Source organism: Melitaea cinxia, chromosome 4 (assembly GCF_905220565.1).
Source record: "Melitaea cinxia chromosome 4, ilMelCinx1.1, whole genome shotgun sequence".
In the NCBI taxonomy this organism is placed as follows: domain Eukaryota; kingdom Metazoa; phylum Arthropoda; class Insecta; order Lepidoptera; family Nymphalidae; genus Melitaea; species Melitaea cinxia.
The window spans coordinates 9,778,811-9,850,899 of NC_059397.1; the positions used below are offsets into that span (position 1 = coordinate 9,778,811).

The 72,089-nt window shown below is 32.6% G+C and overlaps 6 protein-coding genes across 11 annotated transcripts; 3 read left to right on the forward strand and 3 right to left on the reverse strand.

Annotated features, from left to right (window-relative positions):
* Positions 1-2,935: 2,935 nt before the first annotated feature.
* Positions 2,936-5,768, reverse strand: LOC123670144 (60S ribosomal protein L31). Of its 4 annotated transcripts, none has more exons than XR_006745876.1 (3): positions 5,684-5,753; positions 5,515-5,548; positions 2,936-3,103 (listed from the first exon to the last, which is right to left on the reverse strand). XR_006745876.1 is itself a non-coding variant. In XM_045603648.1 (3 exons), the coding sequence occupies exons 2-3, from the start codon at positions 5,540-5,542 to the stop codon at positions 2,953-2,955; spliced, it is 375 nt and encodes a 124-aa protein (XP_045459604.1). In that variant the 5' UTR covers positions 5,543-5,548; positions 5,684-5,768; the 3' UTR covers positions 2,936-2,952. The 4 variants fall into 4 exon arrangements, 3 of the variants coding, with proteins under 3 accessions (XP_045459604.1, XP_045459605.1, XP_045459606.1); XM_045603648.1 differs by having other exon boundaries at positions 5,319-5,548; positions 5,684-5,768; XM_045603649.1 differs by having other exon boundaries at positions 5,319-5,548; positions 5,645-5,754.
* Positions 5,769-6,832: 1,064 nt separating this feature from the next.
* Positions 6,833-8,280, forward strand: LOC123669867 (exosome complex component RRP43-like). The gene is made up of 5 exons (XM_045603391.1): positions 6,833-6,981; positions 7,056-7,230; positions 7,305-7,599; positions 7,833-7,962; positions 8,038-8,280. The coding sequence occupies exons 1-5, from the start codon at positions 6,965-6,967 to the stop codon at positions 8,258-8,260; spliced, it is 840 nt and encodes a 279-aa protein (XP_045459347.1). The 5' UTR covers positions 6,833-6,964; the 3' UTR covers positions 8,261-8,280.
* Positions 8,281-9,090: 810 nt separating this feature from the next.
* On the forward strand, positions 9,091-16,006 carry LOC123669868 (ufm1-specific protease 2). The gene is made up of 10 exons (XM_045603392.1): positions 9,091-9,201; positions 9,410-9,631; positions 9,805-10,032; positions 10,466-10,639; positions 10,718-10,817; positions 12,571-12,717; positions 13,202-13,324; positions 13,737-13,998; positions 14,118-14,371; positions 15,622-16,006. Exons 1-10 carry the CDS (start codon positions 9,163-9,165, stop codon positions 15,831-15,833), a joined length of 1,761 nt encoding a protein of 586 aa, XP_045459348.1. The 5' UTR covers positions 9,091-9,162; the 3' UTR covers positions 15,834-16,006.
* Positions 16,007-21,818: 5,812 nt separating this feature from the next.
* Positions 21,819-28,495, reverse strand: LOC123670145 (zinc transporter 9). Its single transcript, XM_045603652.1, has 12 exons — positions 27,853-28,495; positions 27,579-27,778; positions 27,378-27,450; positions 27,172-27,301; positions 25,628-25,766; positions 25,322-25,477; positions 25,096-25,207; positions 24,726-24,936; positions 23,655-23,772; positions 23,494-23,568; positions 23,082-23,195; positions 21,819-22,991 (listed from the first exon to the last, which is right to left on the reverse strand). The coding sequence occupies exons 1-12, from the start codon at positions 28,241-28,243 to the stop codon at positions 22,947-22,949; spliced, it is 1,764 nt and encodes a 587-aa protein (XP_045459608.1). The 5' UTR covers positions 28,244-28,495; the 3' UTR covers positions 21,819-22,946.
* Positions 28,496-36,389: 7,894 nt separating this feature from the next.
* LOC123670146 lies at positions 36,390-40,331 on the forward strand. Of its 3 annotated transcripts, none has more exons than XM_045603654.1 (3): positions 36,390-36,492; positions 36,646-36,900; positions 40,064-40,331. In XM_045603654.1, exons 2-3 carry the CDS (start codon positions 36,648-36,650, stop codon positions 40,189-40,191), a joined length of 381 nt encoding a protein of 126 aa, XP_045459610.1. In that variant the 5' UTR covers positions 36,390-36,492; positions 36,646-36,647; the 3' UTR covers positions 40,192-40,331. The 3 variants fall into 3 exon arrangements, with proteins under 3 accessions (XP_045459610.1, XP_045459611.1, XP_045459609.1); XM_045603655.1 differs by having other exon boundaries at positions 39,902-40,113; XM_045603653.1 differs by having other exon boundaries at positions 36,390-36,900.
* A 26-nt stretch (positions 40,332-40,357) lies between these two features.
* Positions 40,358-59,686, reverse strand: LOC123670368 (inner centromere protein A-like). The gene is made up of 28 exons (XM_045603865.1): positions 59,537-59,686; positions 58,988-59,093; positions 58,706-58,876; positions 58,262-58,359; positions 57,990-58,184; positions 57,260-57,409; positions 56,592-57,167; positions 56,124-56,279; positions 55,898-56,049; positions 55,300-55,453; positions 54,593-54,718; positions 53,194-53,299; positions 52,378-52,467; positions 52,194-52,287; positions 51,513-51,883; positions 51,031-51,141; positions 49,583-49,710; positions 48,240-48,319; positions 48,074-48,152; positions 47,746-47,828; positions 47,392-47,470; positions 46,870-46,960; positions 46,388-46,455; positions 46,186-46,300; positions 45,887-45,993; positions 43,276-43,373; positions 41,322-42,723; positions 40,358-40,748 (listed from the first exon to the last, which is right to left on the reverse strand). The coding sequence occupies exons 1-28, from the start codon at positions 59,669-59,671 to the stop codon at positions 40,662-40,664; spliced, it is 5,208 nt and encodes a 1,735-aa protein (XP_045459821.1). The 5' UTR covers positions 59,672-59,686; the 3' UTR covers positions 40,358-40,661.
* Between the last annotated feature and the right edge of the window lie 12,403 nt (positions 59,687-72,089).

A 72,089-nucleotide genomic window follows, 5' to 3' on the forward strand; every position in this document is an offset into this window, starting at 1 on the left:
CGGTGACACGGATGGTTTTTTGTCTCTTGAATACATCGTAATGTGGAATAAAACTTATCTACCACTGGTTTATCAAAGGTCGGTGCTCGAGCAGTAGAATTGGATTCAGGTGCACGAAGGGCTATATCTGGATGCCGCTGACGGAATCCTTTCAGCCAATTATATCCTGCTTTTTCTCTGTTGAAAAGGTTGGTGATATTATTTTTTACTATAAGTTGATACGCCAAAGATAAAACATCTTGTCGTGTTAATCCGTACATCTTCGTCTCCATATCTTTAATATGCTACACGAGCTCTTTTTCCTGTTCTGCCGTAAAAACTGTTTTTTTTTCCTCCTAAATATTTTATTCCACCGACAGCCACTTTATTTTTTATCTTTAGCCCGCCTTTTAAGCGACATAACAAGAACTCCGAATTGTTTATTTGCTGTTCTAAATGCCATGCCATTTTTTACAGCATCCAGTGCTTTGATCATGGAGTCTTTCGACCACGACCCGCGATTAGTTTTTCTTTTATAATTACGAGGCATAATCTAAAACAAGATTAAATTATATTTTATTATTTAAAATCTTCTACTATCTCGGTAATAATGCAGGCAGTTCCTATAAATTAAGACATATTTATTAGAAAAAAAATACATAATAACGCAAATGGGTAAAAAAATGTTCCTGTAATAGTAAATATGATTATGTTAAAGGGTTGTACAAGATGATCCACACGGATTGTCTTGTACACCGGTAACATAATCATCTTGCCCCAACATAACCTTTTTTTATTCAATGATCGATAACATAACCTATGTGGTTTCAACTGTTTCCATGATGTTAAAAATTAAAATAATGTAATATACAAAACTAACTTATACATCAGCTACGGCAATAAAGTCCGTTTGAACACATTAAACTTAATCTTAAAGTCAACCTTACCTTAGATCAAAGCCACCTAATATTTGTTTTCATTCTCAAAAAATTATACTGTCACTGAAGACGCCATTACGATTGACTGAGGCGGGGGAATATCGGGGTCTACATTTTACCAATAAACACAACTAGGTGGCACGAGTAGATACGTTGCAGTATAAAAGGATCATCTTCCCCCAACGGATCATCTCGTACACTTTTCCCTGGTCTACAATGGTCTATATGAACAGTTTTTATATTAGTGTAGAGAGACACTTCATCTGTAGTAAGCATCCGTAGCGTGCATTTCATATAGGCAGAAAGGCACTGCCTACCTTGTCATGTTACTAAAAATTATATATAAAACATGAACATTACATATTTTTAAAAAAGACATAAACCGTAATTCAATTAAATTTTTATTATACCTAGAAGTACTATTTCTAAGACCTAGACTTAAAAGTACCGTCAGGAACTTTATGTTATTACAATGTTAGGAACTTTGATAGAAACTACAAAAATAATGAGATCCAATATTGACTTAGTAATAATTAAAAAGATACGTTTTGAATTAAAAATTAACCTCGTGATATTCAGCAAAACAATTTTTCTTTTCATTTACACATAAAAACACGTAGCCACATTTACTATGAGGTTTCGACTGAATCTTTTTCAAACTACAAACCTCACACCTTCCCCTATTTTCTACAAACGTAGGCCAATGGATGCCTCTATTACCCAAGCGAACGTCTTTTATAGTGGAGTAGTCAGATTTGCGTCTTTTGGAAGGGCCACCTTTCGAAGTATTATCAGTAGAAGTCTTTCTTTTCTAACATCTTTCATTGTCATCAAGCCTTGAGTAACAGAGCGTCGAAAATCTTTTACGGTAGTCTGTTCCATTTTAAGTCCATGAATGACGTATGAATTGACAAATGCGATATCCAGAAGACCCCAAAACAACCTGTGCCACCATTTCGGAGATTTGCGATCTATACAGTAAAGGGCTCTCAAACGATCAGCTGTATCTACGCCACCCATATAGCTATTGTAATCTTTGACAGCTACAGGGCATGTAATGGCAGACTTAGATCCATTTTTTTCTTTACGTGACACAGTAGCTATTTCATTCCCATGAAAATTAGATACTAAATGAACCACTTTGTTATCCTTCCATTTCCAATTTTCAATGTCTAAATTTGAAAATCGATGATCACTGTCGCCCCTTTTCATTTGAGAATCATCAAGCATATTTCCGGCCAGTCCTTTTCTATTACTTCGGATAGTTCCACATGCGTAGGTGTTTTCAGTTTCTCAAGCAAAGCAACAGACGAGAAAAAATTATCAAAGTAAACTATCTTCCCTTTACCCCAATCTTGTTCCGTCAACTCCAAAACTACTTTCTCTCCCAAGCCATAGCCGGTAAATTTTGAGTTCAGTTCTTCGTCTTTTCCTGAGTAAATTTGAAACTTCTTTGTATAGCCTCTCTGGTCAGCAAGACACCACAGCTTGTATCCCCTTTTTATTGGCTTCATAGGTAGATATTATTTCAAGACAGACCTACCTTTAAATTTAATCATAGACTCATCTATACTCAGTTCGCGAGTACAATGATAAACCTCTTGAAATTTTTTATTGAGTGCATCAATCGTCGGTCTAATTTTATATAACTTATCTTTGCAATCTTTAGGCATTTGGAAATTATCATTGCAATGCAGATGAGATAAAATAATAGCAAATCTGTCTCTTGGCATTGTTTTGCAAATAAGTGCATTGTTGAGATCAGATGCCGAAGAGTAATGGTCTCTCCACGCCGGACGAGTATTGTAACCCATAAAAAAATTCATACCTATAAATGTTAGAAAGGGTTAACATACGATACCAGAGTCAAATTTGACAACTATGAACGAATGATCAATTAAGTAATTTAACCATGCTTTTAGCAACTCATTTGATACTTAACAAAAGATTTGACAGATGATTTGTTATATTTTGCGTTGATCAGCCTTTCGGAAACCGGGCATAAATGAAACAAAATAACAGCTTAACTTATATTTTATTCTTGGCTAGCATCAACATTTTCAGTTTGTAAGCCCTTGATTGACGCTACAGGCACGTATGTTACAAGTGTGAACAACTTGTGTGCAGAATCCTCATCATCATTACGTCTGCGTGAAAGCCTTACACGGACTCGGAAAGGAACATTTCTGTAATAAACAAAAAAAAATTAACAGATACAAAATCATGGTGTAATTAAATCCCTAAAAGAAATTAAAGTACATTTGGGAATCCAAAATGATCAATAACAAATAAAAAAATCCCTCAACACTAAATTGCCCAAGATAGTCATTTTGACTGCTTATTAGTTTCAATAAAAACAAAAATTGTGTATGTGATGATACAATTTCTTAATATTTTGTGACTTTTGTAAAACTGACCTCAATTGACATTGACAAGTATCAGTATTATGTATATCCACCAAAATATTCATTGTTTTGAAATAAATAGTAATAATCACATTGTAAACACGAGAAGGAATAACAAAATTGTAACTCCAAGTTGACTGCGCAAAGTAAACGTTTCCTTTCTGGGTCATGGTATTCACATGTATAATAAAATACCACAAACGATTTTGGAATTGTCTTAACATAAATTTAAAGTTTTTATTAAAAAAAAATAATAGATAAAGCTTATTACTCGGTGGATATATAGTTGATAAAGATGTGTGGACTTAGTGACTCTGTATTTCATGCATGTTTCTAATTTTGTACTAAAACACAGTTTATATATATATTGTTATCTAAAGAGTAACTGCGGAGTTTCTTACCGATTCTTCTCTGTAGAATCTACATTCCGAATCGGTGGTAGCTTCACTTTTACAAAAATAATAATTTATTTTTAAAGTTTTGATTTGTTAAATGACGATTCGAAAGTGCTCTTGGAGCCTATTTGAATAAAGCTATTTTTGATTTTGATTTTGAATGCAATATAGGTAGTCGAAAAATAATCAATAGAATATGCATTATTAAAGATAACTAACAAGATCTCATTCAAATTTAAAGGGGACAGGAAGGATCTTAAAAAAAGTCCACTTAAATTTACTAGTAACTGATTTACAACTTGTAAAAAATATTAAAAAATATATTAAAAATAAACTTTAAATTAATTTTTCTACACTACTTATTCTTTCACAATGAAGTAATTTTGATTGCTTTTGGGCAATATAGATTATTAAGTTTCCAGTTTTTCTAGTGATAATAAACTGTTTTACATATAAATCAAAGATATATTTTTAATGCCTTTTTGAATTACTTCGAAATTACATACATGATATGCTTATTGATAACACTTTAAATAAAGCTGTTATAGATCGACTTTTATAGTTTATGAATATTTGTCTTTGTGGGTCAGGTAATATTGAGTATTAGAAGAATAATTATTAGCTTTCGTTGTTCCGTTGACTGCAAAGGTGTGTAGGTATAATTACAATTGCTCCTGGTAAATATCCCTAACAATTTTATCTAATTCAGACTACAGTAGCAAGCAAACTGATAAGGGCCAGGGGGACAAGGGAGTTAAGTCATCTTTATTAAAAAATGCGTTTTTTTTAAATTGATTACTATTGATTGATTATTATTGAACTAGCGTGTTGCATTGTAGGAAAAGGTTGTATTCACCTAGGTAGGGTTTTTAAAGAGATTTTTAAATTTTTGTTGTATGGTTTTTACTTTAAAATTTAACTTTAAAATGGATTTCCTGAAAAATTTACTTAATATTGTTACAATATAGTTTTTTGTAAAATTTAATATTATTTATTACATATTTTTCCTTAAGAATGGTACTTATAAAATTTCATAAAAGCTAAATGTAAAGCAATAAAGTATGTATGTTGATCTTTTTATCATTGACAAAACAACTACTAGCCAATATTTCAGCCGTAAGCCATAAGCGGCATCACAGTTAAGTTTTTTATTAATTATTCTTTGTTACCATCGAAATCTACCACATTTATGAGATATTCCTATTCGCATATATTTAAAAGTTGTAGTTTATTAACTAAGAAGAAGCATGTCCTGCTGGCCTATTATAGCTCCCGCTGTTAGTCTGTTTGTATCGTCATCTGTCAAATAGCATTATCAACAATTAGTGAAAAAAGCCCTATAAGAGGTTTAATCGCGTTAAATGATAGGTTTAGTTTTATCATTGAAAAATGGTTATAACGTTTAACTTAAAGCTTTACTACTAACTTTATTACTTTGCGTAATGTTTGCGTCAAAGCTAACCTAAATCCTAAATAATTTTTGTAGCCCCCATTTGTTTTTATTCTTGTATCAATACAAAAATAAAAACAAATGGGGTTCGACTAAATATTAAATCATATGATACAAATCATAAGTAAGTAAATAAAACTTATGTGATTACCTGACACCCTTTGACCAAAGGAATTTGTTTAGCCTGGTATCAACACGGACATCAGGGGTACCCATTTGTTTTTCGGCAAACTTTCGGATCTCTTTGATCGCGCGTGGAGCACGTTTTTTAAAACCAACTCCATGAAGCCGTTTATGTAGATTTACCGTGTATTCACGAGTCACAACTTCATTGATAGCAGATTTACCTTTTCTCTCGCCTTTTGGTTTAGCCATTGCGATCTGTAATTATAACAATAAACTAAAATAAATTTGCCATCACGTTGGAACTTAGACCAACTTTACATAATATCATTAAAAATCTTAGGATTCCATTACATGTTACTGATTTTTCAAGATTTAATTGTAAAAACACACCTCAGCTAACAAACGCCGAATCAAAAAAGACCTGTCATTTGTCAGTACTAAAATTAACTGTCATCTGTCAAGTGAACAAATACGGTACTTTTAATCTGTACCATTAACCATACAGTGGACCTACCCCACCCCAGCCTGCAAAGTAATGATACTTGTAACAAAAAAAAATACTAATCGATAGATTTTCAATAGCTCAATTCTACGTTGTCCTTTTCAATTGCTCACCTTAAATTATTTAATTAAAAATAAAAATAAAGTCGTTGAAAAATATTCATTTATCAATAATTTCAGACTCCTATCTTTTGATGTATATAATAATTTAAATTGGTCAAAGTGTTAAAGAACTGCTCAAGTTGCATTTTTAATTGCTCAAGTATAGTTTAGTCAGATCCACTTTCCTTAATTTTTAAATAAATATAAATAGATTGAATAAATAAAATAATGATATTTGTAAAAAAAATACTAATCGATAGATTTTCAATAGCTCAATTCAACTATGTTGTCTTTTTAAATTGCTCACCTTAAATTATTTAATTAAAAATCAATAAAGTCGTTGAAAAAAAAATTCATTTATAAATATTTTAAAACTCCTACCTATATATTTTGAGTTATACAATATTTTAAATTGCTCAAAGTGTTAAAGACGTTCTTATTCGTATGTATGCGTATGCGTAGCGCTCACCTGTCTCATGATATAATCGTTTAATTTCTTCGAACTATATATATTTATTTAGAAATTAAGGAAAGTGGAGCTGTTCCAAACTGTACTTGAGCAATTATAAATGCAACTTAAGCATTTTTTTAACACATTGAGCAATTTATAATATTGCATACATCAAAAGATATATGAGTTTGAAAATATTGATAAATGATTTTTTTTCAACGACTTTTTTTATTTTTAATTAAATAATTTAAGGTGAGCAATTTAAAAGGACAACGTAGTTGAATTGAGCTATTGAAAATCTATCAATTAGTATTTTTTTTATTACAAGTATCATTATTTTGCAGGCTGGGGTTGGATTACACAGTGGTAGGTATACAGTGGGCCGTGGGGTGAACTTTACGAAAGTTTTCTCACGTCAGAGGAGACTGTTAATATCTTTGTCTAACCATTGTTGGGGATAAAAGATATAAAAAAATAATAGACGTCATAAATGACATTTAAAATAACCTCTATCTATGCAGTTTGCTATGCAGTGTACATCATCGTTTTGTTGTTTTGTAAATTGTATGATTGTCTTAAATAATAATTATATTTATCCCATATAATACATTACGAATATGGCTGAAATTTATAAGTTAATACTTTCTTTTATTAAGTAACAAACAATTTGTTTAACAAAAATTTCATGATTAATATTCAAACTTGCAGGCTTATTCATCCAGTGAAATATTTTAATGATTATATCAATCGAAATGTTCGACCAGATGGTAGAAAATTCGAAGATCAACGCAACATCAAACTCAATGTTAACGCTATTAAATCTGCCGATGCCTCAGCTGTTGTGAAATGTGGGAATACTACTGTCGTTTGCGGTATAAAATTGGTAAAAAAAAAATGGATTTACAATATATTTTAACTTTTTAATATGGAACAATTATTTAACTTAATTGTTTTTAGGAATTAGCAAAACCTAAAGCAGAGGAACCAGACCTTGGATTTTTAGTAACAAATGTAGAACTTTTACCACTATGTTCCTCTAAGTTCCGCCCAGGACCACCTTCAGACCATGCTCAAGTTGTTAGCAATATAGTTGCTGATATATTTACAAATTCAAAATCAGTTGATTTAAAAGATTTGTGTATCATGCCTGATAAGTTAGCCTGGGTAGTTTATTGTGATATGGTCTGCTTAGACAATGATGGAAGTGTAGTAGATGCTTGTATAATGACCTTAATAACAAGTTTGAAATCATGTAAGTAACTTGGATTATCTACATAAATAAAAATAATTCGATAAATGTGTTGCAAAACTCAAGAATGGTTGAACTGATAATGATATATATCAGAATCAGTCCAGCCGTTCTTGAGGTTTTTTTAAGTGTACCAATACTTTGATAAAGGTAAAATCGAAAAATTTCATAATTATTGATATATCTGTTAAGTCAACTAGTATATTATAAAACTATAATAATATATCACATTTCAGTGACATTGCCAAAAGTAATTTATGATGTTGAAACTGAAGAAATTTCAGTAGATACTAATAATAGAACTCCTTTAAACATCAATGGACTGCCCGTCGCTACAAGTTTTGCTGTTTATCAACAGTCACCAAGGTTTTACTTTCTTATAATATTTAATTTGATTTTTTCAGAATAATAATGCTTACTAATAATAAAATCTATTTTAAGGAGTATAGTTTTAAGTGATCCATCAGCGTATGAAGAAGAAATGTGTGGTGGTACAGGAGCAAATTTAATAGTTTGTTCAAATAAAGGACAGTTCTGTGGGATCCAAAAATTTGGCGGCAGTAATTTATCAACCGAAGCTGAGAAGAAAACTTTATTAATAGCAAAAGAAAGAAGTAAACTTGTTGAAAAAGTTATTTTAACATGCTTAAAAAATGAAAAATAAATAATATTCATATATATAAATTTTTTTGTGGTTTCAATATTTCATCCAACCCTTTCACCCCAACGAAGAGAGTCCTCTCCGCCGGGTTTTGAATTACCCGTTCCTGCCGCCTCCGGTCGATAGCAGAATCTTGCCACGCGGCCCCCAGGATCAACACCTGCACGGCGAGACAGGAGAGTACCTGAGCCGGACTGCATTAGAGCTTGTGTGAATTAAGTGCTTAACCCTGTCCATATACATTTTTTTTTATCTACCTCACCGGGTTGAGATAATATAATAAATCTTTTTAATGCATGGTACTCTGATTTCATTTACGTCCTTAATAGACCAGGGGAACCGTGACACTCTAATTTCATAATTTAAAACTTTTGTACGCGATAGTATTTTGAATCGACGTCGATCTGTCCAACCAATAGCACACCGGCAAGCTTGCGGCGCGTGATACACACAACCCGCCCCCTACCTCATACCACCAAATAGACCGATAAATCTCCTTTGCGCAGTTTGTAGGCCAGAGTTCTTTTTACATGACGCGAATTATAACGAAAACATTTTAGATTTACCGGTAAATAGAAATGAAACGATGCCCTTATGGGCACGTCGCCACCACGGCGTTATTATTCATTCGACGTTGCCACTCCGTGCAAAAATTGTTTAACTCGACGCGAAGGAATCCCGATTCCCGGCACAGTTACATGGCGGCTCACCATAAATAACGCTATTTCTGCCAAGAAAAATTTACGTTACTAAATTTTTAACGGTATTCAAGAATCCCAAGCTCTAAAGGGCGATTTTATTATTTTTACACTAGCAATATATGCACTTGTTTTAAATTTCAAGTGAACTATCAACTACCAGAATGGATAATTGGACAAACTCTTCGTTGGCAACATTTAATAAAAATGTCACCACGTCTCAAAATATCAAAATATGTTATTGAGGTAAAATCTAATTTATTTAAATTTAGTAAAAGTATATATGGTCTTGCTACAACTGAATTCCCTAATAATGAATATGCACAATATTTGTAAAATTACTTTCAATATTAATCCAATTTTGTTAAAGTTTATACGTCATCAACACTGCAATTTATTTCTACTTGCCTCAAAATTAAATAAATTGAATAACATGGGTGGTTTATACTTTCAGCGATTGTCTAATATCAACACAAATGAGACTACGGGATGTCTTTACGGTCTCATGTACGATGGCACACTACTCGTCGTGGGGATAAGCTTAGAATTTTTCGAAAATGAAAAGAAAACTTACAGACAACTTCTTCTTTCATTGCCGGCAGAAATAGAGTTATGTGGAGTCGTCAAATTTACTAAAACTCTTTGCATAGAGTCAAAAGCTAAGGAAATATTACAGGTTATATCAATAAGTTATTAATATTTCCTTATAAAGTAATTATCGAGTCAAGTTTTTAAGATAAAATTTGTATTAATTATATTTCTGCTATAACATTAAAAATTGCACAGTAATACTGAAAAACTCACTTTTTAACTTGAGATTTTATGTAAAATATTTTTAACTAATTTTAGAATGTAGACATAACAGATAATCCTCTTTTTATCATAATAAATGAAGATAAGGAAATTAAAGCACACTTTTTAGTGCATGACAAATTTGAAGAGACAAAGTATGAAATCCTTCAAACCGAAGATTTGTGGAAACAGTTTATTCATGTTCGTCTAAACACAGTTTTACCATTAACTTGTGAGGCGACAATACCTGGGGTGAAAAATGTCTTGCAAAATAAGAGAAAGAAGGTAATCTTTACTAGTCTGTACTATATATAGTATACTTTCTGTCAATAAAAATACCTAGGTACTTATATATTTAAAACTCATCATATATAAAACTAAATTACAATGTAAATATAGATGTAGTTACATTGTATTCTACATTTGCATTTTTGGATGTGATTGCATAATTGGACATGACAGGTAGTTATGTCTATATAATACAGTTGTGTTTGTGCATGATAAAACCCAACTAAGGTGTTATTCCTCATACAAAAACTATACAGTTTATACTAAAATCTAAAGGATGTACTAAGTCAAATTCATACCACTTTTACTAATTTTGGTTTATTTTTGTTGTTCTTTAGGTTTTTTTCTTCTAATTCCTCCTAAACTGCTTCAGTATTATGGCAAACAAAAAAATCTGTATAAGTTTTTATAATTTGTTATGCAATTTTAGATAGCATCTGGAGAAGTATCGTTTCAAATTGATGGTACTGCAATTTATTTATTTGGAATTGCGTCAGATGTTGGTGTGACTGGAACAAGTACAGAGACTAATGTGGGTGATCTCATCGACTCTCTGAGTTCAGACCAATCTTTTAAGAAAAAAAAATACTCTTTAAATAAAATTGTAAGTGTCATAAAAATGTTTCTGAATAATTTTGTCATTAAGTACCAGATTATGATAAATTATTATTTTTCCTTTAAGGAAATAGTACCTGTTAGTCTAGTAATGAAGGCTACAAAAGATATACTGTCTGATAAACTGGTAAAGACAGCAGTTAAGATGATGACCACACAAAGAAAACGTAAGTTGCATATTATCGACTATAAGCCACCATTATCTAAAAGTTGTATTGTAATAATGCTGTTTTATTAAGCTCAAAACCTTTTTCATATTTTTCATTTATGAAAAAGGTCTCTGTTATTTTTCCATTTCCATTTTAAGATGTATAAAATAACAAGTTAAATTAAGTTAAAGAATAAAAGCGATGAAGTTATTTTCAGAATTGACAGAATTACAAACTATTATAATTATAATCTGTGCCTCCTGTGATGAGTAATAATACTCAAATTATACCCTTTTTGTAATTTTAATGTGACCATTATAAAAAAAAAGAGACAAAGTTTTTGGTCTAATTCACGTTCTTCTATCTGCTATAGTTACAGAAATTATTTATTTGTCAGTTTTAAAACTCTTAAAAATTTCGTGAATATTTGTGAAGTTTTACCCTTTTGTCGGTAATGAATCACTGGAAATATTCAACATTATTTTTCGTGCTTTATAGTTAATTTGCAGTACATTTTTTTTGTTAATAGGTACTGATGTATCTATCCTTTTGAACCTAAAACTGTCGTAAAGTCGTAAAATGCAGCGAAGTTATAGGAATAGGCGAGTGATAACAAAAAATTAAGTCTATGGCGTTGAACCTTTATCTTTTGTTTGAAGAACATTCCGCTAGGATCCTTATTCTAGAGTTTACACAAAGACAAGTTACAGATGTGAAGTGATTTAACTTGTATCATTGACAACAAGTATCATTTATCACATAATTTAAGAACATGATTCAACAAGTATCATTTATCACATAATTTAAGAACTTATATAATAATTGTTGTGAAAAAAGATAAGACTCAAAAGATTTTTGCCCTGCGGTCACCAACCCGCCTGCCCAGCGTGGTGACTATGGGCAACACACATGAGTTCACGCATTTTTGGCGCGAACTTGTGGAGGCCTATGTCCAGCAATGGACTGCAATAGGCTGGAATGATGGTGTTTACCATAAAATTTGCTGAGTGGTGTCGGCCGAGTAGAGTAGCACCACCTCGTTTCTTCCCGTGGGGGTCGTAAAAGGCGACCGAGGGATAAACCTGCCTCAATATCATCAGGGTCCTGGAGAAGGGAAACTTCATTTGAAACACGGAATGGGGTCTCAATCAAGCATTCGTGGCATAGCTCTGAAATGCGAAAGACTCCTGCAGCCGAACTGGCTCCACGCGTATCGACTCGTCGTTCCTGTGGGCCTAGCCAGTGAGGTTGAGAGAGTGGCGCAGAGCTTAGGCAACTCTGCGTTTTCCTGAAGACTGTCCTAGGTGACACAGTGTCTAGATGGCGAATGCTAGCGCGACCCCATCTCGCCCCACCCAGGCGGATGACTGCTAACACGTGGTGGTTTTTAGTCAGTAGGAGTCTGACATAACCCTCTGGCGCCACCGCGCTGGAGGGTATCCATGATGGATTTTCCCTACGTAAAAAAAAAAAAAAAGGTGACACAGTGTCTTTCTGACACTGTCTAAATCGTCTGCAATAGATGGATTAAGGCCAAGGACCATAAAACTAAATGCCTTTTGAAAGAGAATGTTTTACTCTACAAAAGAAGGTACTCCAGTTGAATCCAGCCCACTTAGTTCATGAACAAGATTTTTTTTAAACCTTATTTTTAATTTCCTGAAAATGATGATTTTCGACTTGTATCACTTGTAGTACAGTTATATAATTACCTACACTTTTCAATGTTTTTGGTACTCTCAAAAATAATTTTTCAATTAATTATTTTTAGCTGCATTTTGTATTAGCATGCCATTAAGAGTAGACACACTGGCAATGATACACAGAAATACGAAGTTGTCTGAACTTTACACAGTCTTAGTGGAAGCTGCGTGTCGCTCTCTCAAGCTACTTGAGACTGTACTTCTGGAACAGATAGGTTAGTACAAGTTTAAATATATATTTGATTGTAAAATAAGTTGTACTATCATCATAATATTTGCTCGAAGATTTCATTAAACAATGAAAACTGCTATGCTTATGCATAGCCCCTTACTTGTTTGTATATTGTATATTTATATACGTCATGCTGAATTTTACCATTTTGGACCCTTATCCTGCCCCTTATGACTCATAAGTTCCATATTTAGTAAACCCTTACAAATGTAGCCTCTCAAAAGCTAGCCCTCCCACCATAAATAATTTCGTGCTTGAAAAACGGCAAACAGATTAATAATTAATAGTATTTTTTTTTCAAAGATATATTTAAAAAATCTTACCATTGTCATATCTCGTCATTCTAAATAAAGCCCCAAATTTTCTAACATATTTTATGGAAACCCCCTAAGACCTAACATAAAAATATTTATGATTGTGATACAATTTTTCTTTTTTAAACAAGTTTTTGTTGTAATAATTATTAGGTCAAGAAGGCATAGGCGACGGAGCTGGATTACGTTTGCCTGAAACTTTCCACTTCCTCCCTCAAGAACTTGGACATTTCATTACAAGGATTGTACCAAAAGGCATACCCGATGAAAGCATGGGTAAGATGATCATACCTTTTATTTTATTTACGAACAGAACAATTACAAAAGAATGTTACTCACCTTGACTACACACATTTTTTTTCTTTTTTTCTTCACCTCCCTGTCCTGCACACTGCATAGTTTTTGGTATGGTGTTATGTTTGATGTTTTTTTATTTTATAAAATGCACACTTATCAAAGTAGTATTTCTAATGCAAAAGGAAAAAACACAGATCTGACCATAGTCACATTTATATTTAGAACTCTGAAATCAACTCCTTCCCTTTAAAATCTATCTATAAATACAAAACTGAATTACCAAAATGTATGTATGCAGATAACTTCCAAAAGACAATATTGATTTGGAGAGTTCTTTTTTTCGTGTTGTCAGCTAGTATTAGTATAAGCAACATATTTTAATTTTTCACAGAAAAAGAACGTAGACTGCTCCACGAACAACTATGTCTGCCACTGGATAGACCAATATTCCGAAGAGGGAATGCTTTTTCTTCTAATCCTGGGAAACTTGTAAATACTCACGAAGCCTTACCTCCCTTACCGATTAAACAAGATACAACAGTTGCACTTGTCCGTGGAAAGTACACTTATCACCATTATATGCAAGACAATTTCAATGATGACGGTTGGGGTTGTGCCTACCGCTCAATGCAAACTATATTTTCTTGGTTTAGGTACTGTTTTTCCTACATGCCATTTGTAAAAATATTAAGTTAATAACATAATATAATAGGAAATTATAACATTTTGTTTTTATGTAATTTTTTAACTTTATATATTTCGTTTTTTTAAGGTTTCAAGGGTATACAACAGTTGAAATACCAACTCACAGAGATATCCAACAGTGCCTTGTAACTATTGGCGACAAGCCATCCTCATTTTTAGGTTCTAAGAAATGGATAGGTTCTACTGAAGTAATGTTTTGTTTGGAAACCCTTTTGGGTGTACAATCCAGGATTATTTTTGCAAATTCAGGATCGGAATTGATAAATTATACTCCTGAACTGGTTCATCATTTCCAAAAACATGGGAGTCCTATTATGATTGGTAAGTGTTGATTAATTAATTTAACTAGTAGTCGCCCAGTGGTCGAATTGCGACCATAATTAATTTAAATTATAAGTTTGAACATTATTAAGGTTCTTTTGTCAAAAACTATACTTCTATAATAATAAACAAATGAGTATATAGGTATGCGTGTGTGTGTCAAATAAATGGTAGTGTATGTAATTTTTTTTTTACTGATTTAAAGTATTTTTTATGCATAATGTTAAAAAATCTTAACATTCTGCACTCCTTCAATATATAAACTATAAGTGTGCGAAATTCCATACTCCTTCGACCGCGCGATTTTCGTGAAAAGGGGTACCAAAATTTTGCTTCACGTTTTTATATATAGAAGATAATTAATAAAATATAATTAATGAACATCCTTTTTTTACTGGTAAATAGCATACAATAGAAGTGTTTCTGCGTACATATTACATATGTAAAACAAAACCCCCCTTGCCCCTCCAGCTACGCCATTGATCGGCATGGATCTTGAGCGCTACGACATTTTGGATCGCTTTGCGGATCGTGCAGGAGTCGCAAACATTTCAGTTTACGGTCACGATACGTACGATGATTATTTTTATTTTATGTATGACAGGAAAATGATTTTATTAAGCATTAAAAAATGAAAGAAAATAATGTTGCTAGTACTAAATACATATATATATATATTTTATTAATCAAATTACGAATGCTATTATTGTTGATAGCCATATAGTCATAAGTAAAGTCATAAAGGAAACAATAATGGATTTTTAATTAAGGCCCTAATTAAAAAAATATATACGGTCGAATTGAGTAACCTCCTCCTTTTTTTGAAGTCGGTTAAAAAATGTAAATAAGTATAAGTATTCATTAAATATCTACATCTATATATCCATAAAATTACGAATGCTGTTAGTATTGATAAAGTAAGATTCGTCTTGCTCCGCGTCCGTAGTATAGTAGATATTTTGTCTTTAGTAAGTACAGTCAGTGGCTTTTTTTAAACAAGGCACTAATTTGTAAAAAAAAGGTTTAGCACGTCGCTAGCAAGTTCAAGTTGACAGTTCTGGCGCGAAATGTGACTGAGCAATCCTTGTACGACAATGTGATTATCTCGTTTATCGCAGATAGAAGGTCACCGCTCAATATACATGCTGATAACTATAAAGTTCTAATTGTCTGTAGAATATGTAATACGTAATTTTTAAAATACTTGATCTAACAATTTGTTTAATTTTTTTTTTTTTTTTTTTGAACAGGTGGCGGAGTCCTAGCACATACGATTATAGGTGTAGAATACAATTCAGTAACGAATGACACACGTTACCTCATACTAGATCCACATTATACTGGTGCTGACGACATTAGTGTAGTTATCAGTAAGGGCTGGTGCGGGTGGAAGAATTCAGATTTTTGGAACAAAACTGCGCATTATAATTTATGCTTACCACAGACTAAGCCGGTTATATAAAAGGAAGAGTTTTACATAACCTTATCAGTTGTAAAATACCTACTACTTTTTGGGTCTCGCATTAAATATTAAATTTGGTACTATACAAATGCGGTCAAACTTTCCGCTCAATGTTTAATAAAACACATTTTTTGTGATAACAGGTGAAAAATAAATATTCTATATTAGTCAAACGCTAGATTTTTTTCATTTGTTATTTACCTAAGTATAATATTGATGATATACTTATAATAAATACGTTTTAAAATTAAATGCTTGCTTGCATTTACAAACATAAATCTGAAAGACTGGTTTGGTTGTGTAGGAATATTAATTTAAATGCGTTTGATAATATCAACACTTTTTATATATAAAATTACATCAATATAGTGAAATCTATACAATATAATTATGTGTTATTTATACACGTTAATTTAATCGGCTATTTAGCATTTTATTATTTTTGACATAATTATCCAAATGTAAATTGATATATTTTGTACCAATTAAATTATGATTTACGTTAAATATTTGTTATTTCCCAACAATCAACCTTACTATAACTCATGTGAATAATAATTCATTTATTTATCTCTTATAATTTATTATATGTTACTTAGACTTAACCATGGAGGCTAGGTACTTTAAATTAAGCAAGTTGGGCCATTAAAATCTTTAAGGACACCCAATGGGAAAGGATTGGGGTATTACATCTAAGGAGCTTAAAGTACTGTCTCGAAAAAAAAAATATGTGGTGTCATAGCACACCAGATTGGAACGAAGTTCCGTCGAATAGTATAGAAGACACAAAATTGGAAAAAAAAATGTTGAATTTTATATATTTTTTCTATTTCTTGGTCATTTTTTTTTTAAAGTACATAAAAGTATTTAGGAAATTTAGTACTTTAGAAAAAAACAAATACCATAAAATAAATCAAACAAAATCATAATAATAATTCAAACTATTAAGTGAATTAAAAAATATGTGTCATTATTATTATTATTCTTGAAATGGCTCCCTTGCGGATTTGTCAATATCAGAATATTTAAACTTTGCTTTATTTGGAGTTATAGTAGGAATACAAATTCGGTTCCAATTCCCGCACAAGTTTGCCTGAAAGAAAAGTTAACTTGCCTGAGACAAAAACACACAAAGATATTTTAATGAGGCTACTATATATGGGTCGAACAATGGTCCCGCCATTGTTCGACCCAGTCTGAGAGCATGCGGATTTTGGAAAGGGTCATGAGATCATAACAGTAAACCCTATATTGACACAATATTCCATATGTAGTGGCTTCTTCCGCATAGTAATCTGCATCTTCGTTGCCTTTGATACCTGAGTGACCAGGAATCCATACCAGTTTGACATGGATCCCCCTTGAGTGATACTTAAAAAGCAGATGCTTTATCTTAAGGGCTAGATAGAATTTAACTTTCGATTTAAATTGATTAGAAATGATGGCTTGAAGTGAGCATTGGGAATCCGAGAGTATAACAGATTTACATAAATGGTGCGACTCTATGTAGGATACTGCTTCAAAAATAGCCAAAAGGTCACCAGTAAAAACAGAAAAATGTGGAGGCAATTTAAAATTTAATACCACATTAAATCTCGATATCCACACTGCTGATCCAATACATCCCTCCTGGGTTAATTTTGAGGCATCTATAAATACCTATAATGTATCCAGTCCTTACAAATTTAATTTTTATGTTTTATAATAATATATATAAATTATAATTATAAGTTAGCGAGAGAGGAACCTTTTTCTATACCAAGATTTAATACAACTTCGGGGACACTATAGTGATGGCTTCATATGGAATCTTGTATAACGGATTGAGCCTACACTGATAAATAGGACAGGGAAGACTGGTCGATTTAAGGAAAGATTTCAATAAACATGGCAGCTTCTTGTGTCTCCGGTAATTAAAAGAAGAAGTAAGTTCAGATAGGATAAATAATTTTGGAATAAGAGGATGAGGAGAATACTGAAATGCTTTGAAAAGAAAACGGTCAGAAAGGTATTGTCTCCGAAACTGAAGAAGAGGCTCCCCACATTCAGTCTGAAGAGCGTTGATTGGAGAAGATCTCATGGCACCAATAATTATTCGTAGCGACTTTGACTGAATCCTATTAAATAATTTTAAACTAGTTTTATTACTGTTTTGAAGTAAAAACGATCCATAGTCCAAGTGGCTGCAAACCAGGGCGTTGTACACCAGTTTTTGGGTGTTTGGATGTGAACCCCACCAGATACCAGAGAGCGAGATCGCATAATATTAATGTTTTTTTTTTACATTTTTTAACCTTCGTATTAATGTGAGTTGATCCTGACATTTTCGAATCTAGTACAACACCCAAAAATTTTACACAATCCTTAACCGGGAAAACTTGTCCGTGGAAAGTGACACACTTATATTTATATAAATTAAGTTGGATAATGTAGTCATGAGGTTGTTCGGTAGACCGGTTTCGCTAAACCGGGAGACTAAGTTAATGACTAGAGAGTAATTTTTCAATGAGATTATCATTTGATGAAATATTGTTTAATTAATTGCAAGTTTAAGAAGAAATTCTGCAAAAATATAAATAATTGTGTTTGCTCGCAAACGAAAAAAAAACCGACTTCAATTACATCGAAGAGTAATACAACGTAGATCGATGAAAAAATAGTAATACTTTGTTCATATTCCATATAACGCGACATTATAAAATTGTAGAATTATGTAATGTTCTACTGTTATTTCTAACATTTTGTTAGCGATTGTAGGCAGAAATTTCATAAAAGGCCCGTCGTCGATTCGCGCGAAGCGCTGACATCGCTTATTACGGCGGGTTTTTTAGTTGAAGCGGATTTATATTGAATTACGGTTTATGTCTTTTTTATTAAAAATATGTACTGTTCATGTTTTCACACAGCTCCGATGCACGACTGGAGTTTACCCCTTCAGATCAACTGTCTAAATAGGCACAAAAAGGCTTACTAGTCTGAGAAATATATTATTACTATATCAAATTGTAAATAAATGAATCTAATAACGCCATCTATCAGAACCTAATTGCGTTATTAGAAAACGTCTGAACGCCATCTCTAACAAGGTCATTCGTTCAGTAGATTTTACTGTTCAATTTTTTCATTCCGGGGTCGGCACGTAAAATAGCCAAGTAAATACCCAGTATTAGCGATAACTCAAAAATTAAAAGCACAAATATATTTATAACGAATAAACTGCTACTCTCTACTCTAGTGGAATATTGTAATTTGATCGATAGTCAACGAAGTAATTTCATTAAATTTTGATAGATGGCGTTGTGGCAAAGTATTGAACATGACCACAGTCGTCTTAACATCGTCATGTAAATACGTGTCATCAAAGATTACTCAAAAATTGCTCATTATATCTCAATCATATTTAAAACGGACGACATGACAAGTATTAGCTTTTGATTTTTACAAAAAAGATCAAAATCAGTGCACCCAGTAAAAAGATATAACGTATAATACAACGTAGGGTGACGAATAATTGTGTTTGCTCGCAAACGAAAAAAAAACCGACTTCAATTACATCGAAGAGTAATACAACGTAGATCGATGAAAAAATAGTAATACTTTGTTCATATTCCATATAACGCGACATTATAAAATTGTAGAATTATGTAATGTTCTACTGTTATTTCTAACATTTTGTTAGCGATTGTAGGCAGAAATTTCATAAAAGGCCCGTCGTCGATTCGCGCGAAGCGCTGACATCGCTTATTACGGCGGGTTTTTTAGTTGAAGCGGATTTATATTGAATTACGGTTTATGTCTTTTTTATTAAAAATATGTACTGTTCATGTTTTCACACAGCTCCGATGCACGACTGGAGTTTACCCCTTCAGATCAACTGTCTAAATAGGCACAAAAAGGCTTACTAGTCTGAGAAATATATTATTACTATATCAAATTGTAAATAAATGAATCTAATAACGCCATCTATCAGAACCTAATTGCGTTATTAGAAAACATCTGAACGCCATCTCTAACAAGGTCATTCGTTCAGTAGATTTTACTGTTCAATTTTTTCATTCCGGGGTCGGCACGTAAAATAGCCAAGTAAATACCCAGTATTAGCGATAACTCAAAAATTAAAAGCACAAATATATTTATAACGAATAAACTGCTACTCTCTACTCTAGTGGAATATTGTAATTTGATCGATAGTCAACGAAGTAATTTCATTAAATTTTGATAGATGGCGTTGTGGCAAAGTATTGAACATGACCACAGTCGTCTTAACATCGTCATGTAAATACGTGTCATCAAAGATTACTCAAAAATTGCTCATTATATCTCAATCATATTTAAAACGGACGACATGACAAGTATTAGCTTTTGATTTTTACAAAAAAGATCAAAATCAGTGCACCCAGTAAAAAGATATAACGTATAATACAACGTAGGGTGACGAAAAAACCGTCAAGTAAATACGCAATATTAGATATAACTCACAAATTACTAATCAAATCTCAATTAAATTTGAATGGGACCACGTGACGAATAGTAGCTTTTAATTTATATAAGAAACGTCAAAATCGGTGCACCCAGTAAAAAGTTATGAGGTATAATACAACGTAAGGTGACGAAAATAATGTCAAGTAAATACGCGTTATCAAAGATTAATCAAAAAGTAGTTATCAGATCTCGATAAAATTTATATGTGACCACATGATAAACATCAGCTTTCGATTAAAGTAAAAATTATCAAAATCGATACACCCAGTAAAAAGTTATTGCGAATTTTCAAGAGTTTCCCTCGATTCCTCTGGGATCCCATCATCAGATCCTAGTTTCCTTATCACGGTACCAAACTAGGGATATCCCCTTTCCAACAAAAAAAGAATTATCAAAATCGGTACATCCAGTAGAAAGTTATGCGGTATAATACAACGTAGGTCGACGAAAAAAGCGTCAAGTAAAAACACATTATTAGATATAACTCGAAAAGTAGTTGTTAGATCTCAAATAAATTTAAATGGGACCAATTGGCACACACCACCTTTCGATTAAAACAAAATTTGTCGAAATCGGTCCACACGGGCAAAAGTTCTGATGTAACATACATAAAAAAAAAAAAAAAAAAAAAAAAAAAAAAAAAAAAAAAATACAGTCGAATTGAGAACCTCCTCCTTTTTTGGAAGTCGGTTAAAAAACCGTCAAGTAAATACGCAATATTAGATATAACTCACAAATTACTAATCAAATCTCAATTAAATTTGAATGGGACCACGTGACGAATAGTAGCTTTTAATTTATATAAGAAACGTCAAAATCGGTGCACCCAGTAAAAAGTTATGAGGTATAATACAACGTAAGGTGACGAAAATAATGTCAAGTAAATACGCGTTATCAAAGATTAATCAAAAAGTAGTTATCAGATCTCGATAAAATTTATATGTGACCACATGATAAACATCAGCTTTCGATTAAAGTAAAAATTATCAAAATCGATACACCCAGTAAAAAGTTATTGCGAATTTTCAAGAGTTTCCCTCGATTCCTCTGGGATCCCATCATCAGATCCTAGTTTCCTTATCACGGTACCAAACTAGGGATATCCCCTTTCCAACAAAAAAAGAATTATCAAAATCGGTACATCCAGTAGAAAGTTATGCGGTATAATACAACGTAGGTCGACGAAAAAAGCGTCAAGTAAAAACACATTATTAGATATAACTCGAAAAGTAGTTGTTAGATCTCAAATAAATTTAAATGGGACCAATTGGCACACACCACCTTTCGATTAAAACAAAATTTGTCGAAATCGGTCCACACGGGCAAAAGTTCTGATGTAACATACATAAAAAAAAAAAAAAAAAAAAAAAAAAAAAAAAAAAATACAGTCGAATTGAGAACCTCCTCCTTTTTTGGAAGTCGGTTAAAAAATAGGTATATTTCGCTAAGTTGTAGTTTTCAAAAACTTTCACAAACAGGATTTATTTATGGAAAATCAAAATATAGTTATTTAATCATTTTATTTACAGTTACAATGGTTTTAGATAATATCTAATTATACTTAATTTTGTAAAAACCTATATACAATAAAATCACAGAGGCTTATAAATAAAATTAAGCACTAAAATATATAGAGACACACACGCAAAATAGGCGCACAAAGACGTCGAGTTGCGGAAAATGGCCCGTGTTAACATACATACATATCGAGACATGATATCCAAAATAACAAAAAACTAGGTTCAGAATAATAACACCATTCACCTCTTTGAATTTTAGGATTTTACATTATGTTGTAGGTGGTCAAAAACACTATAATAAGCAAATAATAAAGTATTATTTGAAAATAAGTGTTTGATAAGAAGAAATACTTGGAACACATTCAACTTTACAAAGCAGTTTTATACATGGTAAATAATCAAGTTTCCATTGTTCTTATCAAAAATTTGACAAACGATAATATTTAAGATAGTTCATAAATCATGATACATTAATTTAAGTTTTACTTAAAATGTAAGAGTATCAAAATATGCCATAATATTTTTTAATTGCATATTTTGAAATAACAATCTGCTATGTTTTGGAAAATAAACTTAACAATTTCGATCAGATACTGAGTTACTCTAAGTTAATTCTTTACATTATGAAATTAAATAGAATATATTTTTAACATTGGTAAAGTACTTATATGATATATTGTGGAAACTATGTTTTTTTTTTATGCCAGTAGTTTTAATTTGAGCTTTAGAGCCTGTTACACCTCAACTAATAACTTTTGCATTCACAGGTTGCAATAAAATATCTGACAGAAAAAGTGGTATTTGATGGAGAAACATAAATGTGAAAATAGATCTCAAACTTTTTTGTTGGATACAGATTAACAATAGATAGCATTATCAGCAACCGGTGTAAAAGGCCTTCAGTTTCATTTCTGAAATTCTTTTCAACTTTAGAAACAAAAAACGATTTTTTTAATATTATTGAAACTGAAATATTCTCAATTATTTTATTTTAGCTTTTGCAATAAACAATGTTGAATAATTAGTACATGTGAAAACACGCTTTTGTTACATTTTTATTATAATTTAAATAACTATTTTACCTATAAGCAAGTTGAAACAGTTAACATTTTTATAGAATCTCTAAATCACAGTGGCGAATTTGTGGAAACTTTTTCTGCAAAAAAAAAAAAAATAGAAAACAGATCATAAAGATTATATCACAATTATTATTGTATCTATCACAAGAGATAATTGTGGCACTTACCCTCAATTTCAATTCTATTCTGTCAATTTCCCCACCTAACATGTCAACAATATTTTCTCCGTGTTTTAATAGAAATGCCTCTACGTCATCTATGCTCTCTACTTTTTTCATATCCTGCGAAATAATTATGCTCGGTTACTATTAAATTTAATTTAATATAAAATTAAAATAAATAAAGAAATAAAAGGAACACATGCATAAAAATTTAAAAAGCATTTCTTGTGTGGTTAACCCCTTTAATTTGTATATGTATATTATTTTTATGTTGGGTTAGTGAAATAATTACATTGCACTTCGAAACACCTTGTAACTGATGAATAAAATAAATCTTCATACTACAAGTTATGTAATAACACTTTTCGGGCTACAACACTAGAGAGACTCATTATTTGATATTTTAATAGGTACTTACATCTAACAATAGGTTTAAGTCATGTTTTTCTAGGTATGATCTAGTTAAAGCTCTACCATCGAAATCAACCTCAGCCTGAAAAAAAAAATACACTTGAGGGCCATTTCAACTTAACAAAAGGTTATTTATAGCTTGAAAAACTAATATTCCTTAATTCATACCTTATATCGTATAAGATTACTTCCTATGTCTATACCCTTTACATCATGTATTGCTCGTATCATAAAATCTCTTTCTAACACACTATTAATTTCATCTAATTGTTCTTGTGGAATAGATCTGCAACAATATACCAAATAAGTAAACTTAAAAAGAGCTACAAGTGTTTTAGTCAGGGTCATTGGCCCCACAACTTGGTTATATGTTTTAAGTTCATTCATTCATTCATTGGCCTTAGTCTATTGTAGACGATTTAGAGAGTGTCAGACAGACACTGTGTCGCCTAGGACACTCTTCAGGAAAACGCAGAGCTGCCTAAGCTCTGCGCCACCCTCTATACCTCACAGCTTAGGCCCACAGGAACGACGAGTCTATACGTGTGGAGCCAGTCATAAGCTAGCTTCACACTATAAATAAAGACATTCTGTAGTATATTTAGTATCAGCATTGCGCCCGTGCGAAGCCGGGGCGGGTCGCTAGTACCTTTTAAAATAACATTCATTTACCCGTTTTTTCTTTACATTTCATATCTATAGAAAAATCTTATAGATGGCGCTGCTTTAAAATTGTCTTGTCTACTTATATTCATTTAATTATGTTTATCGGCTTAGTTACTTATATTACGTGATTTGTATAGTGTGAAGCTAGCTTATATAGCATGGTTATTAACATACTAAAAACAACATTCAAATATGCGTCGTTAGATTACACGTTGTTACAGAATGCGTTGAGGAAATTAAGGTTCACTGCTCGTCTCCGGTAGGTGATAGCATGATAATATGTAGCCTATATGTTGACCCGACTTCTTAATAATATTTGTGCCAAATTTGAAGTAAATCCATGCGATACTTTTTGAGTTTATCCAGGACATACATACAGACAAACAGACAAAAATTCTAAAAAATATATTTTTGGCTTCGGTATCGATTGTAGATCACACCCCAAGTATTCTTTTAAAAAAAATATTCAATGTATAAAAGTTTTGACTTTCCTACCATTTTATTATATGTATAGATAGATATATTAGGCTTCTATGCTTCTGCTTTTTATCTTTAAAAAAATTGTAAAATTACCTTCCAATTAGAGCACCAACATTACTAAGTATGATAAAGGAAGCCACTCCTCCAAGCAGTGTCCCAACTAAAATACAACCAATTGCATCTGGCAATGGGCTTCCCGTATATTGTGATATCGCCATGCAACTACCAGCTACGACAACCCCTGCAACTGCTGCTGTATCCTCAAACAAAACTACATTTACCGATGGATCCGAGCTGCGCATAACTGTAATTTAAAAAAAGAACTGTATGTACATTAAATTGATAAAGTTTTTATATTACATACATTTAATAAACAATATAAATGAAAGTTATCAGAAGTATATACTTAACTTATTAGTAAATTAGTATAGATTTTAATGGTTTATTGTAAAAATCATCTTACCATACTCATACAAAGACATGTTTGCTTCTTTTGCGCCTTTCCTAATGGCATTTAAGGCTACCATCAAAGTAGCCCCTTCAGAAACAACAGCTCCTCCAAGAACAAAATAAGCCTAAAAATTAGAAGTTTTTAACATTCTTTGCTTAAAATGTAATTAAGCAACCTAGACTTGTGGCTGCACATTCTAGGAGGGAATTATAATAAAATATTAGGGGATAACCCTCACCCAGTAGTAATCATGAAGAGGCTGGGGATCTAGGATTCCAGTGACTCCGTGGTAGAAAGACAAGCCACAGCCTACACAAAATATGCCAACACCGGATATCAGTGATGACACATACCTCATGTTTGTGTAGCCATATGGATGGTCAGGATCTGCAATCTGTATGTTCAAAAATTAAAGTTAGGAGTGTCAATCAGTACAAATAGTATAGGCTTTTTGATATAAGACTTCGGTCAACAACGTGAATAAAATAAAAACAAGAAATGTAGTCCATTAAAATTAGAAAAAAATAAAATATTCAATACGTACTTGTACAGACTTGTGTATGCCATATGCTAAAATAAGTTGGTTTACAGTATCAGCAAGGGAATGTATGCATTCAGAAAATAAACTGTGTGATCCAGTGTATAACCACGCACAAAGCTTAAAAAGAAAGTTGCACCCATTTCTGAAAGTGAGAAATTTACTTTAAGATTTTATTTTAATTTTACTTTAACTAATGCTGTGTGGTTAGTAGTGGATTGCGAAAGGCTGCTGTGATTACTTTAACTATTAAGAAAATCACTGAAGAATATAAAATATTACATGCATTTTATAAAAATTATTTAAGATAGAAATATTAAATAAATATTAATAAGGGCACAGCCTAAAAAAAACTATTTCACAATCACAATTGATCAATTGACATGCCTAGACTAGACAAGCCCGATAGAGTGTAAGTGTGGGAGGCAGCCCTGGTAGTAAGTAGGCACTTTAGTTCAAATTACTATAATATAAACAATATACATTTTTTATATAGATTTTACAAATTATAGTGTAGTGTCTGTTTCTGTTATTTTATTATTTTAGTTTTTTAATAAAATATTTTATCATTGTGTTTGCCTTAAAAAATAGAATAAACTAGCTGTGCCCGCGACTTCGTCTGCGTAGAATTTGACAAAAAAGTTATTGTTAAATTTGCAGTTCTAGAAAAAATAAATTTCTAAAAAAAAGTAGCCTAAGTTACTCATTATATCAGCAGGTCCAGCCATTTCAGAGATTAGGCGGAACAAACAGACAGGCAGACAGACAAAAATTGTAAAAAATGTTATTTTGGTATATGTACCGTGTATATATCCATATGCATTTAGTACAAAGCGGTTATCTTAATATTACAAACAGAGACTCCAATTTTATTTATTTGTATAGATTAGGTAAATAAAAATGTCTTTATTCTTTAAGTTTTGTACCATTGTATGTTTTATTATGTGATATAATTATTATAATCTCGCACTTCTTTATTGATGTACTAATTTTACAAAGCTAAAAAAAATATATTGTGTAAATTATTGTGTTATACAAAGGTCTGATTCAAAAATTCTATGAATGTTTAAGGTTTTATTAATAAGTAAAGGTGGTATTTAACAAAAAAAAAATGCTCATTTTGTACTAAGAACAGATCCCAGTTCCAATCAAAAATACTGATTGTACCGCAAAATAGTTAAATCAAAAATTTTATAATTTTTGCAACAATTTGTGTTAATTGCTAGCGCACAGTAAACTAACATCATTTTTTATAGAACAATGGTTCTATTTTTTGTCACATACTACAATTTATCTAAGTGGAACAGCATTTTATTTGAAAAAAATAATCTTAATTTTAATTATTTATTACACCTTGAATCAACTATTAATTGGTAATGGTGGTTTTTAATAAAAACCAATAAAAACTTTTTAATCAATTGAATCATCAAAGTATACCACTTGCTGTGAAATAATATATTTGATTTAAAAATGGCTTTATTGATTTACATATACTGGTGGGTGATAAGTTTATTGATATGCAAATAAAAATATCTCAAAATAAATCTCACATTCCAACAGCGGTAAGTACAACTCTCCCAGACACTGTTTTTAAGCCCATTTCCTCGACACCATGCTTTAACCTTTTGTGACCCATTTCTCTTCTATAATTCCTAAGTCTTCTTTTAACGGTAAACACATCTACAAAATTTAATTTAAATTATACTATCATCAAATTAAATACAGTACACATGTGTTATTAGAATCTCTGAAATACCTTGCTCATATCTCCTTCTATCTAATTCTCTTCTTAATAATTCTTTATCAAGAGCTTCTTTCGAACCCCAAATCTAAAGAAAGTCCTTCAATTACATTCTATAAACATAAAGTGTATAAGGAATAATTTTTTTTTTAATATTTAAAACTTTATTAATAAAGTAAAATTTATATGTATTGTATACTTATAATCTAAATTCACCTCAATAGCTTTAGCTTCGACATCTTTTCTATAATAAACAGTTATAGGTGGTTCGGATTCATACGGAGATCTCCTTAAAACTTTAGGCAACATTTCCAAGTCCGACTGCTTCAACAAGTATTCTGTCATAGCTCTCATGGGTGTTATAAAGTTCCTCTCTGTGTATGACGCCGAAAAATCTATTAATAGCCTCTTTTTCTCTGAAAATTTAAATTTGTGTGAAAAAGAATTGCAAAATCAGTAAATTAAACTTTTATGAGAAATATATCCATACTTGGAGGGGCAATCACTTGATTAACATTTTCCTCAATTCCCTTCGGTTTAGCTTTTTCAATAGTTACTTTAGTAACAACATTGTCCGCGTCTGTTTCAGTCTTAACTATTATATCACCTAAAGATTTCTCTTTAAGTGTATTATGTTTATCTTTTACTATTTCATTCAATTTATCTGGGACACCTTTAGAGTCCACTTCACTTTTATCATAAAAAATTGCAGAAGAATAAATGTTTTTGTTTATTTTTTTATTTCTATGAATTGCGAAAATACTTTCACGGTGTATAATGCGGTAAGATGCAAAACATAATGTATGGTAAGATTTCAGCGGAGTATATTGACGACCAAATTTTGCACAAAACTTCGAGGCAACTGAATGTAGTAAAATCATTTTAATATCAAATATGTATCAATATCTCAATGGAGGAAGTTTCACTTAAAATGAATAAGTTAGTATTTAGATAAATACATAGTTATATTAATTACTTAATCACTTAAAGTTAGGTTTTTTATTGAAAGTTATTTAAGATATTGTATGCTAAATAAACAGTAGGTATATACTATTCATAAAATTCTTTGAAAAAAAGGACCTGACATTCATGACGTCTACTGTCACTACATTAATGCACAGATTAGCGAGAACAAAAACATTGGTAGTTTTCCAATTATAGAGCATAATGCAGTTCGGTGACGGACAATGCCGAATTGTTCTAAATGCTTAATTAGAATGTGAATTTTTTCAAGTCCACCAGCAGAATGCGCTTAATTCAATGGTGCAAACAAAAAATAATAGACTTATTAACCTCATCAATGTATAAATAAAGTATATCACTTTAACATAATAATGATTGGTCGAAAACGATTTACGATTATTTTCATTACAATATTTTTTCTTTTCAGTAATTTTTTAAATGAGTTGTAAAAAATTATATACTTTTTAATTGAATCATCTTGCCCAGATAATAATGGTGATGATGATTTATTGAGTACTTCGAGTTTAAATCAATGAATTAGTTCATTATCAAGTGATATATTTATTGAAAATATATATGATAATGAACAAAAAAAAAAAATACCAAGAGAAACGAAGACCACTCTACATAGCCTTCATAGATTACCAGAAAGCTTTTGACACAATTTCACACACAAGTATATTGGAAGCACTAAGTAAACAAGGAGTAGAAAAAAAGTACATACAAGTAATAAGAAATATATATAGCAACAGCGTCAGTAAAATCAAACTGGATTCAACTGGCCCTGATTTCAGCATCAATAGAGGAGTAAGACAAGGGGACCCGCTATCTCCAAAACTATTTATTGCAGTATTAGAATCTATTATAAAACAATTAGACTGGAAAAAGTACGGCTTGTATATCAAAGGAGAATACCTGAATCACTTAAGGTTCGCGGATGACTTGGTACTGCTATCTGAAACCGGCGGCAACTTAGAGCTAATGATACAGTCATTACACAAAGCTAGCAGACAAGTTGGATTAGAAATAAACCTGACAAAGACAAACACCATGACAAACAGTTTTAAAAGAATCATCTCACTAGAAGATAAACCTTTGCAGTACGTGGAACAATATATCTACTTGGGGAAACAAATAACAATGGCCAGCAATAGCAACGAACTAGAGGTAGAGCGCAGAATAAGAATTGCGTGGAATAAGTTCTGGAGTTACAGAGAAGTAATGAAAAGTAACATGCCAATAGAAGTAAAAAGAAAAATGATGGACTCTTGCATTTTACCATGTCTTACATATGCTTGCCAGACATGGAAATTTACGAATAACATCAAGAATAAAATAATAACGTGCCAGAGGGGAATGGAACGAAGTATGCTGAATATAAGAAAATCTCACAGAATCCGTCATACAAGGATAAGAAGCTTAACCAAAACCGTAGATGCTGTCAAATATGCTCAAAGAATGAAATTCAAGTGGGCTGGCCACGTAGCGAGACTAAACGACAAGAGATGGACATCAAAAATAACTACATGGGACGGTCCACAGGGCAAGCGGCGAGTAGGTAGACCGTACACACGCTGGGAGGACGACATTAAAAAAATCGCTGGACCGCACTGGATTTATGTCGCCAGAGACCGAGATAAGTGGAAATCTTTGGAGGAGGCCTTCACCTGAGAGGGGTCCATGCATATAAAAATTAAAATAATAAATAATAATAAAATAATAATAATAATAAATTGGAATAATAATAATGAAAAGAATTAATTAAAATAATAATAGGAATAAACTAAAATAATAAATAGAATAATAACTTGAATAATAATAATAATAACTTGAATATTAATAATTTACCTATATTATAATATATTTGATTATTCCATTTTTTTATAAGATACATACAACTGAATCTTTTTTATAAACTGTTAATTGTTAATTTTATTGTTGATTGTTAATTTTTTGTTTTTGATTTATATTCTGTAATAGTAAAAAAAAACACTTATAATAATAATAATAATAATAATAATAATAATCAAATAATAATCAAGCATGTAATTTTTGAATTAAATTTTGTTAAATATTCTGTAAATGCATGGAATAAAAGGCTTTTTTATTTTTTATTTTTATTTTTATTTATTTATTTATTATATGATAATGAAGCTGATGAGTTACTTGAGCCTTTGGTAAAATACTTTATGACAGATTGTCGAAAGAGTTTTAGCAGGTTTCGAAATCGAAAATTATCTCGAATGCAGTAAAAGCTTGGACGAATGCTGAATTTAAAGAAATTTTTTGACTGTCGCGAACCTACTACATATCAGCTGATATGTACCTACGTATTAGAACTATTATTTTTAAGTTTTAACTACTTATACTATACTAGCTGGGCCCTATATATTATAGCCTTCGATTCTATCGACAACTGGGTGGGGCTAGAGTCTCTCCAGCGGTACCAGATTGACTACTGGTATATCGCGGTAAGTGTAAGTGTACATAAAAAGCCGCAACCATAACAGTCCGACTACACGACGGAAACACTGAACCTATACCAGTGCAGCGCGAAGTTCGACAGGGGGCTGCTATATTCCCGAAACCGTTAAACTGCTTACGCCCGTTATTGCGAGACGGATTAAACAAAACTCGCACTAGACACTCTGAAGTCAAAGGTATTTGAACAATGTGTGTTGCCAGTGGTGGTCTATCTATCTATGGTGCTGGTGGTCTATGGTGGTCTATCTATGGTGCTGAAACGTGGTCTTTTACCGTTAGCCTTTTCCATCGGGTCGAGGTCACTCAGCCAGCGATGGAGAGAGCTATGCATGGTACCGTAAAATGGGGTGAATAGACACAACTTTCAACTTCAACACTGATTTTCTTACATATTTTGTATAGAAGCTTATTAATAAAACATTGTGAAATCGTGAGTCGTGTTGTAGTATACCAAATATGAATCCCAAAAATTAGCGAAATCATGTCTATTATTTGTAAATTGAGAAAAAGTAGGTGGTTTCTATTTACCCGGAAACTGGGGTCAAAAGACACGAGAGAAGGGGTGAATAGAGAAAAAACACTAGGGCTGTCAAATTCAACTTTAATTTATTTATTGAAATAATAAAATAATAAGTAAGCACAAAGACAACATAAATGTATGTATATATTTTATAAATCAGTATATATATATATATATATATATAAGTATTAAGATTTTCAGGAACATTTAATTAAATAATTTAGGAATATAAACATGAGCAGTATATTTTACAAGCAAACAAGCTTAAAAAAGTAACAAAAATATAAGAATGTTTAATTCTAACATAAACTATAAAATTCTAAAAAAAAAAACTATATTTGGTAAATAATCTAAGGTTTTCTATAAAATGAGATCAAAAATCACAATTGAAAATAAAATTGGGAGCATTGTGATTATAGTAGCAATATAATTCACTTTTGGGGTTTAGTTTTGGAAATTAAATTGGTAACTTGTTATACTACCTATTTAATCTGAATCCATTAGAGCATTTAATATATCATCATCACACCTATAATAAGTGGGCCGCCTAGAAATGGTTTTCGTTGATGCTGTCTCAACAAATGTATTTGACAATGTTTTCTTTAATTCTGCATCACTCAGAAGAACAATTCTTTAGGATACATAATATACTTCTTGCCACGAGGATCTGGTTTATAAATCCTCGGCATGGCGAACGCAATACGATGTAGCGTACCTGTTTATATTTGATTCAAAAAATTTAAAATTAAAAATTTATAATTAATTTATATTAAAAAAAAAAAGATAACTACTTAAAATGGTTTTCTAATAATTAATTGATACTTATAATATTTTTAAAGCACGTAGGTAGCTAAGTATAATGAACTAGTCTACGATAGACAACCCTAAAAAACGTCTTTCTATTAACCCCTTTCTCGTTTCTATTAACCTCTCACTCGTATCTATTCACCTCTTTCTTCGTGTCTATTGACCCTAAAGGCGTTTCTATTTACCCCTTTCTCGTATCTATTCACCTCGAAATTGCAGAAAAATGCCTGCATCCTGATTTCACAAGAAATAAGAAAGAAATAATTGACTATTAATACTTTACCTTTGTATTCCTAAAAGATTAGAAATTTATCTTTCCAAATAAATCAATTCGCTGGGTGAAATCTTCAAAGAACTCAATATTGAGCAAAACTTTTCGCGAGGTCTAAAATCACTATTCATACACGTTCACTTTAACGGCTTTTTTCTTTAAACAATTAAACTTTACGTAAAATTGTGTGTTGTCAGCATAAAGGAAAAATACTGCCGTGTAATTAATAGAAGAAATAAACCTTCAATAATAAGCTATAAATAATCTAGAGACAAAATAATGAAACTTCCAGTTTTGTTTCTATTCACCCCGCGATTTCTATTTACCCCATTTTACGGTATTTTGCTACGCGACAGAATCAGAAACGATGAAATTCGCTTGGGAATTCTCCTACTCTTTAAAGTCAGTCCTAATGTATGAGACATAGAATATATACGTATCTATTTAATTATCAATGTATGCACAAGTATGTATGGGTGTTTGTATTTATGTAGTATGTATTTAATTTGTTTGTAATTGAATATATAATTATATATATTGACAGTGTATGGTATTATTTAAAAGATATCTTTTTGTCTTTTGTTTTTTTTTTGTTCTCTTGCACTTCTGTACCCCACGATAACACCATCATTCACTCCCATGGGTAAAGTGGTAGAAATCTCTTTTAAAGGGCCTACTCAAAGCACTGCCTGCAGGGCCCTGCTTGCAGTGCCACTGCCGATCGTATTGTATGTATGCATGCAGGGCCGATATTTTAATTGTTCACCCTGTCGCAGGGCCGCAGTGTCGTTCTGCCAGCCCGACACACGATCTCCCCACTCCGTAAACTGCAATCAGGGACATGTGTAGCTCGGTCGGGCCGATTTAGACCACCATTTTGTTTACATCGGTACATTGCGACGTTTGTCTACTCTATTTGACCTGGGGTTTGTCTTGTCAGTGGTTGTCATTTAGCAATTAATCAGTTAGTTGGTGGTTAGTTGGTTTGGTTTTATTATATTATTTTTTTGGCTCTGTTTTCTTCAAGAAAAATGAGCCAGGGAGAAAAAGACGTGTGGAGGGACGTAATCTAATTGTATAGGGATTTGCCATGTCTTTGGAAAACTAACCACGATCATTATCATAACAAAGATATGCGGTCGCAGGCTATGTCGCTTTTACATGAAAAATATAAAACTTTTTTACACCAGTGCTTCCTTTTTTTCTTTTGAACGCTACAAGTACTCAATACAGTCAAACCCAATGCTATTTTTTGGTGTTTGAATAATGTAGGAGCCATTTATAAAAACTGACGAATTTAGGCAAGAACAAAGAGAACACAAGTGAACACGACAACGTATGCCGCGTAAATGATTTGCAGTGCTTTGTGGAGCAACATCCTCTGCGGCAGTAACTGCAAGCAGGCCCTGCAGGCAGTGCTTTGAGTAGGCCCCTTTAGAGATGAATTCGCCCTTGCCAACTGCCATTGTACTAATATTTTTGTACGTTTCTTTTAAGTGCAATAAAGAACAAATATTAATTCGTAGATGAACGAAGATCACCGACATAGCTCTCAAAATCTGCAAGCTCAAATGCAATGACCAGGCCATATTGCTAGAAGAACTGACAACCAATGGGGAAGAACGGTTCTCGAATGGCGACCACATCTCAGCAAAAGAAGCGCAGGCTGCCCTCCAGCCTGGTGGACTAATGACCTAAGGAGAACAGCGGGAAGCCACTGGATTCAGAGGGCACAGAACCGAATGGAGTGGCTAACATTAGGGTAGGCTTACGTCCAGCAGTGGACTTGTAAGGGCTTATGAATGGATGGAACTGTGAGGTTTTTTATAAAAAGGGAGGTAAACATCTTAACCTTAGCGTATATATATATATATATATATATATATATATATTATTAAAACCTTTTTTTGTGGATGAACTTTAAACATCAACTTTTATACCTAAGAATATTTATTTTGTAACTTTGGGATGAAACCCATAAGCGTTGATATAAGTTTCTTAATATTTTTGTGATCTATTGCATATACTGAACCATGGCGGGCTATATTAAACATATATAATATTTCAATTTCATCAAGATTCCGAGTCATCCGCTGAGTCATAACTTGGATTCTAATGAAATTGGATGATGTTATCAAGTAACCTCAAACTAATCATGCAATAATCAATACGTATGAAGGTTTTTACACAATATATATATATCAAACAAGAGTGGATCCAGCTTTGGTGCCTGCGGGGAGGGGGTCACATAGTCGTAGTCAAGTCACAAGAAGTTATAGTTACATTTTGATAATACAATATACACGTAAAAATTGGATTTTTTATTAATGTGTGTAATTATTGTACTTAAAAATTTCTATATCGTGACAGAAAATATACATGAAATATTGTGTAACAATATTAATTAGTAATCCACCTAAGTCCCAGCCCAGGGGAAGGTCATGACCCCCATGACCTGGGTCCACCCTTGATATCAAATATCTTAGCAGCAATGCATTGTACACATATAAGCAATGCAAAGCCTTCTGAGAATGCAGCAGATTATTGTAATCGAAAAAACGTGTGGCATTCGGGGATTGCCATGGTAAAGCTATTTATTGCATAGCAATTTTTATCAACTTATGCAATTATAATTATTTTTTATTTTTTATTTATTTATTTATTTATTTATTTATTTATTTATTCGAAAACCAACAGCGTTACAATTCGTATATATATGACATTTAACACAATACTAACAATAATAAGGCCAGTAATAGGTTTTCCTCTCTATACATCTTAGTACTGTTACAAAAGGGCAGTATTAAGAGCCGATATTAAAACGACTTAAAAAATAAAACAAAATTAAGTTAATAAGATAGCCACGTAAATGATAGTAACATAAAAGACTAACAACAAGACGTAGAATAAGTACAGTGAGTCCAAACGTATACAAATAGCCAATGTAACATAATTTTTATATATACTTAACAACAGACATTGCAATTCCATTCATCTGTATAGATATATATTTATGCAGTACTTTTTTTCTTTGATATTAATTCAAGTTACACTTTTTGAGCATGGTGACTGATAAGAAAACTATTTTTTTTTCTTTTATTGAGTAAATGAGAAGTTAATATCGCTTAAAATATTTTTATTATTTTACAATACATGGAGCAGATCGTCTCGATCCGTGCGAGCTTCGTATAGTCGTACGTACCATATACATACAAGTTAAGCGAACGCTCGGCCGAGCTACATGGTAGGCGGTGTGGGGGGTGTTATGTTTTATTTTCGTTACGGAATTTTTTGATTCGGTCGCCGCGCTCAAATCCCGCGATAATAGCTATGCAATAGCTTAAAAATATTTCTCTATATATCATCAAGCAGTAGTTGATTCTAATAGGTATGAAGGTTATTAATATTTATTGTGGTGAGCCAGGATTTTTACGTGATGCTCGAGTTTTATGAAGATCACCTTTATATGAAGAATCTAACAAAATATTTTTCAACAATTAAACATTACTAACTATAAATTATAAATAAATGAAAAATCGATCAATGCAAACTCAAAGAAAAAAAAAACACTTGTTAATTTTCTGCTATATGCTGAGTTGGTATGGTGTACGCATCACGCAAAAGCAATACTTTGGAATGTGCTCGATTGTGCGAAGCGTTGCTGTAGTTGAAACATTCAACATTGAACATTATTCCGTATAATGCGCTTTAGTGCTGTAATTGAAAAACTGCGAAGTTTTATTTTCTCGATTGTGCGAAGAATTGCTGTAGTTAAAACATTCAACGTTATGCCGCATAATGCACTTTAGTGTTACAATTGGAAAACTAGGATTGCTTTCTAATAACACAAAATGCAATGGTGTGTTTATAATATAAACTTTATATTATAACACTTATAACTTACGTTAGTTATTTAATTATTTAATATCTACTTTATATTTTTATCTGTGAATTATGAAAGAGACGGTAGAGACGCTTATTTGACATTTGACGGAAAGCGCGCGATGTGATCATCGATATAAAATCCTTAATCTGTGGTGACCATTACCTCATTTTCCCGTTTTCCGTAACCACGCCGATATATTGTAAGAAAATTGAACATCTCATCGTAATAGTGAAGTGTTTTCAGTTTGAAAATATTCTTTTGCTTCAAGATTAAATAATTTTTCTTAACCGCAAAATGCCAGCCAGCAGTATTGATCTGTACCATATGCAAGATGCCAAAAATAATTTTGTAGCGATGCGACCTGCGCCTGTTTGCACCGAAACTAACATGTTTATGGGTCAATGTCCGAACATTCACATATCAACCAATTGCTATTATGGTTTTCATGACCCTAAGAGTGTAGAAAACACACATGGCAATGCCGATTGTGAAATGATGGAGGTGCCACATGCTCAAGAGGACAAAGCTACAAATCCACCTCAAGCGAACGCTCGAAAACGAAGTGCCGAAGACAGCACGTATCCACAAAATAAACGCCTTCGAGAAGGTAAGATTTCAATAAATTATTGTATAAATCTCATTGAAATATCTATTGAATTTACTAACTTGTTTGCCCTAGTCTCCGAATATTCATTATTCGGCTACGCCTTTTCAATGAGATTTACCCCAACAGTCCCTATATAAATTTACTATATTTTAATAATATTTTTTATATTTATTTTTAAATACAAACAATGCAGCAGGGTTCCAACTGATATAAATATTTGCAAATATTTAGAAGTTACTTTTGTTCATGACAAGTTTTGTTGCAGTTCCAAATCAATGTAAGAATATTATATTTTGTTAGGGCGTATCTTACACCTGTTGCATTGCAAATGTTATATTATAAAACATTGTATGTAGGTGTTTGTCCTGAGTGCTTAATAATGATAAAGTTGTGTACAAAACTGTTTTAGATATATTTTGTTAATTTATTGTTAAATCACAAACAATGAGATGGTAATCTGAACCAGTTTCATATTTGCTAAATAAAAAGCCTTGTAACCAATCAAGTTTGCTCAACAATTGCTAATAAGCACTGAAGTTAAAAATAAAAATATTTGGATATTTTTTTTTGAGTTTCTCTAATTTATCACTAATTCACTTCGAGTACACATCAAATCCCACAATTACTTCTACTCCTACTTTGCAGGTTCCTTCCACATATTTCCTTCCAACATTAGTGATGCTAAATTTATCAGTCATAATAAGATGTGTAATCTAAAGTAATTAATTTTCAAATTGAGCCTTAAAAATATAAAAATCATTAACGCACTGCACTCACAATACCAATGTCTCTTTAAATCTTGTAGTCAAATGTGAATAAATTTTCCATTTTATATAACATACACTGGAAGACTGTTTGAAAAATTAGTTAATCAAAGCTGCAAGTTTGATAAACAACTTGATTGCTTACAAGGCTCACTTTAAAATGTAATAGCTATTATTAGCTTTGAACTACTTTAAACATTTAGTATAAGTCATTTAATAAGTTACGACAAAGGTTCACTATAATATTAATTGGCAGCTAGACCTGGTCAGATTTTTTCCATTAATGTAAATAATGATATTTTTTGACTATTGTACTTTTATTTATTCAAGATAGTTTAAAGGATCATATTGTTTAGTCTTACAATTAAACAATTAATTTTAAATGTTCTTAATTTAATTAATTTTTAAAAGTTTAAAAGTTAATTTTTAATGTTCAGTTTTCTCTTTTACTTTATTTTAATTTTTTTCATTTATTTTATTAATTTTATTTCATTTTGTTGGTTTTGAACCACCTGTTAGAAGTGTAATAACATATCACTCCACAATAATACTATGATGTCATAATGATACAATACTGACACCATTTAATCTATTAAAGGATATTACAGTTTAATAATTGTATTGTAAATTATCAAATAGCAAACTACTATTTTATATGAACACATTGCACATGCTAGTTATATTAAAAACTTGTGACCCTGATTGCCTTTCAACGTGGGGTCGACAGAATATTATTTTTCTTTATACTTCCTTTTATCATACATACAATGATGTTACATTTGAGTCCTAAACATTTTTCAAATGACCAAAAATTGACCACTCCAGCGGGGATCGAACCGGCGTCTCCGACTGACTGTGTCGGGGCTCTAAAGTCAGAGACGCGGGTTCGATCCCCGCTGGAGTGGTCAATTTTTGATATGATATTCAAAAATGTTTAGAATTCCTAATGTGTGGGTAACACAAAAATAAAATCGTACATACATTTGAGTCATTCCTTAAATACAGTCCATCACTCAAAACTACCTGTCTCCATATTCATCCATGTCTACCTTCTATTAGATAAAAAATTATTATCATATGTAAGTGTTACTTTTAATGTGAAATGTATTAAGAGTGTAGATTTGAAATTAAAATATTTATTTTAATTGTATGTTAAGGCTTCCTAATGAAAAAATTTGATTCGCCATTGTGCACAGAATGTGACCGAGTAGAGGATACATATCATGTTTTAATGGAATGAGTGCGAATCGAAACTTAAAGAAGTTTGTTTTTTATGCAGTACCCAGAATATAATTTAAATAATGTGGGGGGTATTCAACAGTATCTTGGCTTCACCAACTTCTGAAGGGGCTAGAAATGTTTATAAATAAGTCCAAATATATTTAAATAGACATTGTTGATTTAGTTAAGAACGATGGAGGCGATGTGGTAACTGTGTGAAAAAACATCCTATATTTTAACAGAATAACCAAAAAAAAATCGTATGTTAAATTTGTTAAGCATTAAAAACTTATGTAAGTAATGGTTTTGTGCTATTTGGGACGAATTCTAAATTATTATAGATAGTTTTTTATTAACTGTGCTGCAAGATGCTTGTAGTGATTAAAATGGATAATAACTAGATTTTGTTTTTAATTTAACAAATTTTAGCTATTTTGGCAACTAGAGAATTTTAAATGATTTTTTTTTAAACGAATACTTGAATTGTTATTCATACCAAAGTATAACACAATTATAACCAATTTTTTTTTTTATAAGTATGCTACTTACAACTTTAATACGTTCCATGGCTCTGTATAAATAGCAAACATTTGTGGGTTTATGTTTAGTCGAAAAAAAAATATAATATTTGTAAATATTGACAAAAATATGACTTTTAAAGGATACTATCATTACTGAAAATACTTAGTTTAGGCATATTTTTAAAATACTGTAATTCTTAGTTACGGTAACTAAATGTTCAGTACTAGAGTTGGAAAAATTGTAAAGGTGTGAGAAATCCAGAAATTTTGACATTTTTTTTTTAAACTTTACCAAAGGTTATTGTAGAAATAGTTAAATATGTAAAAATTTTATAATAAATATATGTCAATAAATATTTTATAGTTTTGATGAATTATATAACTGAAAATTCAAGATTTCTGGCAATTTGATTTGAAACAGCAACAAAATTGCTTTCTGGAGCTTCCCGCTGACACATCTAAGGGCACAGTATGACAATATTCGATTTATTTCAGAGGGTATGGTGCCAACGCCTTCAAACTACAATCCATGCTTACTGCGTCCCACCCACAACAATCCAGATATATCTCGTTGTCTCATGGTCCATATGATATAATCTTTTTTAAATTTCTGCATTATATAATATATTAATTCAGAAATATTAATTTTATCTGCAGAAGTACAAATAAAGAAAAGAATAGATCCTGAGACAACTGAGAAAAAGAAACTGGAAACTAATTCAGAAGATTTATTGGAAGCTCTTTATTGGAATATACACGGAGGGAACTATTTTCATTTGTTATAGTGTCTGTGATGAACATTTAAATGTGTGGAATTTTATAATGTTGGGACTCTAGAAACTTATGTACTGAATATTTTGTAAAGAAGTTATATACTTTGAGCTTATATTTGAGTAATTTTCGTAATAAAGATGAAATAGGAAAAGGGAGGCTTTTTATTTATAGAAAAAGTTCATTATATATTCATTTATTCTAAATAAATATTACATAAATGAAGCTATGTAAATATAGACAGTAAATAAAGAGTAACGAGAATACAATGCTTAATTAATCAAGTGAATGTTAACTGGAAATACCACGTTGCATTAATAACTTGAGATTAATTTGTAAAAGAAAAAATTAATTCCTTTTTGTTTTGTTTTTCTGTTGCAGATGCAGATGAAGATCTAATCAAATATATTTTTTTCAGGTCCACTCAAACAGTAGATCAAATAAATATTTGATGTTTGAGTGTTTGCTCCGCTTTGACTGGATATTAAATGTCACCTTTTTGTTTTTCAGATGATTCTTCCATATGCAGCCTTGTTGGCACACGGTCAAGCCCGAGCCACTCTGCTTCCGCCTTTAATATAAACATATTTAAATATTATTTTTTCTGTGCACATCAAAAGCTAAAATTTTATATTAAATTGTTTTGATTTGAAATTCGTTAGTTAACTTATTCAGATTATCGATCTGTGATACAGATGTACCTGATATTTTATTAAAATAATTTTTGTAAGTTTTTTGTTTCATTTATAAGTCATTTTATGAACTACAATTACAATATCCATAATATCATGTAAAAAAGTAAAAACATCATAATACAAATAAGTACCAAAGTGAATAGATTAATTTTCGTTTGAAATACATAAATAGATGTTATAACATATACATAGAAAAATAAATACTATAAAGGTTAATTGACTACATAATTATGTCAAGTAAAAATGCAATTAATAAAATTGTTTTTATTTCATGTGAATGTTACACTTATGACAAGTACACAAAGACTGATGTATATAAAGGTGGTACAAGATAGATAGTAGTTTTAGATTAAGAAGCATGTTGTTAAAGGCGAGAATGGTAATTAAGTGCCGCGATTTGCACAGCTAATTAGAGGAAGACATCTACAGTACAATACGTGCTCCATTACCTCAGTGGGTGTGACTTCTTCCGTGTCCACGACGTCGGGCAGAGCCTCTGCGTTGCCGACGTCATCGTGCGTATTACCGCTACTATCGCCGGCCTCGGCGTGGCAAGTCTGATCGGCTTCCGCTAAGTCACCGTTGTGCATTTCTGAACAATTTATGAGATCAACTTTTCCTTCTTGACTCGAACGGGTACTGCCGGCGTTTATATCTCCTCCGTCGATATCCATATGTACGTGGCCGGGCCACATGTCGTAGGGGCAAGTGTTCATCTGGTGTAACTGACCCTCACTCGAACTGAATAAATTCAGAGATCCGGCGACATCTTGTAAAATTGACGATTCTGGTATTTCGTTCGTCATGTGAATCGATTCATCGCCCTCGTTACTCACTGAATTAAATATGGGCATATTTTCGACAATATCGCTAGATACATCGCAGACTCGCATTCCTTCGTATTTAGAGAGCAAATCGAGAAGTCTCTTTATTTGTCTACCGTCAGAGGAATTATTAAGTATGAGAGAAGCCAAGGATTCCAATAATTCAGACGTAAAAATTTCCTCGCTTTTCAATAAAAGGAATCGAACAATTTTATTATCGATTTGCACCGTACTAGTGCACACGCTCGGACCACTGCAGTCTTGACAGTCGCTCGGTTCGACGGACGTCGTCGTCACCGTCGTGTTAGTGCATTCTGCACTATCGGCCTCCTCGGTCCTACTCTCGATAAAATTACTATACTGAGACAGAATGCTGCGTATCGATTGCAAAACCCGCTGTCGGAGCGGGTCGGAGCTGATCAGCTGCAACTCCCTGAATAATTGAATAAGAAAATCGGGATGCGACTCGTTCACGCCGATGAGCGTCGTGACCTCCGAGTATATATTCTCCCTGAGTAGATCGAACAGCTTCGACGTGGCCTTGTCGCGGAGTTCCCGGGTCGCTGATGCCAGGTTAGGGTTGGGCGCCTCAGCTGTCTCGGTCACATCGCCAGTCGAAGGGAAGTCCGGCGCGTAGTTCCTGCGACTTGCAGAGTTCTTCGACGGCAGCTTCGAGGACTTCCTCCTGGACTCGGCGGGCAAGTCGAGGTTGGAGTGCGACTGGACGATCTCCGGAATGGGGTCGACGCAGTTGAGGTTGCGACGGGTTACGAGCTCGGGCTCATTCTGGTTGACGTTGAGGACGTCGGGAGCGGAGGACAGGCGAGCTTCCTCCGTGTTGCGCTTAGGGGTTAGCGAGGGAGACGTTGAGCTCGACGTGTGGTGCAGACTGTTGTGACTGCGTTCGGCCAGCGGCGCCGCGCCACCCGCCGCCCCACAAGCCGGACCTCCTCCCACCCCCACTCCGCCCCCCACCCCCTCCGCGTTGCTCTTGCTACTGCCCGAGAGCAGGTTCTGGCGCGAGTAGCTGCAACGATAGGGACGTTAGCGATATTAGCGGTGCTGCGGTCAGGGATGTGTTCGTTTGTTAGTAGAAAACTAAAACGAGACCAAGCGCTCAATTTTTATTGGGAAAAAAGTGGAAATCTATTTTTTATAACTAAATTGTACATCGAACAACGAATATTACGTTATATTTAGTCCAAAAAACAAATCGTGAGATTTACGAAGAATTCTAGTGTAGCATCCCAAATAGTATTTATTTTACGTTCTGTTACTTTATTCAGCTATGTAAATTGAGTGTTGTCTCTACAAAAAGGAGTGGAAGAGATATAGTGCTAAATTAAAAGGACACTAAAGCCAAATAAAGTGTAACACTATCACACGGTTCTTACCCCATGTCTACATAAGATGTGCGATGACCGAATATATACGCATATAATAATACTAGTAATATATATTATAATTTAAAAGAGACAGGTACTTGTTCTAATATCTGAAATTAGAAAACAATTACAATTTGAAACATATATGAGTCCCATACGAAATTATAAAATATAGTTTACGAAAGAAAACTTACCTTCGGAAGTTATCCCAATAATTATTGGCTCTATTGCCGGGCGGCACTTGATTGTTTAAAGTATGCGTTGCTGTTTCAGCGCGCCAACGTTCTTCGAGCTAGAAACATAAATATAATATATCAAAAGTAACACAAACAAAAATTAAAGCCAAAAACAATACAGTTGATTAATTGTTCAGTACAGTTACAGTTGATAAATTGTGATTAATCGTTAATGAAACTACATATAAATAAACGTACAAGATATAAATATACATACAAGAATATACATAACGAAAATTGAGCGCTTAATATAGGGGGAATTTTTAATTGCACCTTTATTTAAAATTCAAGCAAACTAAATTTCCCGACTAATAACTCATTACATATCAGATAAATGACTGCATTACAAATTAAGTAATTGATTACCTAATCATATTTTATTAAAATACATATAAAGTTAATCAAAATCAGATGGCTTTTTTTTCTAATTTACAACGAAAATGTAGCTGAAACCACAGATATACAGATTTTAGGAGAAAATTATTCACCGTATAACAAAAAAAAATTTTCAAAATCATTATCTAAAACTTTTGGTTAGATTATTTTAATACAATAAGTTTTTTTTTTGTTGTAATAACATAAATTGGTTTGTTAAAAAAATAGATTTATATATAGATATTTGGAGGCAACTATCAGTTTTATTTTTAGTTAACAGATAGTCACGTACAGTATAACAGTTTAGCTTTATATATCAAACAGTATATTAGATTTGGTTTATTTGATGAACAAATTTAGTGTGCTAGTCAGTATTTTTGGTGGTAATTACGAATATTTGAATATAAAAAATTGTATTTACAGTTGTAGGATTAAATACTACCCGTAATATAAAGTCAGATATCGAATAGACGATTCTGATTCAAAATGTGCACTAATTCCTGATCTCGTATTATTATAATTACATAAACAGTAATTTCTAAGCTTTGAACCCTTTTTAACTGATAGAATGTTTAAACAATTATTTTTTTAATTATAAAATGAATGTTGCAATAAACAATACTTTTAGTGTCAAAGTCAGGTTTGTTTCTATATTCCTAAAATTTTTAATCTGGCGGGAAAACTATGTTTAATTATCGTGCCGCCGTGGCGTGCTGGTCGAGATTGTAACTGTCACGAGACGCATATTAGTTGGAGACAGGAGTGAGTGAGACAGGAGGTAGAGAGCGAGTTACGTGAGCGAGCTGGGCGCGCAGCTGGCGCAGCTCCAGCTGCTGCAGGCCCATATTAGTTGGAGACAGGAGTGAGTGAGACAGGAGGTAGAGAGCGAGTTACGTGAGCGAGCTGGGCGCGCAGCTGGCGCAGCTCCAGCTGCTGCAGGCCCATATTAGTTGGAGACAGGAGTGAGTGAGACAGGAGGTAGAGAGCGAGTTACGTGAGCGAGCTGGGCGCGCAGCTGGCGCAGCTCCAGCTGCTGCAGGCCCATATTAGTTGGAGACAGGAGTGAGTGAGACAGGAGGTAGAGAGCGAGTTACGTGAGCGAGCTGGGCGCGCAGCTGGCGCAGCTCCAGCTGCTGCAGGCCCATATTAGTTGGAGACAGGAGTGAGTGAGACAGGAGGTAGAGAGCGAGTTACGTGAGCGAGCTGGGCGCGCAGCTGGCGCAGCTCCAGCTGCTGCAGGCCCATATTAGTTGGAGACAGGAGTGAGTGAGACAGGAGGTAGAGAGCGAGTTACGTGAGCGAGCTGGGCGCGCAGCTGGCGCAGCTCCAGCTGCTGCAGGCCCATATTAGTTGGAGACAGGAGTGAGTGAGACAGGAGGTAGAGAGCGAGTTACGTGAGCGAGCTGGGCGCGCAGCTGGCGCAGCTCCAGCTGCTGCAGGCCCATATTAGTTGGAGACAGGAGTGAGTGAGACAGGAAGTAGAGAGCGAGTTACGTGAGCGAGCTGGGCGCGCAGCTGGCGCAGCTCCAGCTGCTGCAGGCCCATATTAGTTGGAGACAGGAGTGAGTGAGACAGGAGGTAGAGAGCGAGTTACGTGAGCGAGCTGGGCGCGCAGCTGGCGCAGCTCCAGCTGCTGCAGGCCCATATTAGTTGGAGACAGGAGTGAGTGAGACAGGAGGTAGAGAGCGAGTTACGTGAGCGAGCTGGGCGCGCAGCTGGCGCAGCTCCAGCTGCTGCAGGCCCATATTAGTTGGAGACAGGAGTGAGTGAGACAGGAGGTAGAGAGCGAGTTACGTGAGCGAGCTGGGCGCGCAGCTGGCGCAGCTCCAGCTGCTGCAGGCCCATATTAGTTGGAGACAGGAGTGAGTGAGACAGGAGGTAGAGAGCGAGTTACGTGAGCGAGCTGGGCGCGCAGCTGGCGCAGCTCCAGCTGCTGCAGGCCCATATTAGTTGGAGACAGGAGTGAGTGAGACAGGAGGTAGAGAGCGAGTTACGTGAGCGAGCTGGGCGCGCAGCTGGCGCAGCTCCAGCTGCTGCAGGCCCATATTAGTTGGAGACAGGAGTGAGTGAGACAGGAGGTAGAGAGCGAGTTACGTGAGCGAGCTGGGCGCGCAGCTGGCGCAGCTCCAGCTGCTGCAGGCCCATATTAGTTGGAGACAGGAGTGAGTGAGACAGGAGGTAGAGAGCGAGTTACGTGAGCGAGCTGGGCGCGCAGCTGGCGCAGCTCCAGCTGCTGCAGGCCCAGCTGCTGCCAGCAGCTCGCGCCCCACAGCGCGCAGCCGCAGCCGCAGCCCGCCGCGCCTGCACAGTCATACACATTCCATATGCTACGGCGTACGGCGGTGAGTACCGACCTACCGCGACTATTAGGTACTGTAATCGTGCGAATCTTTCCACTAAATTAATTATAGTAATGTAAAAATAATGTCGCATTGATTGAACGGACAAGATAATTACTCTAAAAGAAATGATGAATATGTCTATTGAACTTACCGTATGGCATCATCATATTAAACGGCATGGTGGGAGGGAACGACATTGGGGTACCCATGAGACGATCCATGGTTTGAGAGTGGCTGTTTTGAGTGAACTGATTCGTTCGCATATCCTACAAAATTAACAAATGACAATAAACTTGTAGATGGTGAAATCAAACTGAATTTTAAAATACCTACTATCAAAAAAATTAAATTACCTGATTAGATTTAGTTGTGTTCCAGCAGGGTGGCAAGTGCGAATAGGGCATATTTCCAGTATTATCATCTGAAAAAAAGTTGAAAATTAAAAGTGCCCTATTCATATTCTCGCTAAATAGGCTCTGTGATGTTTCGCAAGCTTTCATGTTCTATGGAAAGTTACTGCTGTATTTTATTCATTGCTTTTAAATCTTTGCAATACAAAGTTATTGTATTGTCATTATAAATAATTATCTCTCTATTACATTAAACAAATATTAACGACGAGGAAATTATTTTTATTGTGAAACGAATACATTACACCTTTAAGGTAGCTTAATCAATTTAAACATAAAGCGACAAAATAATACAGTTCCACAAGTAATGCAGATGTCACCACTAGTTTGACTACTATTGTGTATTTAAATATAATAATTTATATAATACATCACCTTTGAAATAAATAAATAATACTCATTCAATAGTATAAGTTAAAACGTACTATTCTGCGCAACGGGTGGGACCATGTTGACGTTGGAGTCGACCCTTGGCTCATGTCTCACGTTTGAGATGCTGTTGTTCACTAGTGGAAGCTATAAACACAAATATTAGATTTTATTCAGAATTAAGCATGTCCATCAATAAATTAACGAAAATTTTACATGTTTACTTCTGTTCACGTGTTTAGCTCTAGACAACTTCTATGAAATGAGGAATTTCACTGTAAAATATTTTGTTAAATATCAAATTGCACATATAAAGCTGGTGAATACTTTTAAGAAATCGTGAATAATTAATTACAGATACATGTCAAATAGAAAATAGTATTTTGAAAGTTACGACAAATAATATGTCATTAAATGGACACAGTAGTAATTAGTGATTGTAATTTTGTATTGCTTATGTGCGGCTATATATTTTTTATTTATTGAGTGTTAAGTATACAATATTATTTGTTTGATTTTACAAGTCCCAATGGTCGGATTGTGATCTTAACTATAGCTATTTTTTATCAATAACTTACGTTGTTTTCTTCAGACTGACGGTCCACCGTCGGCCGACGTCGAGGACGATTCCTTTGATTGGATTTATTTCTGGAAGCGCTGTCGATAAAATATTTATATCACAATAACATTCATTCCAACTCGACTAGACAACAATGTCTATAACGGTATATGAAAAGTTTTTAATTTTGAAGTAAAACACAAAAAGGTACAACCATTTAGTACAATAATTGCCTAAGTTGTTGTACAATTTAGTACAATAATTGCCTAAGTTTTTGTACCATTTAGTACAATAATTGCCTAAGTTGATCAAAGTTAAATTGACCTTGTATTATCTTTATGTGTTTTGACCATAGTAATACTAAGTGGTTTACCTGTCGCTGTCACTGCCATACGCACTGCCGAGATGTGAGGGTGCTGTATTGACGGAGCGCGAGCCTAGAGCACTGTCGCCGCCCTGAATGATGACAATTTTTGTTACTTTAAGGCTTCTATTTTGTCTACCAAGAAAAAACTACGTTTTTTTTTTTCTCAGTGTATAATGCTTTTATAAAAAACTATATCAAAGTCAATTTTGAGTTTAAAAAAATTCTTGATGTTATATCACTAGTTGAAAGTTAAGAAAATAATCATATAAGTGATTATTATATGAATATTCACTTCTAGGTTTTATTGCGAAAATTAGAAATAATTTTGCGTTACCCTGAAATTATCGTTATCTCTCGAATGTTGAGAATCCATTTGCACATGTTCTGATCGTGATTCGGGTTCTTCTTGTTCACTGTAAAAACATAACTTTGCAGTACATGTTTCCGATATACATATTCATAAAAATAAATGTATACGAGCATATTATGTGGAAAAATACCTGTTATAAGATTGATTCACAACAGACGCGACACGAGAATCTGGCTTAATATTTTGAGTCTCTGTAGCATTGCTCATTGCCTGTAAACGGAAAAAATTGTTTGTGTTATTACAACGTCACTAAAATAACGATATTTGTGAGTGAAATAATTAAAATTCAAACACGAATGACATTTTGTACATGTCGTTGGAATATTATTCTAATGTTTAGGTTTAGAATTAGTGTTTTTTTTTTTAAATATATTTTAATATAACTATTACTGATAATTTTTTCATTTTTATACAAAAATATTAATTTCATTGAGAAAAAAATTGTAGTATTAAAAATCAATAGTCGCACGATTATTAATATAAAACTTTAAGCTTATTGCTGACTACTCTTTACAAAGGCTAATGTAATTCATTGACCACCATATAGGTATGTCCAGCATATAACAATTTTTGCCCCCTTAGCTAACAATAATAATTGTGTTTGCCCACAAACGAAAAAAACCGACTTCAATTATATCGACAAGTAATACAACGTAGGCAGACGAAAAAATTATCAAGTAAATACGTATTATCAAAGATTACCCCAAAAGTTGTAATCAGATCTCGATGAAATTTAAATGTGATCAAATGATAAACATCGGCTTTCGATAAAACTAAAAATTTCGATAAATTAAAAATCATTAAAATCGGTACACCCAGTAAAAAGTTATGTGGATTTTCGAGAGTTTCACTCGATTTTTCTAGGATCCCATCATCAGATCCCGGTTTACTTATCATGGTATCGAACTAGAGATATCTCCTTTCCAACAAAAAAAGAATTATCAAAATCGGGTCATAAACGACGGAGTTATCCCCGAACATACATTATATATATATATATATATATATATATATATATATATATATATATATATATATATATATATATATATATATATATATATATATATATATATAATGTATAGTAATTGAGTAACCTCCTCCTTTTTTTGAAGTTGGTTAAAAAGTTAAGTGCTAAGCGTACTGTACGGTCACGTAAACAACATGTGCACGTCCTTTTTTTTATACAACTAGAGCGCAAGCTAGCGTACGGCTTACCGGGTGGTAAATGATTACCGTTACTTATAGACGCCTGCAACACTATACTCCACCCTCCCCAGGAGCTCTAGCCACCTTATTCACCACAGGAACACAGCACTGCTTAACAACACAATCCTCCCTGGAGAAAGAGGCCCAGCACAACATCCCACAATGTTACAGATTGAGTCGATCTCCTGTACGGTTGAGGTGCTTCTCTGGCTGCTGTAGATCGAGCAGGATATTTCCTGCTGTACCCTCCCTCAGTAAACGTACCTCCTTGTTGAGCAACGCCTCGAGCTCGCGTTGTTTATCGGCCAGTAGAGCGCGTAGTTGAAGTTGACGACGTTCAGCCGGACCCACGCACCCACCGCGCACTTCATTCACTTTTTTCTGCTTGCGTTCTACAAGAACATGACGACACAAGGATTACATTGCAACCTCTTTTTCTTTTTATTCTACTCCCGTAGAACAAGGGGCGAAACTAAGCTAAGTGACAGCGATGAGTCACTATTTTCTTAACGTGAGTAGGCTATAAGTACTTAGTACATCTCCAAAACTGAATACTGTTATTTTTTTGGAACTTCTAATATTCAGTCATTGCAGTAAAATCGCTAAGTTCCGAAGAATCAATAGCGTTCATTGTCACCGTGAAAGTTTAAAAACATATCTTCTTCTACTATCTATTTCGATATGTCGGTTCAACTCTGGAGATAAACTAAGTACATATGGTCTACTCGCGTAAAAAAATAGTGACTCGTCCCTATCTTAGCTTAGCCACACCCCATGACCAATCAAATCATAGTAAATTAGAACGTCGTGTTTTAAATGGCCAGTATTTACATCATACAATTGAAATGATATATTATATTACCTGTGTCTATTAGTTTTGGTACTAAATACATACTCGAGTTCAAGTGATTTTATATTTATCTATTTTGACACGATTGTCTAGTTGTATAGGGTGTACAAATTAATTCGGTCCGCATGTATGTTGTTTAGAGATAGAAGAATGCAGTGGTTTCTGAGAAGCTACGCGTCTGTGAATGATATGAAGTAAAATTTGCTTTGAGTTTTTAAAAAAAAAAATACTTGTTTTGTATTAGGTTGAATTTGTTGTAATTTGTTGAATTTGTGGGAGATTTTACTTTACTACTTTAATTTGAATAAAAGTGGAGATGAAGCGCTAATAATGCTTACAGAACGTTACAGTGACAACGTTCCAACTGATAAATTAAGTAGAGAAAAAAATTCTTGGCCCAGGGAGTCTAAAAAAATTAGATGACAAAAAATTAGACACAATAGTCAATGAAAATTAGATTTAAACATAAGAGAAGCTTGTATAACATATAAATAAACAGAATAAAGTTCCATTGTGATTAAGAGACATGGGAATAATTTTATTTAAAAGCAAGGCAATTAATTACGCAATTAAGTCACTTCGCACGCTTCGCAGGGGTTGATACAAAACCCTTCAATCGTTGTTATCAACTCCTGTATTAACACCAAAATCTAATATCCACGTTTTGAAGGAATGACACATGCACCTGGTGGAGCCAAAGGTGTTGTTTATTATGATCAACTAAAACCTGGTGATTATTGTATCATCATCATTTCATCTATTACTGTTTGTAACGAAATAGATACAAATCAATACACATAATACAAATTGTTACAAATTAATTTGTAGGCCCAATAGTAAACTAAATAGTTCTAATCTTTACCTTTATTTGTCACCATATCCTTGATACGCGCACGTTCTCCCATTATCTTCTCAGTTTCCATGCGGAGTTCTTGAGCCAACTCTTGCAAAGTATTTATATTTGCTTCGTGATCTTTAAGCAGATTTTATTTTTAAGGGCCACACAAAAACAACTGTAGATAAAATAACTCAAAAATTGTAATTCTAAAAAACAAAAATACTATTATTTCAACAGCATTAAGTGTTAAAAAAGTAAATTTATTAAGTAAATATAATATAAAAATTTATTAGTCTGTGTTTATTTTTTATAAACATTAGATTATTTCTCAAACGCCATGAACAATAAATATGTATATGGGACTTGCGTAGAATTCCATCACAGATTTACATTGGAAAGAAGGAACTACTTGCACTAAAGAGAAAGAGAGATAGAAAGAGAGTGAGAGGAGAAGAGAGAAAGAAACAGAGAGATGGTCAGAAATAAGAGTATTATATTGCACTTACTTTGTTGCGAGTGTTGCTGGAGCTGTGGCGCCTGTATGTGTTGTTGGTGCTGTTGAAGCTGCATATGCTGTGTTTGTTGTAAATGTTGCTGATGCTGTGCTTGTTGTAATTGTTGCTGATGCTGCACTTGTTGCAAATGGTGCTGATGTTGAGTTTGCTGCAGGTGTTGTAATTGTTGTAAGTGTTGTTGCGGTTGAGTTTGCTGCAGATGTTGCTGGTGTTGTGATTGTTGTAAGTGTTGCTGCGGTTGCAGTTGTTGCTGCGAGTGTTGCTCATTTGTAAACTTGTGTCGTTGAGACAGTGAATTGCGCACACGACACACGCTGTCTTCGTTTGACCAACCACCCATACTTCCACCGCCCTCTGATTTACTGATAACAATAATTAATCGGTATTAAAGTTAAGTATCCAATGTATGGTTATATTATGTCAATAAAGTCCTGCTATTTGTTATTTCGTCAGTGATTAAAGTTATATTAAGTCAAACGAAGTTCGGTTGCGACTGACGCTATTACAAACTGGAAATATGTGTGTTTTTTCCTAAGTTTTCAACATTTTATTCAGTTAAATGTACACGGTAAAAAGAAACGCTTCATGTATAACTAAATCCGATTAGCAATTGGCTTGATTTTTTTTTTTGAAATAGATTTATTTTAAAAACAAAATTGTATGTAAACTTACTTATCATGTATGTTAGAATGATTGGAAACGTGGAAGCTGTCCTCATGAGCTCCGGGAAGGTTCCCTTCAAACGTTTCTACAGAACGCATGAGATCTGATAAAACAGATTGAAACAATTAAAAACAAAAATATATTTAAAAAAAAAGAACGCAATATTCTGATAGTTTAAAATAATAAATTGTACCTTTGGTTTTCTGGAGAGCTGTTTTAATAGCCTTTATTTCCATAAGCTTAAAGGGATCCTCATTTTTGAGATTGACGCCTGATTTGTTACCTAAAATATGAAGCATATGATAGGATTTATTTTAATTTTTGCTACTGACGTATACCTAACACGTGCAACGTTGCGTCACTACTTTATATGGTCTAAATTATTTTGGCATAATTTCACGGTCGATTTCTGTTACGATCACTTGCTTATTAAATATAAATAAAATAAATAAATATTTACAACATACACACACACGGTCATCTGTTCCTAAAGTAAGCAACTTAATGCTTATGTTGTAGATAACAGCCGACTGGTATAGCTAAATTTTTTTTCTCGATAAACATATGTATGTTTTCATTTATATGTATAAATAATACATATATAAATAAATATACATATAAATAATACATATATATTACACCCAGACTCGGGGTGGAAATTTGACCCACAACCCCGGAACAGAAAGCAGGGTGACTACAAACTGCGCCAACGGGCTAGTCAATATAACTATGAATTGAAGATATCTACCACTACTGGCAATATTTAACTATTTTTAACAATTTTTAAGTATTTAAAGTATAGTGGATACACATCTATTAAACATTGTATTGTTTGAGTGAATGTAGCATTTAAAATATCACTATCAAAATATAATACCAAATTTGAAAGATGGTAAAGTTGTATGTAATACAACTAGGCTTTCAATTAAAAGCGTGGAAATCGTTTGGCTTGGAGTATGCTACAGTATCGATAGTACAGTAATAGATAATAATAATCAAAAAATCTTACATTTTCGAGATGCTTCCTCATCACCACTATCCTCCCCTGAACTTGAGTATGTATTATGAGAACTGCCAAGTCGAGTTGCCATTTGTAATTTTTGAAATTCTGATACCTGAATTATAGAAAAATAAACTTATATAACAAAAATGAAATGAAAATATTCATTTCACCATAAGGTGATTATATTTATGTTTCTAATATTTAAATAAAAATCACAGTATTTAAGTCTCTAATATCTTTTGTTTTAACTGTATTAATAAACTTTTGTATTCACTAATTTAAGCTTAACACTAGTAAAATTGCAGAAATTATTACAGAAGTAAATAAAGAATGAAGATAAGTTAATTATAAATATAAATTAAGAAAATACGTAACTGAGATAATTTGAACTTTAGAAGTCTCAAAATTGCACCAGTCGTGAGCTTTTTTTAACAACAACACACATTATGCCAGAATGTATAATATATCTTGCGTTTTTATGCTTAAAGAAATCAGTTTCAGGTTTAAGTTAAGGAATTACAATATAATAGATAATAATTAATTATTGGAGACACATTATAATTTAAAACACATAAAATTTCATGAGTAAAATTTTATTTTCTTCTTATTTTTTATTATAATGGCGTCATCGGAAACCGATCGTCAATTCGATTCCAATTTCAATTCAATTGAAAGCTCGATTTGGTCAAGAGTACCAAAATATTATATTTGATAATATATTATGATTGGAACTGGAACTGTACAGAATTCGTGTTTTTGTGAGATTGGGATTGAAGTCAAGAGTAAACCTACTGATCTCAATATAATTCAAATTAGAATACAAGACAAGTATCAGCTTTCAAATAAATCAAGAATCATTAAAATCGGTATACTCAGTGAAAAATTATCCAGTATAAATACAACGTAGGTCGACGAAAAAATCATCATGTAAATACGCATTATTAGATGTAACTCGAAAATACTTGTTAGATCGCAATTAAATTTAAATGGGACCACATGACATGCGCCACCTTTCGGTTAAATAAAAATCATCGAAATCGGTCCATTCAATCAAAAGTTCTTAGGTAACATACATTTAAAAAAATACAATCGGATTGAGAACCTCCTCCTTTTTTGGAAGTCGGTTAAGAACTTAAACTACTGATTCAGACAAAGTTTAAATAGAAAAAGAAAATAATTTATAAGTTAATAATTAATTTATTTTGAAATTGTTTGTTGGAACATAAAACCAATTATATGTACATATAGTTGGTATAATGTAAATCCCATATTTGACAGTATTTGTATCAACAAAATTTCTGTCAAATATGAGAAGTTAGTACTAAGTTCTTTGAGCACTTTTAACTTATAAAGTCTACAATATTGTAGATATTATTTTTAGTTGTACATTTCTATTAATACATACCAAATTCTCCATGTGTTGTTTCTTCATTTGCAGCTCCCGCAATTTGAGCTGCAGTATACGTTCCCTCTCACTGAGAATAACGTCATCGTCTTCTACTTCACTGTCCCGAGTGCCACCAGCTGCGTCCTTTTAAGATAGAATGCAGAAAATAAAAACACTATAACATATGACAACTACACAAAACTGAATTAAAGAAATGAAAATCCTTTATGTTTAAGTGATAACTATAAATGTGTCAAATTACACACAAGCAAAACACATAAGCATAGTTCCTTATCGCGTGTGTCTGTTAGTTATGAATTAAAAATCTACTAATCAGATATTCATACAGTTTCTACAGCGTGATTCAGGAAGAAGGTTTAGGTTTTTTTTTTTTACGTCACTAGGTCGGCAAACAAGCGTACGGCTCACCTGATGGTAAGCGATTACCGTAGCTTATAGCCGCCTACAACACCAGAAGCATCGCAAGCGCGCTGCCGACCCAATCCCCAATCCCCCCCCCCCAAGAGCTAGGTGTATAATATGTCAAGGTTTTGAGTAAGTAGTAGTTACTGTAATAAGACGATAATTTTTAGAGGTCGGAATAAAACAGGCCGCCGAGGAAGTTTCGTAGTGCGATCGATAGGAGTCGCCCGATGCGAGCACAGAGCTCCCCGCTGTACTAGTCGTGCACAGCCGAGGCGCCTACGAGCCTGCGCGCAGCCTACCTCGGCGCCCGTGGATCGCGCGGCCCGCAGCGAGGAGCGCTCGTCGCGGCCGAGCGCCGCCGGGCGCGCCTGCTCCAGCGCCGCCGCCAGCTCGCCGGCCTGCGGCAGCGTGGTCGCCACGCCGATCTGGTTCGCGCCGTACATGCGGTTCTGGCTGTGGTAGTTCGCGCTCATGGTCATATTCTGAAATTATTTCAAATTATTTATCGTTGTGTCCATTTGTTATAAGTATTCCTTGACGGTTAGCAAGAAAGTGGACATAAGGTGCCAATCAAACCACCACAAAAATCTTTTTGTTTTGTTGTTGTTATGGATTAATTGGTTGTACATGATGGTCCAATAAAGGATCGAAACGTCGCATGAATTTGCAATTAGTAGTTTGATTGGCACCTTATGTCCGCTTTCCTGCTAACCGTCAAAGAATATTATTTCAAATGTTTCATCTCTGTAATTCAATTATTTTACGTACATTTATAAATTGGACGTTTCATAAACATAGTTGTCATAAAAAAATAGCCAAGTAGTCGTTATTTCATTTTCATGTTCAATATTTTTAAGATCGTTGTAATTAATAAAGTAAACGAAACAGCCTCAACACAAAATTGCTATGTTAATAAATACACAAAGGAAAGCGTAAGGTAAGGTACAAACCTGCATTGCATTCAAATTTTCTTGAGATGTCGACGGGTGGTTCATTTCTTGAGCTTGCCTCTCCTTGTTTATTTCTTCCAGTTGTTGTTTTGCTTCTGCCTGAAAAAATATTTTTTTAATTAGCATGTATTAATAAATTTTAATTTGGATTCAATTGAGCTTAATTAATTTACCTGATATTTAAGAAGTCTTTTTTGTTGCTGTTTAAGTGCTGAAAGACGAATTTGAGACATTTCCATTTTATTTTTTATCTCATTCTGCCAAAGTTCATTTTCACTATAAGCTGATGCATTGCTTTGGACTGATACTGGTCTAACCACAACGTCTTGCTGAAAATTAAAGAAAAAATTGATAAAGATGCACAAATGAATTAGCAAATATACAAAGGTTAAAATAAAACAACATAAAAATCAGAAATTTAGAAAATAACAACAAAAAATCTTAAAGCAGAAAGGGCTAAAGCAAACACTCTATAATAAAATAATTTTGGTTTTTGTTTTTATTCATTGTTTTCCATGGCATATGAAAAAAGACTTGTTAAAGATAGGTTGTTTAAATTTTATTTAAATTTACACATGCTATGCGGTTTTAATAAAGGGCATATGACACACACTCCATAGCACACATCGACAGAATGGAACCTGAACTTCGTTTCCGCTAATATCTTTATTTTTACTTTTCATTTCTTGAATGAGAGCAATTTTTTCCATGCATGCTGTGATATTTTTCCGTAAAATATCGTTCAGATACTGATCATCTTTTTTTACCTCTGTTTCAACACATGGTATTGATTCTATTTCTCTAATTTCGACAGTATTACTTTGAGAATCTTCCATTTTATTTTCATTTTCCATAGATTTATTTTCTTTTGTCGCAAGGTTTTCTTCACTTGCTCTAGCATTTATAATGTTTTTGTTTAAATGTTCATTTTCTATGTTTGTTACTTTCTTTAAATTGCTAGTTGGACTATTGTCATTATTGGTTTTGATGTTGCTTGCCTTATCTTGATTCAAAGTTCTTTCAGGTACTGTTTCTACTTCATTAACAGGCGCAGAAGTACTACTTTCTACTTGATTTACTATATCATTTGAACCTTCACCTGGTATTTCATTATAACTTTCAACTAACATAGATTGAAGTTTTGTTTCACTTTCTTTTAACTGCATTACCATTTTTACTAATTCATCATATTCTTCTTTTGTATGCTCAATAAAAGCCTAAATTACATTTGCGAGTTAATTAAATAATTTGGATATTTTTATACTTTTGTGTATTTTGATATTTAAACATTATATAAAATATAACAAACCTCATCCTCAGAATTCCGCATGGTGTCAACAAGTGATGAAGTAACTCTAATGTATTCTCTAATTTGTCCAAGGCGACGTTCAACAGCTGCTGCATCAGGACATGCTGCAACTATTGCTTCACCCAACGCTCGAGCAGATTCCCTGTGAGCCTAAATAAAGATAAAGCAATGCATCTCTATATTGGCTACTTCATTTAGTAAAATTTTTTTGGAACAAAGTTCCTTACGGCAGGCTTGACATTTGGCTGGGTGACCGAACCAAAAAAATGTGATACTAACACCGTAAGAAAAATATATAACGGAAGTAACATAATATCAGTCACACGACTGTATAATATGACGTTTGTAAAACTAACTAGTAAACTTTTTTTTTAAATTATTTATGTAATTTTATACTGTCGACTAAAATAAATAAACATATGTTTTTTTTTATTTCACTTAATAGTTTGAATTATTATTATTATTTTGTTTGATTTATTTTATTTCACGTCATTTGTTATTTTCTAAAATACTAAATTTCTTAAATACTTTTATGTACTTAATTAAAAACCAATGAATAAAAAAAAAAAAAAATCAAAAGCTAGAAAATATATATAAAAATTATCATTTTTTTTTCAAATTGTGTTACTTCTATACTATCCGAAGGAACTTCGTTCCTACCTGGTGTCCCATGACACCACATAATATATTATATTAAGTATATTAGGTATTTAAGGTAACTGGTACTTACTTGATTATTTTCATTTATATTGTTGAAGCTACTATGTCCTTGGTCATACATGTTGTTCATTAAATTAATAGACTTGGTACCAGATCTAGAATTTGTTACTGGTGAAGGATTATTATTGTTTGTATTATTTCCGTCAAATGTATTACGTGTCGAATTCAAATTCCTTGTCAAATTGTTTCTATTTTGATTAGTTACCTAAAATTTTTATAAAAATTAATATCTTCCAAAAAATAAATAAATTTAGACTTACAATTGCCTATTTTTCTACTCACATTTAATTGTTGAGTCATATTCCCTGTCACTGCACTGGGTGTGGTAGGATTTACTATCATAACAGCAGCAGCAGCATGATTTGAATGAGCAATCATACCTAGAACAGTACCAGACGGACTAGTAAGATATTCAGAAAACTATGTCAGAATCAAAATTACGGAATTAAATGTCTGAAATCAATGTTTTCATTGACAAATTTAATCTTTTTCAAGAAAATTACCTAGAATCAATTTAATTTTCTTCAAACTAAGTTGAATATAATGTAAATTCCTAAGCAATAATATTAGGTTTTTCCTTGTCCTAAAATAATAGTCTATTACAAAGTTATTTATTTTCAATTGTAGTTGTTGTTGTAGTGGAAGTGTGGAAATGTGAACTTGACTAGTTTGAATACTTATTAGAACAAGACTTATTGTAATAACTACAAAATATAACATATTTACCATTTGACATCTGGTGTGCATATGGATGCAAGGTATGAGACGAAGAAGCTCCATCATCATGATGATCGGTTGTCAAATTTTCACGATTTTGCACTGTTAAAGGAAGAGCACGAGGCTGAGGCCTCACAGGAACAAACCTTCCAAATCCACTCTCAAATGATACAGAATTATCTAAAACAAATTGTAATACAATATTTATGTACCTGTAGGACAAAGTAGGTCAATTTACACATTAATCCTGTCCCATCCTTCGTAGTATCCTAGACTTAAATTAACACTCACCTAAGTCAGTTGATTCTTGATCGGAGGTGTTGTTTGTTTGCTTTCTTGATTGATTGCAGTTAGATCTTACGTTATATTCTGACACTGGTACCCAATCCAGAGAAGTCTAAAAAATGTACTTTCTTAAATACACATCAAGAGAACACAAGAAGACCTTCTATATCAATTTTATTTTCAAACAGCCACTGCCAGCTACCTTATTACATTTTAATTTAGAAAAACAACCTCCCATATGGGATGATTTTCAGCTTTAATTAAGATTAAATTGAACAGAGATTGCAATCTAATATTAATAGAACAGAAAGAATTCCTGATCTCAGTATCTGTGTCTGTGTACAATATTATAGAATATATTGGCATATATCCAATATGCATAGCACTCCTAATTGTCTAAAAATAAACAGGATTCGTACCACACGATCTGAAAAAACTTCAGACAACTCAGTTTAGCAGCAACACAAATTTAAAAAGGAAAGCGTACACTTCAGTTTCCAACTAATAGTAGTTAACTATTTACATAAAGTAGAGAAAGATTTTAAGTATTATTACCGTAACCAAATTTGAAGCCATGTCTCGTCGTGTCGGTGTTACAGCCTCTTGCGGTACATTGCAATTGTTCCTTACTTTTGTCTTAGGTATAGTACCCGTGTGTCCTGTATGTCTCTCCTTATTACCAGGAGCCATTATATGCACTATTATTGTGATGTTATTTTATTCGATTTTTAAATAGATTCATGCTTTTTTTAGGAACAAGAAGACCACCTAAAGTTGGTAAAATGTATTACCACACATGACTTCTTTTTCGTTATATTTCAATGTTAAATATTACTAGATTTATATTTTTTCGTCCTTTTTAAAAAATTAGAGATCGAGTCGACGCAAACTACAATGACATTGACATTTCATTTTTTCTTTACAGAAGCGTTCGATGTTGATTTAATATCACGGTAAAAGCAATAATTTCGATACAACATACAATTCATCAGAGGACATACATGTACATTTTGGATATTAAATGATTATATACCAACATTATTTTTATTACAATTTTAAATACTAAATATCGACTATTTCAAATTTATTTATTTTCTTATCAATTAGAAATGTTATGTTATGTATGAACGAAATGTTCACTCGTTCAGTCAGTCCGAATAAATACTCTCTATTGTAATAACGTAACGTGCTTCGTTCCTTAACATAAATATTTTTGAATAACATACGGTGAAATACGATGTGTTAAATTGTGAATGTTAAATACACACTCATTGAAAAAAGTTTGAAAAATACGAGCTGATTTGTTGAGAAGCAGTGATAAAATTCTGCACTTAAATTTTAAAACAACAATATTTACGGGTAATTTGCATTTATTATTTTCAAGTTTATCGCGTACATATTTTTATTATATTTAGAAAATTATTGTCAATACTATTAGATAAATGCAGTTATAATATTCTATTTTACTTTTATTTTCGTGTCGCCAAATTTAAATAAAATCAATGTCAATATCTAAAATAAACGTAAATTATACCTAAACTATATTTAAATTAGTAAATCAAATTAACTGCAAAAAATCATTTGACCGGTAGCGGTAATTTTACATTTAAAATCGAAAAAACGCGCAAAGTTTCTGTGTATAAAGTAACGAAAATACGGTGGGATTTTGCTTCCAAACTGAGCAATTTTTAAATAGTATTAATTTTATCATATTAAGTATATGGAATTGAGTTGATTTTTTACTTAAATTTTCCATCATTTTTTTTTGTTAGAAGTGAATATTACCAAATGTACCTAAAAATCTTCCTCTAATTAAAAAAAATCTTAAATTGATTTTCATTTAGGATTTATAAAATCTTCAATTTAATTCCAAATTTTAATTCCTACTATTTCATTTTATGTATAATATTATATATGCGAAAATTTCTGAGGATGGATGTATGCATGTTTGTTATTCCTTCACGTAAAACTAAATAAATAAAACTTGGTAGATAGCTGGGGATCCAGAATAACACATAAACTATTTTTTATTCCGACATTACCACGCTATCGGAAATCACATGGGTGAAACCGCGAGGCGCACCGAGTATTTTCTAAAAGAAACTATTTTATCATAAAAATATTTTACTCGGCAATGAATGTAAGGCGTAGATTCGTACCTAGTACCGAGCTTCTTGGACCTATATTTACTTGTTACCTATAATTTATACCATGTAGCAAAAACCCGAATCGATTTTTACAAAAATCAGTTTAAGTGCCTAAAATATTTGTTCAAAGTGTTTTTTTGGTTCTTGTTGTTTTGTAAGTATGTTGTATTACGATAAACTAGGATTCTATTATTAATAAATTTACTGTATTTCGTTAAAATGACGTATCTCTACGAGTTTCGTACGGCACGATATTTTTTTTAATTTTACAAGTTTATAAATATAGGTTATACCTACTTATCTACAAAATATTTTTACAATTTTTCGCAAATTTTGAGACACTTGACCGAAATTGAGGCTATCGAACCTACGTACATATGATGTATATGTATGAGTTTATAATCTTCTAGATACAAACTTATTTTACAATTTTTACTTAGATACTTTAATTTAAAATAAATAAACAAATATTTGAACCCTACAATATTTAATTAAACTAATAAATAAAATTATTGCTAAAATGTGTTAGCAAACTAAAAATAAAAAGAATATGTAATTGAACTGATTACGAGCTGGCCACCTCGCAAATTAAACGCCCAAAAATACAATTTGTTAACGCTTTGATGACGAAATTTCTAATTCCATATTATATGGTTATTTTATAGTTACAATGGAGATAAAATCATATGAAAAAGTCACTAATTTACAATCTATTTAGTGGTTTACATAAATAAATCGCGGAACACGTCAATAGACGAAAGTACCTAAGTATCGTATGTTTTTAATAATGATATACAATGATGACGTGCCTATTTTTAAAAATCCAATGCCATATGTCAGTAAAACGTTAGACATGAACAATGCAGAATTCATAAAATTATATGAATGTCAATGTAAATTAGTTCAAGAACTTGGAAAATGTTTTAATACAATAAAAAGCATTTAATACAATACTTTCTCTGAGTAGGTACGTTTCTGCAGGTCAAGAGTTATTTTATGCAGCTAGGCTGGCTATGTGGCCTGCGATATGTAGAGCCTGTAGAGGTGTAAACTATTTTTTAGCTTTTGCAAGTGTAACCTATGTGTACAAGTCGGCTTTATTAAACAACTTTTTATTGTTACCGCAACAGCAAAACTTGTTTTTAAATTTTCCTAATAAATATTTTCGTTATCAAAAATGTATATAAGTATAAATATTGGAAAGCAGCATGAAGTCCTTAAAAAGCATATGTGCTTGACATGTTTTTTGTCTCAGTAATGTCAATCCATTATGGTCTATCAGACCTGTACTGCAGGACAAACTCAATTAGACTTATCTTTGAACGCAATCGATGCACGCTTGGTTTATAGGAGTAGTTCACAGAATGTTCGTTATTCGTGAGGTTAGGGTGGTTTCTGATCGAGGGTGTAATGGGCGGTGACCGTCAGGGAGTGCCTTGCGACCTAAATACACCATTTTGAGTTGACAGTTATTAATAAAACTTCATAAGCGTTCCCAGAAAACTCCGCGCCTATCATTTAAAAAACATTTACCTTCGAGGCTACGGGTCAGACAGATAGGTTGTTTATTTTATAAAATTAATATCTTCTAAAAATACTTTAAACACGTTTGTGCCGTAGCTTGAAGTGTGTGTTATTTTTTTACGAATACGTTTATCTATTTAAAAAAAAAAAATTTTAATTTGTAATATTGGTTAAATTATTAATATAATTAGTTATTTTAAATTTTTTGTAACGTTTTATCGATAAAGTCGCGTTCTTGATTTTATCGACATATTTTTAATTTTAATTTTTATGTATATGATGATGTCAGCGATGACGTCACTATGGCGAACTCGAACCAGTAAACCGGTTCTGTCGTCGTCGACCTCCAATTATGCTAATGCTTTCCACTCCACTCCTCGCTCATATTAGTTGTTTACCGCTGTATAGGATAAAACGACCACATGGAATAGTCCTCTAAATTGTCACTTTAGATACATTCGCTACGTCGATAATACATAAATTGCCCACTTTTCCTTGTTGTACTAACCTTTAGAACGAACACTACTTTTATATTTCAATATTATGTTTCAAAATTTAATAAAATTGTTTTAATCCATTATTCTTGATTTTTTCGATTTACTGGATAATTTTTAGTAGGTATATAACTTAAACTTAAATATAAATAATAAATAGAAACAGACAAATTGATGCAGCCCCCGGTGGAAATATTTATTTGAAAACAAAAACTCTTCATAAAAACGCATAAGACTTTTAAAAGAATACGTTTTTATAACTCCGTAAAACTCTATTGAAGCATATTAGAACTAAGTATGTTATTGGTACTATTAATATAAGGACCTATTTGACCGGCTGCCGTTAATATTATACGACTTTTGACGGTATCCAACAGATAAAAGCTTATGATGTACCTACTTTTCTTTCTCTTCATAGAATTCCAATTCTTTTATAGGACATTTATATTCGCAATTGTAATTCTAAAAGTTGTAGTTTATTAATTGACGTGAAACAGGTGCCAACGATATATATCACTCTCTGCTCTTAAAGTTTACGTATTCGTAATTTATGGGATGGATAAACTTTATCAACAACCAGTGTAAAAGGCCCTTAGTATAAGATGTTAAAACAATTTTGTTGTCAATTGTTTCTGTTCTCCGGAAGTCGGTTTCAACTGATTGCGAGACCTAGACATTGGCGTGGGTAGATTTATATAGGCAAGAAGGTTTTAAGTTTGTGTATTATTTACGTTTTACGTCTTTCTATATAATATATTGTAGCAGCCCGATGCGTCGGGGAAACACTTGGTGTACCCACTCGGCCAAAACAAATAATTATAAGGGCGAATTAGAAGCCAAAAGTATTATTTCTAGATTTTTATCTGCTCTATGTATGTTTCCACATAAAGCGAATTATTTTAATGAAATTAGATGCAGTTCTGGAGGACTACTTACATTAAAATTTTGGTGTAAGTCTGATCCTCGTGCACTGTCTGAGAGTGTAATTATTGTCATAATATATATAACTGTAAAATTGGAGCTAAGTCCTTTTGCCTATACACTATTTTTTTATGTTCCACACTATTAAGATAGAGAACCAATCACAATAGTGAATATAAGCTTGTCTCTCGTCTATCGGTGTGTATAAAGTAAAATCTATACTTTATACTTTATACTAAATCCTACCAATAGATCTAAATAATATAGAAGATATAGCTAATAGTGTATGAGAGAGACTTAGAGTTGATGACTATTTTCAGGACTACGTACTGCAGAGTTACCGGCAGTGAATAGCTAGTTAACCATTAATTTTATACTTGTATGTATAAAATACAAACGTAGAAATATTTGATGACAATGTAAGTAATATGATATCATTTCTTAATTACGACTCTATGTCTTATAAGTATAGAAGTGATTCAACCCTATCTGAGTGAGCTATTTTGGTTATAATAAGTCATTCATTAAACGCGCTTTATCGCATTCATTGTCTCCAGTCATTATAGATGCTCACGTCTCGTGCAATACATAAGACAATACTAATTTGCTGGTACCAGTTATCATTCATTATACTTCAAAACTTTTGATTGTGCTTACGAAATAACACGTCTTTTAAGTAATGTACACAGGTACAATTTATTTTCATTATAGAGAAATTGTTGTGCGATTTTGGTTGATAAAACTCTAAAATAAAAAAAAGGGAATTTCTTTTTCTAATCAGTTTTTTCATTAAAGTTTTATTTACGGGCATGCATTTTTGAAGTTTGTATTTAATTGAATTCGTATGATGAAAATTAAAAAATGTAACTGGTATGCGTCTTCAATATTATTTTTTTGCTAATATTTAGGCTTTTTTTATTATCAATAAGTGTGTGTTGTCAATTTAGTTTTTCCCTCGGCATTTATATATATAGTAATATTTAATTATTTATATTAAGCTGATTCAAATTAAAAAATTTCTACTTTTAATTTTTTTATTTAATAGTTTAGGATAAAATCTTATCGTAATAGATGGACACTTAAAAATATTATAGTACGATAACAACCATTCACAAAAATATTTAAAAAAAAAGTTGAGATGACTCCCGTAAGTTATGTTTTTTACTTGGTTATTTTGTTATAACACTCAATCTTGCGTGACTAATCTTAAGACTCAATAGATAATTAAAAATGGGTATACGTCGATATTACTTAATTTTTTATTGTTCCAGACTGAATAAACCAGGAAAACTGAATTAAAATTTTTGTCAAATTTTTTTTTTGTAGACAGTTAAATAAACACATAAAGTATTGCTACGATTTGTACACGTCTGAGTACGTATACAACTTGACATTTAAGACTCATCAAAATAGTCCACGGTGCGATGTAATTGCGACGTAGGCAAGTAAAAAGTAAGAGAAACGAGCTCTACCATTCGCGGCCCCGTTGTTCGTAGCGTGACGGCGCGCTGTGCGGTTCTTATCGGCTCTTTTGGCGCTTACTCCTTATAGTCCACGATACAACCGCAGAAACACAACGGATCCTGTGGTTTCACTCTCACCGTTCACATATTTATTTACATAAAGCGATATGAGAATGTTATGATTGCATTTTGTGATGTTGGAAAAGTGAATTGTTGAGTTTCATGAGAGGTTCAAATCTCAATAAAATATACTTAAATTAAAAGCTTGTGAATACTACTTTTATAAAACAAAATAAACACTTAATAATTCTCATGGGTACTGTGAATGCTAATTTATTTTAGTGTTTTATGTTATTAAGTCTCCTACAAGACGAGTTCAGAACCTGCGTTTTGAGTGAGTAACCGTGCTATTTTTTATTAAAGGGTAGAGTCTTTATAAAGTTATAAGATAAATAAATTTATTGACACTTTCTTCGACTAACAGCGAGATCTGGTGTGTAATTTTATATAGATAATAAACACAACACAATGAAAAATTATTCGATATTGTAGATTTTTAATATTCAATTTTCCGCGCTCTGTTTTTACCTATGCTCTAAAAATTGTTATTTTTTTAATCTGAAATATATTTTAAAATGCAGTTGTACATGTTTAAATTTATGTCGCAGAATTAAAATAATCACTTTTTACTAAATGCATATGGATGTATGACACGCTACATACACCAAAATAACATTTTTTACAATTTTTGCTGTCTGTCTGTTTGTTCCGGCTAATCTCGGAAACGGCTCGGCCGATTTTGACGGGACTATCACTGGCAGATAGCTGATGTAATAAGGAGTAATTTAAGATACTTTCATTTTGGAAATTTGTTCATTTTATAACTCTGCGAACTAAACAATAACTTTTTTGTTAATTTCCACGCGAACGAAGTCGCAGACATAGTTAGTAAATTAATATGACAATAACATGTTTGTTTACACGAGCTTTGACATTAATTCTTGACTTTAATGAATATAGACAAATTCAGTTAGTATGAATCATTAATTCAAACTATTTATAACTACAAGCTGGGCTCAATTATATTTATCCACTTTTATTATTTGTAGCCTTGTCGGCGTAAATTATCTAAATAAAATATAGTTCGCGTATTAACTTAGAAGTGCAATATTATTTTAAAAAAATAAGTTGCTTTATCCCCAAGCTATTTGTTAGACATTCATTTAAATGCGTATTATTGAGATGCAAACTTCTATGAATCTCTACATCTATCTATACTCTATACATATAAATAAAATTGAAGTGTCTGCCTGTAATTTTAAAATAAGTGTGTTTTTTCAAGTACTTATAGTTATTTATAAGATACTAAAACGCACACGAAATTAAAAAATTTAGATTTTTGCTAATCTTCCGAACGGCTAAACAGATTTTTATGGGACTCTCACTAGAGTTTAGAGGACGTTGTGGACGAACACATAGGTTATTTTTTGTCCCGTAATTAAAAGAAAAAACCGTGTTTACCGCGCGAGTGCCTACTGCCCCGATAGATAATATAGAAATATAAATAACCAAACGTTTTCTTTTAAATACGACAATATTTGCGAGCAAATCTATACGTGTATACTAATTATTATAGAGCTGAAAAGTTTTTTGTTTCTTTTTTGTTCGAATTGATTTTTTTTTTTTTTTTTGTAGTGAATAAACCATTCACTAAGGAAGACTAGGCTATTTTTTGTCTCAAATTAACACGAGAGAAACTGTGGGCCACAATTAGTTATTAGTATACGTTTTATTCGATATTTCATATTTATTGTATAAACATAACTATGTTTAAAAAATATACATAAAAATACCACATACAAAGAGTGAATCGGAGTTGCAGTGAGTGTAGTGCAGGCCCGCAGCTTTATAAGTTCCCCTCATTGTGTCTTGCACGCTTGAATGCTGTATGTGTACACAAACCGGTGGGTTCATAAAGGCGATGGCGTTATTATAATGTGTGACAATTGAGTGAATAGTATCAACACAATGTTTTCTTAATCCCCGAAAACCAAGTAATCATTCATAATTATTATGCTATCTGTGCGCATCACGATTTCACCCGCATATCTGTATGTCGGGATAAAAATACTACATTAGCGAATGAGCTATTTAACGAATGAAGTAATTATAAAATCTTTATTATCTTCATCGACTTTTTAATAAAGAATAATAAGACCAAAAATAACAAAATATTTAATAGAATGAATACAATATAAAATATATAAATTATAAAGAAGAGTTTCAAATATAAATTTTTGACATGTATCATAATTTATTTTTATAAAAAAAATAGGTAAAAAAACTTTTTATGTTAAACGGTTTTATGTTAAACATACATTGCAATGTTTAAGATAAATGTACTAAAAACCAAAAAATAATAAAATAGATACAGTCGTGGGAATTATAAACATATACATAGACTAGACTAAAATAAAACCGTGGGGCACGTCAATTGTCTACAATCGTTGATTAAAATGTTTGTTTTGTAATGTTACACTATAATTAGGCAGTTGTTCAACCGACAACGATGGACGTGTGATAAGTAGGGCTAGAATGTGGAAACAAGCTAGCAAGCTCGATTATAAGCGAGTTTTAGGGTTTCATAGTGGTGAGCGAGTAGTACTTTTATCATATGTTTTTAACCGACTTCCAAAAAAGGAGGAGGTTCTCAATTCGACTGTATTTTTTTTTTTTTATGTATGTTACATCAGAACTTTTGACTGGATGGAGCGATTTCGACAAATTTTCTTTTAATCGAAAGGTGGTGTGTGCCAATTGGTCCCATTTAAATTTATTTGAGATCTAACAACTACTTTTCGAGCTATATCTAATAATGCGTTTTTACTTGACGCTTTTTTCGTCGACCTACGTTGTATTATACCGCATAACTTTCTACTGGATGTACCGATTTTGATAATTCTTTTCTTGTTGGAAAGGAGATATCCCAAGTTTAGTACCATGATAAGGAAACCAGGATCTGATGATGGGATCCTAGAGAAATCGAGGGAAACTCTTGAAAATCCGCATTAACTTTTTACTAGTTGTACCGATTTTGATAATTCCTTTTTCGTTGGAAAGAAGATATCCCTAGTTTATTACCATGATAAGGAAACCAGGATCTGATGATGGGATCCCAAAGAAATCGAGGGAACTTTTTGAAAATCCGCAATAACTTTTTATTAGGTGTACCGATTTTAATGATTTTTAATTTAATCGAAAGCCGATGTTTATCATGTGGTCACATTTAAATTTCATCGAGATCTGATAACTACTTTTTGAGTAATCTTTGATAATGCGTTGTTACTTGACTATTTTTTCGTCGATTTACGTTGTATTACTCGTCGATGTAATTGAAGTCGGTTTTTTTTTTCGTTTGCGAGCAAACACAATTATGTCGATTAAAGACAAACTACGAGCAGTGAAACGATTCCTCGCCAGCCAGCAGTGTGAATGTCCAACGATAAACTAGTTGAAACATCTCTTTTATTTAAATGGAGTGTATAACTATTGGAATTTCCATGAGCAAGAAAATAGTAAGTAATTTCCTCACCGTCTGCGGGCCAACTGCCTATTTTAACGACGAATTAAACGATTCTTCTATCGCACATTAAGTCGATAATTTGTAGACAATTGACGTGCCCCACGGTTTTATTTTAGTCTAGTCTATGCATATGTTTATAATTCCCACGACTGTATCTATTTTATTATTTTTTGGTTTTTAGTACATTTATCTTAAACATTGCAATGTATGTTTAACATAAAACCGTTTAGCTTAAAAAGTTTTTTTACCTATTTTTATTTTCTAGTTTTTAGTTTTTATTTCGCATTCTGTTTAATTCATTTAGTGCTTCATTATTGCAAGGCCCATCTTAAATATTGAGGTTGTATAGTGCACTGTATTCTTCTTGTCAAGCCCTTTTATTTGATACCAGACATTTGGTAGCGGCGGCCAGCTTAGATTTCAATTTTGCATAGTAAATTGTATTCTACTTGTTGAGACCTTTCATTTGATACCCATGTTGATGGGATTGATAAAACCTAAGTTATCCGCCATTTTGTAGAGGCCGCCATCTTGGATTTTAATTTTATATAGTACATTGATTATACTGGTTGAGCACTTTCATTTGATACCCATATTGATGGGATCGATAAAACCTACGTTATCCGCCATTTTGTAGCGGCCGCCATCTTGTATTTCAATTTGTTATAGTATATTGTATTCTGCTTGTTGAGCCCTTTCATTTGATACCCATATTGATGGGATTGATAAAACCTACGTTATCCGCCATTTTGTAGCGGCCGCCATCTTGGATTTCAATTTTTTATAGTATATTGTATTCTGCTTGTTGAGCCCTTTCATTTGATACCCATATTGATGGGATTAATAAAACATAAATTATCCGCCATTTTGTAGCGGCGGCCATCTTGAATTTATAATGATAATGAATAAACATAATTGTATTGTCACCAAAATCCAAAGTGTATACAAAATTTCAGATTAATCGGTTGACAGGAAGAGGGTGAAATTTGAATTACTAAATTTGACCCAAGAATAATAAAAAATAAAACAAACGGGGTGAGCTAAATAAAACCGTTTAAAAATATAAAAACATGAAATAAGGTTTGACTATTATTCTGACACTACCTTGTATTATATATACAATAGAATAACGAAATAGATAGATTTCAATAAATGCAATTGCTGAAGTGAATCATACGTTATAGTGACTACGATGTTTCTGTCATTGATAAAATGAACTACGCGTAATTGTAGTAAGTCGCATGTATAGTCATTGATGCTTACTCATTATTTTTTACCATCATCGTAATGAAATTCTAACTAACCCTACTATATATATTATAGTCTTATGGAATTTCTGTAACAATTTGTCGTAACTATATAATTGTTTATATGTTAAAAATCTTCTATAATTCGTCCTATATACAGGAAAACTAGCCAAGTATAAGATTCACATATAAAGAGTTGTAAACCGGAAAATGCTTAACACCAAATATTTTTGAGATTCCGAATCCAAAGGTCCAATGTCCAACGAAATTCTGTTAATTCTCTGTTATCCAGTCACTCGTATCACACATCATCATCATCATTACAGCCTATACAGTCCACTGCTGGACATAGGCCTCCACAAGTTTACGCCAAAAATAACGTGAACTCGTGTGTTTTGCCCATAGTCACCACGCTGGGCAGGCGGGTTTGTGACCGCAGTACTGGCTTTGTCGCACCGAAGACGCTGCTGCCCGTCTTCGGCCTGTGTATTTCAAAGCCAGCAGTTGGATGGTTATCCCGCTACCGGTCGGCTTTTTAAGTTCCGAGGTGGTAGCGGAACTGTGTTATCCCTTAGTCGCCTCTTACGACGCCCACGGGAAGAGAGGGGGTGGCTATATTCTTTAGTACCGTAGCCACACAGTACACACCTGAATTCTAGTGTATCACACATGGTTATATTATAAAAAAGTTGAGAAACTTAATAAGTAGGTAAACCCAATTTTTACAATATAAGAGATATGACGAAAATAAATTTAAATTAATAAGTAAAGTGGACCTAATTGACGTTAAATTAATAACCTAGTTTTAATGGAATAACTTTCGAAGTATCTTTCAAATGTCTCACTGCTGAGCACAGGTCTTTTCGGAATCAGGCGACGAATACGTGCTATCTGAGACATGTTTGGAATACCTACCCATAAAGATGAACACCCCGACCAAAAATTTTTTTTTTCCATTTACAAATATTTGATACAGACGGAAACAAATCGCCAGAAACCAACAACAGCGTTAAGAGAATTTTCGTCATCAGTATAACAGAATGAACGTCACACACGAATGGCCCTTACTCTAGAACACCTCTGTATTGATCGACCAATAGCTACATAACTATGAACAGAAATATAAATTACGTAAGAAGTTTCTTTACAATATTTATTCAATCCATATATTGTAAGACATTCTTATCGACTTGAGTGAGACACTAAGGAATTATTGCACAAAGGTTATCGATTTCATATAATCAGAATAGAATAAGGCTGTTTCTCATGACCCCGTTTATAATTTAATTTTCTTCTAATACCAATAATATTTAATACTTATAAATGCTGAGTTGCTCTAATTCTCATTTAATTGTATATCGTGTTACTAAATACTAGACAGTGTCATTGACCGCTTTCCTTACCTAATTAAGCCGAAAAGTTTTAAGGTTTCTGTACTTTGTTTTTGTAGCATCATCTATTTAGTCAAATATGTAGTTGTGCTTTGCAAAGTACAGAAACTCAACGTGACTTTAATTTTAATTATTAAAAAAGTCACTAACATTTCTAAACATATCACGTGTTCCGAAATTTGATTTATGCAATGAGTCTGTTCGACTTATTACTCATGTTTTAACGGAAGTCTGACATCTGTTTAGTCGCTCATAAAGCTTAGCTTGTTGAAATTTAACTACTTATCAATAAAACTCTTTATGTGGATGCTCTGTTTCTTAACCGGCTTTAAAAAAAG

Excerpts from the sequence above, each read along its gene's own strand:
- LOC123670145 (XM_045603652.1), bottom strand. The coding sequence starts at position 28,243 with ATGATTTTACTACATTCAGTTGCCTCGAAGTTTTGTGCAAAATTTGGT. Across the intron at positions 27,779-27,852 it reads TCAAGTGATTGCCCCTCCAA|AGAAAAAGAGGCTATTAATA; the intron begins GTATGGATATAT and ends TTAAATTTTCAG. Across the intron at positions 27,302-27,377 it reads TAGAAGGAGATATGAGCAAG|ATGTGTTTACCGTTAAAAGA; the intron begins GTATTTCAGAGA and ends TAAATTTTGTAG.
- LOC123669867 (XM_045603391.1), top strand. Across the intron at positions 7,231-7,304 it reads TCGTTTGCGGTATAAAATTG|GAATTAGCAAAACCTAAAGC; the intron begins GTAAAAAAAAAA and ends AATTGTTTTTAG. Across the intron at positions 7,600-7,832 it reads AATAACAAGTTTGAAATCAT|TGACATTGCCAAAAGTAATT; the intron begins GTAAGTAACTTG and ends ATCACATTTCAG.
- LOC123670146 (XM_045603653.1), top strand. The coding sequence starts at position 36,588 with ATGCCAGCCAGCAGTATTGATCTGTACCATATGCAAGATGCCAAAAAT. Across the intron at positions 36,901-40,063 it reads AAATAAACGCCTTCGAGAAG|AAGTACAAATAAAGAAAAGA; the intron begins GTAAGATTTCAA and ends TTTTATCTGCAG.
- LOC123669868 (XM_045603392.1), top strand. The coding sequence starts at position 9,163 with ATGTCACCACGTCTCAAAATATCAAAATATGTTATTGAG. Across the intron at positions 10,818-12,570 it reads GATGACCACACAAAGAAAAC|CTGCATTTTGTATTAGCATG; the intron begins GTAAGTTGCATA and ends AATTATTTTTAG. Across the intron at positions 13,999-14,117 it reads ACTATATTTTCTTGGTTTAG|GTTTCAAGGGTATACAACAG; the intron begins GTACTGTTTTTC and ends CGTTTTTTTAAG.
- LOC123670368 (XM_045603865.1), bottom strand. The coding sequence starts at position 59,671 with ATGGCTCCTGGTAATAAGGAGAGACATACAGGACACACGGGTACTATA. Across the intron at positions 47,829-48,073 it reads GAGATAACGATAATTTCAGG|GGCGGCGACAGTGCTCTAGG; the intron begins GTAACGCAAAAT and ends GTCATCATTCAG. Across the intron at positions 47,471-47,745 it reads TATGGCAGTGACAGCGACAG|CGCTTCCAGAAATAAATCCA; the intron begins GTAAACCACTTA and ends TTTTATCGACAG.
- LOC123670144 (XM_045603648.1), bottom strand. The coding sequence starts at position 5,542 with ATGGCTAAACCAAAAGGCGAGAGAAAAGGTAAATCTGCTATCAATGAA. Across the intron at positions 3,104-5,318 it reads CTTTGGTCAAAGGGTGTCAG|AAATGTTCCTTTCCGAGTCC; the intron begins GTAATCACATAA and ends TGTTTATTACAG.